The following is a 61,633-nucleotide window of genomic DNA, read 5'->3' on the forward strand; positions in this document are numbered from 1 at the left end:
CCATCCAAGTACCAAGAACAACATACTACCTGATATCCTGTTACAATCAACATCTTCAAGCTTTAGATAATTTATTGTAGTTGTGTAGTCTGTAATCATGTTGTACATTTGAATGTATCATTATAGCTATTTGTGGAAAAAGCTTATAAAACATTAAAAAAAAATTATAGAATACAAAACAGATATTTATTCATTAACAGCAGTGATGATCAGTGGTGCTGAATTTTTACCTCCTTTATTATCACAAGGACTGAAGTATGGATAGAGTTTCTCAGTGAAAGACTGACCAGTAAAAGAGTAGATATGAGATCTGGACTTCACATCATAAAAGGAGACCAGACCCTCCTCATAATCCACAAACACCCCCACAACCTCCAGCTTCTCTCTCAGTTCGAGGGAGACAGCAGGATCAGCACGAGCCTCATACTGATTGTTATTCCTCAGTACCACAGTCCAGAATCCATTCTGAGGACACCGTGTAATCCACCCCTTCCTGTTAATGTTCTCTTTCACGACTCCTAATTTCCAGTCAGTTTTCCTTCTGACCTGCACCTCATAATAAAATCTCCCTGAGGAAAAACTCTGCTTTCCCAGAACACAGGAAAATTTAAACCTTTGCGGTGAATCAGTTTGTGGTGTATCTACATGGGTCACTCGTTTTCCATCAGCAGACACAGTAAGTTGAGGATGAGCTGAATCAGGATCCAGAGTCACATCCACTGAGAGACAATTTTCACATAACAAAACTAATTATTCATTCAGAGAATGATGCTAATTGTTCATTCAGTAATGCTGATATGTGAAAAGCTGTTAAAGAGAAAGATTATATTGTGCGTGTGTGTGGGTGTGTGTTGGTAGGGGAGTGTTGGGACTATGATTTTACCACATTAAAGTTAAAATATTTCTTACCTCTAAACATCTTCTTCTTTAGAAGTTCTTATGAACACAACAATATAATAATTAATATATAAACATGTCTACTGAAGACCAAAAATACAAATCAATAAAATAGAACTATATTTAAATGACCAAAAACACGTTCCTTAATTCGTTTTCAGAAGGTTTTTTTGCATTAACTAAAATATACAGGATTCTGCCTTCTGCCCCAAACTGCATCTTCCTGTGAACCTTCACCATGTTAAACTGTGTCTCTGTCAAAGAGGCCATACAGTGTAACAGCCTCCCAGTTACCTTTATGATTTAATTCAATTATACAATCATTACATAACTTAAAAGCACAGAGTTTATTCTTACCTGCATGTTGCTTCTCCTGTTGAAGTTCTGAGGCTAAAACAGATAAAATAGTTGAATATTTTGTGTAAATTTTACACAAATAAAACTAAAAAATAGTAGTAAAAAGGTAAATAGACAACACGTCACATGTCAGTTATAAGTCATATAGAAAACAAGTCATATAATGTACAGTAACTGTGGACTTAGGAAAATGATAGAAATATTGCCTTTTTTGTAGCCAAAAAACACAGTTAGTATCAATCCAACAAGAAAAAGACATGTTACAACTGAATCCAATAATATAATCATTAATGATTTTAAAGCACAGAGTCCATTCTTACCTAGATGGTGATTCTCCTGTTGAAGTTCTGAGGCTAAAATAGATAAAATAGTTGAGTATTTTGTGTAGATTTTACACAAATAAAACTAAAAAATAGATTCAGCAGTGTAATGTAGTGATAAGGTGAATAGACAACACAATCAGATTGCAGTTATAAAATGTAACTGTCCTCTGATGTTATATATTTATTAAATAATTACGTTCACCTCACAAAGATGAATATGATGTCACATGTCAGTTATAAGTCATATAGAAAGCAAGTCTTATAATGTACAGTAACTGTGGACTTAGGAAAATGATAGAAATATTGCCTTTTTTGTAGCCAAAAAACACAGTTAGTATCACTCCAACAAGAAAAAGACATGCTACAACTGAATCCAATAATATAATCATTAATGATTTTAAAGCACAGAGGCCATTCTTACCTAGATGGTGATTCTCCTGTTGAAGTTCTGAGGCTAAAATAGATAAAATAGTTGAGTATTTTGTGTAAAGTTTACACAAATAAATCTAAAAAATTGATTCAGCAGTGTAATGTAGTGAAAAGGTGAATAGGCGGGGATGAAGTGGCCTACAGGAAGGAGGTGGCCAGTCTTGTGACATGGTGTGAAGACAACAATCTTACCCTCAACACAGACAAGACAATGGAAATGATAGTGGACCTGCGGAAAAAGAAGGGAACTCACCAGCCACTGTTTATCGAAGAGCTTGAAGTAGAGAGGGTGAGCAGTTTTAATTACCTGGGAGTCCACATCACCGAGGACCTCACCTGGACAATGAACACCACCCAGCTGGTTAAGAATGCGCAACAGCGGCTGTACTTCCTGAGGAGGCTGAGGAAGTTTGGCATGTCAACCAAGATCCTCCACAACTTCTATAGCTGTGTTGTTGAGAGCATCTTGACCAGCTGCATCACTGCTTGGTATGGCAGCACTACTGCGAACGACCGCAAGAGTCTGCAGAGAGTGGTGAGGACTGCTGAGGAAGATCATCAGGACTCCAATGCCCTCTCTGCAGACCATTTACCACTGCAGAGCCCAAAGAAGAGCTGCATCCATCATTAAAGACCCCACCCACCCCCAACACAGACTGTTCACACTTCTACATTCAGGATGGAGGTACAGAAGTGTAAAGTGTAGGACAACCAGACTAAAGAACTCCTTCTTCCCCTCAGCTATTAGACTCTTAAACAGCCACCCATCTCAGTGAATAGTCAGTCCAACTGTTCACCTCATTTTAACATTGTAATTTATATTGCTGCTACTACCACCACCATTAAATACTGCTAATATTATTCATGTAGCCCCATCTTAATTTTGCACATCTATTAATGTTATTGCTGCTTTAAATATCTGGGTTATTCCTGCCATTGTTATAGTATATTTACACTCACTTGCAAATATTATATTGCATTATATAGTGCAGCAGTTCCCAAAGTGAGGTTTGCGGAGTGGGGGGCGGGGGGTCGCGAGATGATTTCCAGAAACTTTATTTATTTTTCTATTTTTATTTATGTTTTATTTATTTTTTTATATGTTAAAAAAGGTTGTAATGATGCGAGTATAAATTTAGGATAATTAAAATAAACTGAAAATAAAACTTTGTTTGCTCCAATTAATTACGACAGTTAAGGTCACCATTGAATGTAACCATAGCAATTCATCTGGCGTCGGATATGGAAGGTGCACTAATAGAACTTTCAACCGATCGAACCCTGAGGATGGCATTTGACGGCAAGACGCTGGATGAGTTCTTGGTTTCTGTCGCGCTGGAATATCCACAGTTGTCAAAAGCCGCGTTGGATGTACTCATGCAATTTGGCTCAACGTATTTATGCGAAAAGATATTCTCCGTGCTGACTTACATTAAAAATAAACACAGGTCTCGGCTTAACATGGAAGATGATCTGCGTGTGGCAATCTCCAAAATTGAACCTAGAGTGGACCTGCTTTGCTCCGCACACAGCGCCCATCCATCACATTAGGCGTTTTTTCTGAATACATTTACAATTACAATACAATTATACATGAAGTTATAATTGTTCCAAGGCACCAGCCAACGCTGTACACGTGTTAGAGGCAGCTTGTTCGTATTCTGTCTGTAAGCATTTCACAGTTATAGGATGTATTCTTTTTTTGGGGGTCGCGGGTCATCAGCAGTCTAATATTGGGGGTCGCGGTCTGAAAAGTTTGGGAACCCCTGATATAGTGTACAGTTTGTATATGTATGTACAGTCCTGGCATTCATTTCATTGCGCAGGGGAACCTGCTTTCCTCACTGGGTATATGACAATAAACGCTTTGAATTTGAATTGAATTGAATTGACAACACAGTTATAAAATGTAACTGTCCTCTGATGTTATATATTTATTAAATAATTACGTTTACCTCACAAAGATGAACATGATGTCACAGGTCTGTTATAAGTCATATAGAAAGCAAGTCATATAATGTACAGTGACTGTGTTTGTATCTTTACACTTCTTACAGAACTCTCTATGGAGTGAACTCAGAGTCAGCAGAACCTGAAACTGAACCTGTGATGTGCAAAAAAGTAATGTGTAAATGTGGGTATTGAAAGTAATTATGTTAAATCATGTTATAAAAGTGTTGGGAATTCTGTTTTTAAAAATCAGGTAGTTTTGTTTACTTATTTTATTATTTTTTGAATTATATAGCATACTATTAGGTTTTGGTGACTCTGATTTCACTCCATAGGCCTCCTTAGTGTTTAGGACAAATCTGGACACATGACCTGAGCTGCCCAGAAATAGACAATAAATGCATTCTTTTCTGTTCTAAAAGAATATGTGGACTTAAGAAAATGATAGAAATATTACCTTTCTTGTAGCCAAAAAACACAGTTAGTATCAGTCCAAGAAGAAAAAGACATGCTACAACTGAAATGCTGACAGCCCACTTCCAAATACCAAAGACTCCACCTGAAATGACAACAATGTCTCTACGTTATGTTTAAGAAACTGTACAATAGTTATTTAATAACTAAAAACACACCCTTACAGAAAGAACTGCAGCCAAATCACAACAGATGTCATAAAAAGCGAAAAAAAAAAATGCAGTAATGATTACAGTAGAATGTTACAATCTAAATCTAAATGTTTTACTTGTAGTCACTTACTACTGATGATAATGTCTGTCTCCATCATGCGATGTTGTTGCTGAAGTCTGCAGTAAAACCTGTTAGAGTCGCTATAATCATAAACAGTGATGCGGCTTTTCACACTGAAGCCCTCAGTGTCTCTGTGTATCTGTGTATCTTCAGCAGTCAGAGTGACTCCTTCTTTGCCCAGCCATAGAACATCAGGCTCAGGGTTCCAGCCTCTGGATTCACACACTAGATTAATCCCTCCTGAGTTATCATAACTCTCCATCATTATCACTGGGTGGCTTCCCTGAGCTACAATCAATAAAGAAAAATAATTGTTTTCAGTAGAGTGTAAACATGTTAAACTGTTAATTAGAAGATACAACTAAAAATGTAATTAATATAAATTCCCCTCCTTGAACTGCCACCTTATTGTGGTGGAGGGGTTTGCGTGCCTGAATGATCCTAGGAGCTATGTTGTCTGGGACTTTCTGCCCCTGGTAGGGTATCCCAAGGCAAACAGGTCCTGGGTCACGGGCCAGACAAAGAGCGGGTTCATATCCCCTTATGAGGAAATTTAAATCAAGGTCCGTGACGTCGCCCGGTATGGTGCAACCGGGGCCCCACCCTGGAGCCAGGCCCGGGGTTGGGGCTCGCATGCAAGCGCCTGGTGGCCGGGTCTTACCCCATGGGGCCCGGCCGGGCTCAGCCCAAAACAGCGACGTGGGGCCGATCTCCAGTGGGCCCCCCACCTGCAGGAGGAACCGTAAGGGGTCGGTGCATTGTGGATTGGGTGGCAGTCGAAGGCGGGGGCCTCGGCGTCCCAATCCCCGGACACGGAATCTGGCTCTAGGGACATGGAATGTCACCTCGCTGGGGGGGAAGGAGCCTGAGCTGGTGTGGAAGGTTGAGAGATACCGACTAAAGATAGTTGGGCTCGCCTCCACATACAGTTTGGGCTCTGGAACCCAACTCGTTGAGAGAGGCTGGACTCTCTACTACTCTGGAGTTGCCCGCGGTGAGAGGCGGCGGGCTGGTGTGGGCTTGCTTATAGCCCCCAGCTCAGCCGCCATGTGTTGGAGTTCACCCCGGTGAACGAGAGGGTCGTTTCCCTGCGCCTTTGGGTCGGGGATAGGTCTCTCACTGTTATTTGCACTTACGGGCCAAATGGCAGTGTAGAGTACCCGACCTTCTTGGCGTCTCTGGGAGGGGTGCTGGAAAGTGCTCCGGGGACTCTGTTCTACTGGAGGACTTCAACGTTCACGTGGGCAGTGACAGTGAGACCTGGAGGGGCGTGATTCTGAGGAACGGCCCCCCAACCTGAACCCGAGTGGTATTCTGTTATTGGACTTCTGTGCTAGTCACAGTTTGTTCTTAACAAACACCATGTTCAAGCATAAGGGTGTCCATCAGTGCACGTGGCACCAGGACACCCTAGGTCGGAAGTCGATGATTGACTTTGTGGTTGTTTCATCTGACCTCCGGCTGTATGTCTTGGACACTCGGGTAAAGAGAGGGGCAGAGCTGTCAACTGATCACCACCTGGTTTTGAGTTGGAGCCGATGGTGGGGGAGGAAGTTGGACAGACTTGGCAGACCCAAACATACTGTGAGGGTCTGCTGGGAACTTTTGGCAGAGTCTCCGGTCAGAGAGATCTTCAACTCCCACCTCCGGCAGAGCTTCAACCAGATCCTGAGGGAGGTTGGAGACATTGAGTCTGAATGGACCGTGTTCTCCACCTCCATTGTCGACGCGGCCGCTCGGAGCTGTGGCCATAAGGTCTCCGGTGCCTGTCGTGGCGGCAATCCCCAAACCCGGTGGTTGACCCCGGAAGTAAGGGATGCCGCCAAGCTGAAGAAGGAGCCTGGTTGGCTTGGGGGACTCCGGAAGCAGCTGATAGTGAGCTTCAGCCTGGGTGGTTGCGGAGGCAAAAACCCGGGTCTGGGAGGAGTTCGGTGAGGCCATGGAGAAGGACTATTGGTTGGCCTCGAAGAAATTCTGGCAAACAGTCTGGCGCCTCAGGACTGTTTACAGTGGGAGTGGGAATCTGCTGACTTCAACTGGGGACATCCTCGGAAGGTGGAAGGAGCAATTCGAAGATCTCCTCAACCCCAACGACATGTCTTCCACTGAGGAAGTAGAGGCAGAGGGCTCAGTTGTGGACTCGTCGATCCCCCAAGCTGAGGTCACTGAGGTAGTTGAGAAGCTCCTCGGTGGCAAGGCACCAGGGGTGGATGAGATCTGCCCTGAGTACCTCAAGTCTCTGGATGTTGTGGGGCTGTCTTGGTTGACAGGCCTCTGCAACATCGAGTGGCGGCTGGGGACAGTGCCTCTGGACTGGCAGATGGGGGTGGTGGTCCCTCTGTTTAAGAAGGGGGACCGGAGGGTGTGTTCCAACTACATGGGGATCACACTCCTCAGCCTCCCCGGAAAGGTCTATGCCAGGGTACTGGAGAGGAAAATTCGGCCGATAGTCGAATATAGCCAAAAATAGATTTTTGCAGATGATGTTGTCCTGTTGGCTTCATCAAATCAGGACCTTCAGCGTGCACTGGGACGGTTTGCAGCCGAGTGTGAAGTGGCGGGGATGAGAACCAGCACCTCCAAGTTTGAGGCCATGGTTCTCAGACGGAAAACGGTGGCTTGTCCCCTTCAGGTTGGTGGAGAGCTCCTGCCTCAAGTGGAGGCATTTAAGTATCTTGGGGTCTTGTTCACGAGTGAGGGAAGGATGGAGTGGGAGATCGACAGGCGGAACGGTGTATCCTATGCAGTGATGCGGTCAATATACCGGTCTGTTGTGGTGAAGAAAGAGCTGAGCTGCAAGGTGAAGCTCTCTATTTAGCAGTTGATCTGCGTTCCAACCCTCACCTATGGTCATGAGCTTTAGGTCATGACCGAAAGGACAAGATCCCGGATACAGTCTGTCCGAAATGGGTTTCCTCCGTAGGGTGGCTGGACGCTCCCTTAGAGATAGGGTGAGGAGCTCGGTCACTCGGGAGGAACTCAGAGTAGAGCTCCTCCACATTGAGAGGAGTCAGCTGAGGTGGCTCGGGCATCTGTTCCGGATGCCTCCGTGACGCCTCCCTGGGGAGGTGTTCCGGGCATGTCCAACCGGGAGGAGGCCTTGGGGAAGACCTAGGACACGCTGGAGGGACTATGTCTGATAATATAATGATAATAAAATGGAAACAATGAATAAATTGAGAAAGATGCAGATGATTTCTATCCTTATCTTTCCTGCATGTTTCCTCTTTTCTCAACACAACTAATCAGCTAATTAACAGCCCTTTCTGTTGGGCAGGGGGTCTCTAGGATCAGGGTTTTAAACCTTTGATTTAGACAGTCAGTGAGTGAAAACGCTATCAAAACAAAAGCCTATCAAATACATAACAGATTGCTACAGATTTTAAAATTGGTTTATGAATGCACAAACCATTAATTATGTTAATTATAAAATTCACCATTTAAAGCTTCATTGCAGAAATGGATCTTACCCTCAACAATAACATGAAGAGTGATGTCATCATACCAGGATTTTTCCTCAATGAGGCACTTATATTCTCCTTCATCAGCGAGTCGGAGATCTGACAGTTTGAGTGAAGTGTTGCCTTTCTGTAGCTCCTCTTTAAACAGTGATGTTCTTCCTCTATAGGACTGAGCCTGACCTTCATTTTTGTCTTCATGATCCCTATAGAGATGCACTAATGAGTCTTCTACATATAGTTTGAACCACTCCACTGTCATGTCCACAGCACTGGTGTTGGGTTTGATAAAACAGGGTAGAACCAGATCTTCACCAGCTACAGCAACAAGAGGAGCTTCTGGACCAATAACCTGTAATTGTTCTGTTTTTTTAAGAAAAGAAACAGAAACTTAATATCAATATCAATCTATCTCTCTCAATCTATGTATATATATATATATATATATATATATATATATATATATATATATATATATATATATATATATATATATATATATATATATAATTTTTAATTTTTTTATATTTTTTTTCCTGTAACAAATAGTATAAAAAACATGTTTATTTATTATTTTAAGGTTCCACGTGCTACTTAATCAATTAAAAACATCTTTCCAAAATCATGTGGCTAAAATAATTTTTGTGTTAAGATGTAAAATCAAGGGGGGCACGGTGGCTTAGTGGTTAGCACGTTTGCCTCACACCTCCAGGGTCGGGGTTCGATTCCCGCCTCCACCTTGTGGGTGTGGAGTTTGCATGTTCTCCCTGTGCCTCGGGGGTTTCCTCCAGGTACTCCGGTTTCCTCCCCCGGTCAAAAGACATGCATGGTAGGTTGATTGGCATCTCTGGAAATTGTCCCTAGTGTGTGATTGCGTGAGTGAATGAGAGTGTGTGTGTGTGCCCTGCGATGGGTTGGCACTCCATCCAGGGTGTATCCTGCCTTGATGCCCAATAATGCCTGAGATAGGCACAGGCACTCCCCTTGACCCGAGGTAGTTCGGATAAGTGGTAGAAAATGAGTGATAGTGAGTGATGTAAAATCAAGAAAAATACATCATCTAAAGCCAATCTAATGCCAACATTTATAAACATTACAATTTATACATATACCGATAAAACATTAACTGTACTTTAGTGTAGGATGTGCAAAAAGTGGACAAATGCAATGTTCACAAAGTGCAGGTGCAATATAACAGTCTGGGTTGTGTGTTAAAGTAACGCATACAAAAACAGCAAAGTGGGGTAATTCATTCATGTCCAAAGAGGCAGTTTAGTGACTATAGTGGGTCTGTATTAATGCTGATGAAGCCAGTTGCAGATGGAAATATGCTGTTTTGTGGTGTGGAGTTTTAGACTTGATGGACTGTGATCTTCTCCAGGAGTGGAGGACCTCAAAAAGAGATTCTACAGCTTCAGAAACACTTTGCTTACATTGCGGATGAAGGACCTTTAGTCTGGAAAGTTATATGGTGTTTTCACTCATCTTTAATACGTAACGTGAGGTCTTTGGTTGTGTTGTGCATACGGACATAATGCAGTATTAAATCATGCACTTCCTTAAACATCTAATAGCCAAGATCAAGTTATTGCTCAGGCTGAGCGAATATTTTTTGTTTATTTTATTACAGCTAAAGTCTGAAAGGGAGAAAAACCTGTGTTTATGCTATTTATAAAATAAAATGTAGCTCAATCTGGCCAAAGAACAACTTTTTGTTTTATTAATAAATAAATAAAAAATCAATGAATAAATGTTCACACGCAGATCGCTCTAAGTCCTGTTTAAAAAAATTTTTTTAATTTTAAAATGATTAAAATTTTGATCATATCAATTAGAATAATTGTATGATTGTAATGTGTCTTGATTGCGGAAATCTTCATCAGAGAAAATGATGGTGCGGGAAGGAGGATGTTTGAGCTGATCCATGCATAGGACGCACACACAGACACATGTACACACGCACACACAGACAGACATACTGACACACACACACACACACACACACACACACACACACAGACGCAGTGGGTGTGTTACCTGATTGAGATTCCATAAAGTAAACAGTCAGGAGCATCAAATGAATAAACATCTCTGAATGACAGATGATTATTTTTCCTTCAGTCTGTTTAACAAGCTAAATAATATTATACTAATTACACATTTATCTCATCTGAACACTTAAAATAATAAAATAATTTTATAGTAAATAAAAATAATAAAGTAATTATTTGTTATTTTCTCAGTAAAACGCTTAAATAGATCTAAAAGAGCGTCTTTGTCTAACGAAGTTTATATCCAGGAGATTTTCAGCAGATTTTCAGCAGAATGAAAGTGCAAATTCACTCCGTGATATTAGATGCTTCAATGAATAACAGAAATACTCCGGTACACAAGGTGGCGCTTGTGTACATTTATGCTTCTGACACACAGAAGGAGAAGAAATATATTATGGACATTTTTGTAGTCGCTGTCGCGTTTGTTATAAAGCTCTTTGTTTTCATAAACCAATGACACCAGGGGCCTGTTTCAGAAAGGAGGTTAAGTGAAAACTCTCAGTATGTTAACACTGAAATGAGGGTTTGTTAAACCTGGGAAAGCAGGTTAAGTTAAGCCCGTTTCTGAAAGAGAGGTAACTTATACTCAGAGTCAGTTACCATAGTAACTTAGAGTTTCTTTCGGTCTCCTCCCCTTAAAGAGGAAGAGATATTTAAACACCTCATTCATTGCACACATTTCAGTTACACAGAAAATGAATAAACACAAAATCACAGCAATTTATATGGTGTTCTTTATTATATATATAAAAAAAGGTTAGATTTTAATATAGTTTCAATTAGGGTTGCAAAATTCTGGGAATTTTCAAGGCTGGAAACTTTCCATGGGAATTAACGGGAATATATAAAAGAATTAAAAAAGAAAATGCAGAGTTGCATATAACAAGGAACTTAAATGTAGTTAAATGTAGTAAAAAAAAAAAAATCTTGCAGCATAATTGTCTTTAAAACAACAAGATTTAATGCATTTTAAGTTGAATTTGTACCCTGGGGATGAAGTTGATGAGCCATACAATGAAGTTGTGGGAAAGAGTAGTGGAAGCTAGGTTAAGGAAGGTGGTGGAAATTTGTGAGCAGCAGTATGGCTTCATGCCCAGAACGAGCACAACAGATGCAATTTTTGCTCTGAGAATGTTGATGGAGAAGAATAGGGATGGTCAGAGGGAGTTGCACTGTGTGTTTGTAGACTTAGAGAAAGCGTATGACAGGGTGCCAAGAGAAGAGCTGTGGTACTGTATGAGGAAGTCAGGAGTAGCAGAGAAATATGTCAGAGTGGTGCAGGACATGTATGAGAGGAGCAGGACAGTGGTGAGGTGTGCTGTAGGTCAGACAGAGGAGTTCAAAGTGGAGGTGGGACTGCATCAGGGATCGGCTCTGAGCCCCTTCCTGTTTGCTATAGTGATGGACCAGTTGTCAGAGGAGGTCAGACAGGAGTCTCCTTGGATGATGATGTTTGCAGATGACATTGTGATCTGTAGTGAGAGCAGGGAACAAGTGGAGGAAAACCTGGAGAGATGGAGGAAGAGGAGAGAAGAGGAATGAAAGTCAGTCGTAGTAAGACTGAGTTCATGTGTGTGAAAGGGAGGGAAGTGGAACAGTAAGATTACAGGATGAAGAGGTGAAGAAGGTATAGGAGTTTAAGTACTTGGGGTCAATAGTCCAGAGTAATGGAGAGAGTGGGAAAGAGGTAAAGAAACGAGTGCAGGCAGGTTGGAGTGGGTGGAGAAAGGTGTCAGGAGTTCTGTGTGATAGGAAAATATCAGCGAGAATCAAGGGGAAGGTGTACAGGACAGTGGTGAGACCGGCCATGCTGTATGGTTTAGAGACAGTGTCACTGAAGAAGAGACAGGAAGCTGAGCTAGAGGTAGCCGAGCTGAAGATGTTGAGGTTCTCTTTGGGAGTGACAAGATTGGACAGGATTAGGAACGAGTACATCAGAGGGACAGCTCATTTTGGACGTTTGGGGGACAAAGTTAGGGAGGCAAGATTAAGATGGTTTGGACATGTTCAGAGGAGGGAGAGTGAGTATATTGGTAGGAGAATGTTAGACATGGAGCTGCCAGGCAGGAGGCAAAGAGGAAGGCCAAAGAGGAGGTATATGGATGTAATTAATGAGGATATGAAGCTAGTGTGTGCAAGTGTTGAGGATGCAGAAGATAGGGATAGGTGAAGAGAGATGATTCGCTGTGGCGACCCCTGAAGGGAAAAGCCGAAAGAAGAAGAAGATTTAGTATACTATTAGGTTTTGGTGACTCTGATTTCACTCCATAAGCCTCCTTAATGTTTACTTCCTGTAATCAATCACTAATCTTGTAAGGTGCAATGACAATGAATGCATTTGTTTCTGTTCTAATAGAATCTGTGGATTTAAGAAAAAGATAGAAATATTACCTTTCTTGTGGCCAAAAAACACAGTTAGTATCAATCCAACAAGAAAAAGACATGCTACAACTGAAATGCTGACAGCCCACTTCCAAACACCAAAGACTTCACCTGAAATGAAAATAATGTCTCTAGGTTATGTTTAAGAAACTGTACAATAGTTACAACAGTAGAATGTTACAATCTAAATCTAAATGTTTTATTTCTGGACACTTACTATTGATGATAATTTCTGTCTCCAGCATGTGATGTTGTTGCTGAAGTCTGCAGTAAAACCTGTTAGAGACGCTATAATCATAAACAGTGATGCGGCTTTTCACACTGAAGCCCTCAGTGTCTCTGTGTATCTGTGTATCTTCAGCAGTCAGAGTGACTCCTTCTCTGTCCAGCCACAGAACATCAGGTTCAGGTTTCCAGCCTCTGGACTCACACACTAGATTAATCCCTCCTGATTTATCAAAATTCTCCATCATTATTACTAGGTGGCTTCCCTGAGCTACAGACAATAAACAAAAATAATTGTGTGTAAACATGTTAAAATGTTAATTAGAAGATAAAATAAAAAAGTAATGAATATTATGTTAATTTGGTAATTTGGAGAATATTTTATTCTCCAAAGATGAATAAAATATTTTTAATGACAATACTGCTATGTGAAAAAAAACTTTCAGAAAATTTCAGTTTGTGAAAACTTAAATAAATAAATGCTGATCCTGCAAGTACAATCAGATAATAAAATGGAAAGAATAGAGAAATTGACAAAGATAACTGCAGAAGATGATTTCTGTCCTGATTTCTTCCTGCATGTTTCCTCTTTTCCCAATACAACTAATGAACTAATTAACAGCCCTCCCTGAAGGTCAGGGGGTCTCTAGGACCTTGGATTAGACATTCGGTGAGTGAACTCCTACAGACTTTAAAACTGGTTTATGAATGCACAAACCATTAATTATGTTAAGTATAACATTCAGTATTTAAAGTTTCACTGCAGAAGTGGATCTTACCCTCAACAATAGCATGAAGAGTGATGTCATCATACCAGGATTTTTCCTCAATGAGGCACTTATATTCTCCTTCATCAGCGAGTCGGAGAGCTGACAGTTTGAGTGAAGCGTTGCCTTTCTGTAGCTCCTCTTTAAACAGTGATGTTCTTCCTCTGTAGGACTGCACCTGATCTTCATTTCTGTCTTCATGATCCCTATAGAGATGCACTAATGAAGCCACTTCCTCTATTCTCATCCACTCCACTGCCATGTCCACAGCACTGGTGTTGGGTTTGATAAAACAGGGCAGAACCAGATCTTCACCAGCTACAGCAACAAGAGAAGCTTCTGGACCAACCACCTGTAATTGTTCTGTGTTTTCAGAAAAAAAAACAAATACTAATATCAATATTAATATCTATCTATATAACAGGACAGAGCTTACTTTGACAGGTGAGGTAGTTCTTGTGAGGTAGTTTTTCCTGTTTTAATTTCATTTAATTTGTTGCATTAAGTATTTGTAGCTACAATTTGAAGGAAAGTGTCAACAAATTTATATTTATGTTATATAATTTATTATCTTTTAAACATATAAGGTCCCATGTACTACTTATTCATTTAATTTATGTCCATCAAAACATGTTTCCTAAATCATTTGGCTAAAATAGATTTTTATGTTAATAAACTTATGAACATTAAAATTTGATATATATCAAAATTAATATATGCAGGATGAACATCCTCAGATCCACTCTATTTGACTTGTCACCTTCACTTCCAGTCTTTTTACTTAGTTTCCACCTTATTTTCCACCATTTACAGTTGAGCAGAGAAGAGATGAATTTATGTTACACTTGTAATATATTCACTTGCCTACAGAAGGCCATGAATTAGAATATTTACGACTTAATTTTCTTGTGATCTCTGCATGTACCGTATTGTTAAAATGTTATGGATTGTTAAAACGTTAAGCCTTTATTCGCATAAATAATGTCAATTGTTCTGTGTATTGTTCTGTGATGTAAGAACAGACGCTTTCCTCTTTCAGCACTATTAAAGCTTCGTATAAAAGCCGCTCCTACAATATACGTGCTGTTAGTTTAACTGTGCTTTCAGAAACATCGGCTGAATTAACAGCAGTAGGGTCACTATATTGTCTGCGACGATAAAGATGCAGACAACACAGCCTCCTTCTTAAGTGTCGTACACTTATGTGGTTGTCGTACACTTATGTGGAAGTTGTCAATCACATGAGTCCCTGATCAAAGTATAAGAGCATGAGATCATCCCTGATGCTGCCTTACTGCGCTTTTGGAGCCTCTAGAGCATGTCCTTATGCAGAGATTATAAGAAAATGAAATCGTTATCATGACAAAACAAGAAAGAAAAACTAATTTTTCTAATAAACTAATAATGCATGTGTAGCAGAGTGAATGAGAGAAATTGCTTGTCCCGTCACGTGATAAGTAAATAAATTATATAATTATATAATTTATACCTGAATTTATACCTATTATATATAATTTATATATTATATATAATATATAATATATATAAATTATATACCGCCCTTCGTGGGACCCCATTCATGGTTCCCCAGGTATGTGCGTGCGTAACCGCGTGGTAACCCGGCAAACTTTATATGTGTCCTTACTCAGGTGCTCTGTTAACCTTATAGGATAATATTGTCCCGCTGTTGTTGGCGTGGGCAGTCTGCTCTCTCAGTGTGTGTTGGCATCCAGTTTGTGAACCAGAAAAGTCCATCTAGTGAAGATGATTGCGTTTAGTGTGAGTTAATACTGCTAATCGCTGGTACGTATTATTTTGGTCCCTGTTTGTTGCGGTTTATTTATTGAGTTGTAATAACATACTGTTATATGCTCAGCAGGTTGATCTGGTTGTCCGACCACGTTCTGAGGGATGAGAGGGTTAAGTCCATGGGTATGACTGCGCTGCTGTTTTGCCTCTGAGAATACTGTTGTGGGTCGTTCTGACTCCAACCCGGCACAACAAGGCTTCACGCTGTGTACCGGTATTTTAGTCGGCATCTCTATTGTTTTATGCTCACTCTTCCCTCTGCTGAGGCGTTGAACGGCGAGTCACTTTGTCGATGTCTTAGTTTTGTTTCTTTGTTTTATTTAATGTAGTTATTTGTCTCAACAATCCTCTCTGTATTTTGTTTGTTTATTTGATGGATGTGATTTAACATTATTGTTAGTTTGCCCTTGGTCCTGGCTGAATGGAAGTACGCATCATTAAATCTACATGTATAAAATTTGTATTGGTGATAGTAAATCTATTAAATCTGTATGTACTAACTATTGTTAATTGACACCATCTCCTACTGTTACCCAGTATGTCTTTTGCTCTCTCTGAGTCTGGGCTATTTGGGTTTCATTAGTGATTAGTTTTATTTTGTTGATTTATATTGTATATTTAATTCCAATTGAGAGGAATTTTTGTTATTGTTTTGTAATCGTTTTTTTTTTTTATTTAATTTTTTTGTTGTGTTTAATTTACTTTTGATATACTTGTGCTGGGCGGGTTGTCTTTGGAGGGGAAGGAAGTGATTGTACCTATCCAGGGTGACTTTTACATTGGGTGTGGTGTTTGATGTGGACCTTTCACACGTGAGTGGTGTGGCTTGACACTGTGCTGTAGCTGGGTTGGGTATTTTCTTCTTCTCCCTGAGAGGCCTAGTCATTACAAGAATGTTTTTTTTTTTTTTTTTTTTTTAAGTTTTTTGTATGTGACGGAAGATTTTATATTCATTTTTGACAATCTTAATCTTGCACAACTGTCATAATAAAGCTTTTTGTTATTCTCTTGCCCTTGTCTCCTGCTCAGTCTTATTGGGTAACGAACCTGTGTCCTTGTGGGACTGTTCCCCTTATAAGGGGTGGCGTAGTCGAATTTGGTGCCCTTACGGGCCTTCTTTTGCAGTGTTGTGTAACTTTTATCAGTGTGCACACGCGCATTCTTCTTTTTCCCCAACCACTCTGCTACACATGGCCTCTTAGGACTTCCATATACTAGCCTGCACTACAGCTGTGGCCAAAAGTTTTGAGTGCCACAAATATTAATTTTAAGTCTGCTGTTAGTGTTTTTAGATCTTTTTATCAGATGTATAATTACAAGCATTTCATAAGCGTCAAAAGCCTCAAAATATTTTACTGTCTCATGGCAGCCCATTTTTGCATAAAGCAAGGTGCCCCATCATGTTGGAAACAGAAATGTTCGTCACCAAGCTGTTCTTGTATGGTTGGGAGACGCTTCTCTTGGAAGGATGTTTTTGTACCATTCTTAATTCATGGCTGTGTTCTTAGACAACATTGTGAGAATCAACCCCACACATGAAAGGTCTCAGGATGGTTACTCTTGGCATGATACAGGACTGATGGCAGTGCTCATATTTTCTTCTCTGGACAAGTTTGTTTCCAGATGCCCCAAACAGTATGTGCAGATAAAAACTGAGGCAGAAGATTTATATTATACTTGTATTATAATTAAGACTCTCAAAGCGTTTGTTCTTGGCTGTACAGTACAGCAACATTTTCACCCCACTTCCTTCTAGCGCAGTTCAACTGAAGTTTATGGTTCTACATTTAAACTACAGCTTTTTCAGCAAAAGAATGTATTCGGGTCTGGATACAAAACATTCAGAGTTTCCTTGCACCGGGTTTTGTTTAAACCGAGTCTAAGTCCATTGTTTTTAACAGGATTTACACCCAAAACAACGGACGCAGAACAGGCCCGCACCCTCGCGCACCCGCACCCTCGCGCACACGTACACACATGTACACAATCTCGCACACACGCTCACATATACACAATCTCGCACACGCACACACGCTCACATATACACACGCGCACACAAACTCCCATACATACACACACACACACACACACACACACGCACGCACGCACATATACACACACTCACATACACACTCACATACACACATGCGCACACACACACACATATATATATATATACACACACACACACACACACACACATGCACGCACGCAAACACACACACACTAATGCGCGTGCACACACACACACACACACACACATGCTAACACACATACATGCACACCAGGGACGGTTCTAAGACAGGCACATATGGGGGGGCAGTCAGAAATGTGAAGGGGGCATCATGTGTACACATCATGTTCGAGCACTGTTTTTTTTTTTTTTCCCCTGTGCTTATAGTAACAGTATTGTCCTTGCTGAATTGTGTTGCTAGCTGCGTCCAAAGCCAGGAGAAGTGGATTGCACTTTGTCAGGCCTCTACCTTCAGACCTGTCCAACTTGGGTGTCCCACCTTGAAGACTAAGCTCCTGCTGGTATAGCTCTTAAGGTCACTGAGGCACGCAAACCCCCTGACCACAATAAGGTGGCAATCCCTCAGTGGGGAAACTGAAAAATAAAAATGTAATAAAACAAAATAAAATATCCTTAACATAACATTTATCTTAGCTGGATGGTCTAATTCTCAAAAACATTTAACCTAAAGTAAGACTTAACACACTATAACTATAATATTTACAAAACTGAAAGGTTGTCTTATGAATAATAAAAAAAAAAAAAAAGTTAAAGCAAATGGGCTATAGAACAGATCATATTGTTTTTTTTTATATTTTTAATTGTATAGTAAATGAACAGCTCTCTTCTCTCCAATACACTCTACAACAGTCTCCTATTTCCCTTTGCAAAAACTTTCACAAATTCATCCACGTCCATGTTATTTGTTATGGACTTCTCATGGGCCAAGATCACCAAATTCTGCTTTCTTTTGTGTGACATGGTGCAACGATGGGGGTTAGAACCTGTGAAAATGTGGAGAAGGAACTCTCACAGGCTGCTGAAGACACACCAATTACCAGGGCTGTTACAATTTATGTAATTCAGGAAAGGCTTCCTTGTACTCTTGCAGGTGTTTACACACAGAGGACAGGTCTGCTTCATTTGGACATTTTTGGAGCAACATCTGTTTTGTCACAAGGATTTCATTTTTCAGACTTGGATTGTCTGCCACTGTGCCAACCAGCACAGTCAGAGGCTGCAACTGAGTTGAATCTAGAAATGCACTAGATTTGAGTGCAAGACTAGATATGGCTTTCATCAGGTCAACATTCCTCTGTGAAAATCTTGTCTCCATTTCTAAAATGGCCCTGTCAAGGATGCTGAGCAGAGATCTTATCAGAGACTGATAGGGATTAAGGGAAGGATTATCAAAGTCTGTATGGCCCACAGTTGAGAGCACAACACTTTGACTGAGGTGTTTGACCAAAACTCATTCACACAGAGAAACTTATGTAGCGATTTTGGCTCGCAAAGCAAGGTAAATATTTATAAGTAATTATAATGTGTTATAGTGACTCCTAAATATTTTAACCTAAGTTGAAATTGACGGTAATGGAATTAACGTTACACTTACAGTATTTGGTCTGTTCATCCGGTGAACAGGCCGTGTAACCTTTATTAATTTAACTTTATTTAATATTAATAAATTTATTAATTTATAAATTCTACTTTATACCGTAATTTTAATTAAATTAACTTAATAGAGCATGTAGTTCAGACCAGATGTTGCAGGTACCTTACGTTTGTGAGCGATACTCAGAGACAATCACTTGTGGAACAAAAATATGGCGTTTAATGAATGAGACAAACAACATAAAACTAACTACACAAACAAAAAGAAGTAGAGAAAACAAAAATGAAAATAAAATACACAAAATAAATTGAAATTGGGGAAAGGGAGGAAGAGACTGGAAAAGAAGAAATTAGAAAGGAAGGAAAGGTATAAAGCTTAGACTCAAAAATTAATCACACCCTGACTGGGAAATCGTCACAGAAACTTAAATTTACCTTACGATTCAATGCGAGATTCCTACATGAAATAAGCATCTAAATTGATTGGTAGAGGAAACGGTTACTGCATTGGCTTGCGGCACAAGAGTCTGGATGAAACGGAGAAAATCTCAGTCAGGATGGGGTCAGACGTTTTTCCTGAGGATGGTTCTGGGAAGTGGAGCTTGCCGGAAGTTCTCTGAAGGAAGATGGAGTTGTCTCTAAGCTGTTCCGACAATCTGACCACGGATTGGTGGTTTGTGTGACAATTTAAAGGTCCCGAACTCCACCCATCTTTGGGGAGATGGCCAATACTACGACCCGGATTTCGGATTGAAAAACTTTGTTTCAGGTGTTTGTGGGCGTGGTTTAGCTATCAACTTTTTAGATGACTTTAAAGTTTTTATCCAAGGTGTATTAAGATGGTATAGCGCCTTTCATGCTCAAATAAAATACACCATTGATTGAAAAATGAGTAGTAACTGATAATTTTGTGGTCATTTGGATACTAAACATGAAGGGGAATGACGGTATAAAGGCAGCGGTACATTATATACACGGATCAGTAATCAAAGTGTAACTGATGTTACTACGATATTGTGTTCTGATAAAGGAGAAAGAGACAAAAATGAAACACAAAAGAAAACAAAAAGCATTTGCATTAGGGAAGTGAAAACAGATAATTTTGTATACATTCTGACATCAAACCTTAAAAGGACATACAGCATTAGAACAGGTACACATTAACATGCCAGGGTCGGTAAGTATAACTGATGTTAATACAGTGTTGTGTTCTGATACCTAAATAAAATACACCCTTTTCAGGAAAGTAAGGAGCAAGTCATTTTAAGTCAGGCAAGCCTTAACAGAAGAAGCACATTACAACAGGGTTATAAGAATAAGAATCTTAGAGTATCTTATCTACTTGTTTTATTAGTAAAAGGAATGTCCCATTGTGTTGTGTGTGTGTGCGTGTGTATGAGTTTGCAGGGGAGTGCGTTTGTGTGTGTGTGTGTGTGTGTGTGCGCGCGTGTGTGTGTCTGGTTGAGGTCCCTATGAGTTCAATCAAGCCACGTTCACACTGCAAGTCTTAATGCTCAATTCGGATATTTTGCTCAGATCTGATTTTTTTTGTTTGGCTGTTCACATTACCTTTTAAAATGTGACCTGTATCAGATACCAGTGTGAACTGTTTGCTGTTTCAAACTGACCCGCATGCGCAAACGAACAATAACAATGACGTCACACGTAGCACGCCGTTGCGCTAAAAAGTTGGCGAGGTTATGGAGGAAGTATTGTATCATCTGGTGCAAGCAAACATATCATGTAATGCTATAATGTGATGTATTCAATGCAAACATTATGAGCTGGTTCACGTAACCACTTTATATAACACTCTTAACACACACGTTACCAGTCACGTTTGTGTCACGTTTTCGCCGGCGCATAATTGTGACGAATGTCGATGTAGATTGACGTAAAAGTCGCATCAAATCCGCCTTGGCTGTTCACACTGCGGCCACATTGGAAAAAATCAGATTTGGGTCTGATTCAGGACCATATATGGAAGTGGCCCAGATCTGATTTGAAAAAATCAGATCTGGGCCAGATTTGAGTGTTCACACTACTCCTGAAGAAGTCTGACCTGGTCACTTGACCCCAAAAAAATCGGATTTGGGCCACTTTTACCTGCAGTGAGAACGTGGCCTCAGAGAAACATCGTGGTCTTATCTGGTCTTTGTGTAGGATCCCAGACCTCCTGGAGCCAGGTGTGTGTGACACTGTGGAATGTGGCCCTCAATAAAATCGTAAAACTGGGTTGCTCATTGGTTGATTGAAGAGTAGATGCCGAAGTTTAGGGTGCCTAGGATATGAAATCTAAATGACTTGTACCAGACGCTACACTTAACAGCACTGCCCACACTCTTGACATAGTAATGGTTTTTTCAAGTTGTTTTTTACCAACCAACAGGGAGTCAACAGTTCCCCCTGTCACCTCTCTGCTTTTGTGCTGAGTCCATACAGTAGAAGCATGCACATGGTTGTGGCTGGACATGCCTCTGTAGCCCCTTGTCTTGATCAAGGGCTGTTTTCCAGTTGTTAAAACCAGTTAAAGTAAAAATAACATCCCTCTCATTAACAATGCTGCCATATTTCCGACAGGGGAAACAGAAGCAGGCATCTCGCTCAACAGAGTATTCTAGCCATGGTCGTGTGAGTGTCCAAAGTGTCTGGGAGCTGTTGATAAGATTCTGTAGATAAGATTCTGGAATAACTGTAGTTTTCTTCTGCACCTACTGGAACATCCAGACTGTTCAGCATTACAATTATCTTTATATTATTTTAAAAAATATTTATTAATCCTGTGCAATAAGAGTAGACAAATGATTGCTTCATGACCTGATGCATGTGGTGGAGAGTCTGCCCCAGGTGGAGGAGGTTAAGTATCTCTGGGTGATATTGACCATTGGCTTTGTTCAGCATCTGCAGTGATTTGGACACTGTACCAGACTGTGGTAGGGGTAAAAGGTCATAAGCCATAAGACAAAGATACCAATTGATCAGTTAATCTTTGTTCTCACCCTGACATGGGTCATGAAATTTGGGTAATCAACAAAATTTGGGAAAGAACAAGATTGAAAACACCAGGCACATGGTGTCAAGTGCAATAATAGAAAATAGCACACAAAACCCAGTTAAACAATAAAATAATCAAACACACACACACAATTATTTTACGTTTGCATCAATGTGCTGACTTTTACACCATGGATGATCTTCATGCTATTTTTATTTCTTCAGTACTCAGCATCAGTTCTGAGATACATAGAGATTTGGGAGTATAAAGATTTTTACACAACGGCGCCACCTGGTGGACAAACACAAACTGAATTATCGGCTGCATTCAGTTATACTGTGTTAAATGGACACAACATGGAAAGGACACAACATGGAAAGGACACAACATGGAAAGGACACAACATGGAAAGGACACAACATGGAACAAAATCAAGGGCTAGAATTACAGTGTTCAGGTGTGTAGCTAGGTAATTATGTTGGCTTTGTAGAAGCCAACATTCTGTTTTCCTATTTAAGCTTAGACAAAAATTTATCAAGAGTACCTCCTCCTAGGGCTTTTGAGCCACATGCACAAAATTCGGATATGTTGTAGAACCTGGTCTGAAGTTTGTTGCTTTTACTTTTCTAAGCGATCCGAGTACCGGTACTTCCGGTACCGGGTCTCAAATTGGCCTTTTTTCCCATAGACTCCCATTATAAAATTTGGAGGTTTAAAACTCGGCAAGCTTTCAAAATATCTACACCAAACTTGGCCAACTCCTTTAGGGTGATACTCTGAACAAAGTTTTAAATTGGTGTACCGACTGGCCTTTCGGTTGTCCCACAGCACCGCTCCCAAAATATGCAAAATCAAAAATTAGCAGAGCATGGGCATGTCATATATCAAAACACTCAGCCCAATGTGGGGAACTTCCTCAAGAGTATTCGGATGATAGCGGAATGGTTGCCAGATACGACACACAGAAAGGCAGACCGGCTACACTAATAGAGAAATAAAGTCTATGACCAGAGCAGTTCTAACTAGATTTGTAAAGTTCGTCGCGACAAACTTTGATGTTGGCTTTCACAAAGCAAGTATTCACAAAGGCCGGTGTTTTTTGGAGGCGAGTGGAAATAAGGATCAGTGTTACGTTTGGAGGCAAGTGGACAAGCTAGGGTGCCAAAACATTTGGAGGCAAGTGGAGACGAGCATGTGACATCATCCATGCCAACTTCCTCCTGAGGAAGTTCCCCACATTGGGCTAATTGTTTTGATATGTCACTTATCCATGTTGTGCTAATTTTTGATTTTCACGTGACATCACGTGATGTCACGTGACGTCATCAGAATACACGTGAGGAAGTTCCCCTTATTGTTCTGAGTGTTTTGATACAACGTGGCACTGCATTCCCCCAGTTAGAAATAAAACTTCTGCAGCAGGTAAAACACTTCCAAGTTACATTCTAACAAAAAACAAAACAAAAAAAAAACAAAACAGCATTTTATTGTACATATACATATATTCCTATATTTTAACTAACATGAAACCATTATTTAACAATAACCATTTTTTTCCACATTATATTATATTTATATACATATATTCCTCTAAAGACTCAGCTTCAGTGTGGAAAGGTCTGAAAGCCATCACCAACTACACAACACCATCCCCCAGCACTGTGGTGAATCAACAACTGGCAAACGACCTGAACGAATTCTACTGCAGGTTTGAAAAAGCCCAATTCACACCTCCTGTAACCCCTGAATCCAACACACCTAAAATTCAGTTCAGTAAAGATGATGTGTCTTCAAAAAGAACAAAAGAAGAAAGGCACCAGGCCCAGACAGTGTTTCACCAGCCTGTCTGAAAGCCTGTGCTGATCAACTGGCCCCATCTTTACACGGATATTCAACACATCACTGGAGCTGTGTGAAGTCCCCTCATGCTTCAAAAGCTCCATCATTCCCATCCCAAAGAAATCCAAAATTACCTGACTTAATGACTACAGACCTGTGGCTCTAACATCTGTGGTCATGAAATCATTTGAAAGATGTGAAAGGTTTTGGCTTATCTGAAGGACATCACTGGACCCTCACTGGACCCTCTGCAGTTTGCCTACAGAGCAAACAGGTCTGTGAATGATGCAGTCAATATGGGACTGCATTATGTTCTGCAGCATCTGGACAGACCAGGGACTTATGTGAGGATCCTGTTTGTGGACTTCAGCTCTGCTTTTAACACCATCATCCCATCACTCCTCCAGCCCAAATTAACCCAGCTCTCTCCGTGCCCTCCTCTGTCTGTCAGTGGATCACCTTTCTGACAGACAGGCAGAAGCTAGTGCGACTGGGAAAACTCAAATCCAGCACCCGCACCATCAGCACTGGCGCTCCTCAGGGTTGTGTCCTCTCCCCACTGCTCTTCTCTCTGTACACAAACGGCCTCTAATGACCCCTCTGTCAAGCTCCTGAAGTTTGCAGACGACACCACACTGATCGGCCTCATCCAGGACGGTGACGAGTCTGCCTACAGATTGGAGGTTGAACGGCTGGCTGTCTGGTGCAGTCTTAACAACCTGGAGCTGAACACACTCAAGACAGTGGAGATGATCGTGGACTTCAGGAGAAACCCCCCTGCTCTCCCCCCCACTCACCATCATGGACAGCATTGTTACAGCAGTGGAGTCATTCAGATTCCTGGGAACCACAATCTCCCAGGACCTGAAGTGGAACATTCACATTGACTCCATTGTGAAAAAGGCCCAGCAGAGGTTGTACTTCCTTCCTCAGCTGAGGAAGTTCAACCTGCCACAGGATCTGCTGAAACAGTTCTACACTGCAATCATTGAATCCATCCTCTGCACCTCAATTACTGTTTGGTTCAGCTCAGCCACCCAATCTGACCTCAGAAGACTACAGAGGGTAGTCTGGACTGCTGAGCGAATCATTGGCACAACTCTCCCCACTCTCCAAGATCTGTACTTCTCCAGAGTGAGCAAAAGGGCAAAGAAAATCACTCTGGACCCCTCACATACAGCACACTCACTCTTCGAACTGTTGCCATCTGGTCGACGCTACAGAGCCCTGAGCACCAGAACGACCAGACATAGGAACAGTTTCTTCCATCAGGCAATCCATCTGATGAACACTTAACATACACAGAACAAACCCTATTCTTACATTGTTTACACATACTTATTTATATTTCAATTTGCACATTTATATTTCAATTTGCACATTTTTCCACTGTACATACAACTGCCTTTTTTATTCACTGTACATACAACTGCCTTTATTATCCACTGTACATACAACTGTCTTTATTATATGTGTTTCTTATCATTGCCATTCTGTTTACACTGTGGAGCTCCTGTACTAGAACACATTCCTCGTATGTGAAAACATACTTGGCAATAAAGACCTTTCTGATTCTGATTCTGATTCTATAAACAGGAGCACTTAAACACCAACTTTGCTCTGCTCAGGTCTCATACAGACTGAAGCAAGAGTGTGCAGAGCTGACGTCACAAATGAAACGCCCACAAAACTCAAAGAAATAAAATAACTTTATTGGTTTCTTTTCCCCTTTTATTCTTTATCCTTCACTTAAACCTAGACTACGTCTGATCGTCCTTTAGGAAAGCTGACTTTATAATTTAAGACTAAGGAAAGTCTGAGACTATTTTAAACCATGTCTGAGAAATGCTTTTTCAGTAAATCCAGTTTAAATGTGCATTTAATTCTAAGATTAGTGTTAATCCCTGTCTGGGAAACCACCCCTATACGTTTAAACTGTTTACAGAGTTTACATTTAAATAAAATTAAAATAAATAAACAGATGATTACATCAAGATGAAAAAAGTTTAAAATGTTATAGAATTTAAAGCAGATATTTATTCAGTAACATCAGAGATGATCAGTGGTGCTGAATTTCTACCATCTGCTTTGTATCGAGGACTGAAATATGGATAGAGTTTCTCAGTGAAAGACTGACCAGTGAAAGAGTAGATATGAGATCTGGGCTTCACATCATAGAAGGAGACCAGACCCTCCTCATAATCCACAAACACCCCCACAACCTCCACCTCTCTCAGTGTGAGGGGAACAGGGGGATCAGCATAAGCCTCAAACTGATTTTCATTCTTCAATCCCACAGTCCAGAATCCATCCTGAGGACACCGTGTAATCCACCACTCCCTGTCAATGCTCTCTTTCACAACTCCTAATGCCCACTCAATTTTCCCTTTGACCTGCACCTCATAATAAATTCTCCCTGAGGAGAAACTCTGATTTCCCAGAACACAGGGAAATTTAAGCCTCTGTGGTGTATCAGGGAGATCCTGTGGTGTGTCTCCAAGTGTCACTTGTTTTCTATCATCAGACAGGATGAGTTGAGGATGAGCTGTATCAGGATCCAGAGTCACATCCACTGAGAGAAACACACATCATTTTCACACAACAAAAATAATTATTAATTCAGAGAAACAATGTGCCTGTAATGCTGCTTTTTGATCACATTACTGATAAATCACACACAGGAAAGACTCTAATTTCACAACATTAAAGTTAAAATAGTTCTTACCTCTAAACATCTTCTTCTTTAGAAGTTCTTATGAACACAACAATAAAATAATTAATATATAAACATGTCTACTGCAGACCAAAAATACAAACCAATAAAGTAGAACTATATTTAAAAGACCAAGGGCCATACAGTGTAACAGCCTCCCAGTTACCTTTATGATTTAATTCAATTATATAATCATTACATAATTTAAAAGCACAGAGTTTATTCTTACCTGCATATTGCTTCTCCTGTTGATGTTCTGAGGCTAAAACAGATAAAAAGGTTTTGAGTGTTTTGTGTAAATGTTACACAAATAAAACTAAAAAATAGATTCAGCAGTGTAATGTAGTGATAAGGTGAATAGACAACACAATATAATGTTAAATCATGTTATAAAGGTGTTGGGAATTCTGGTTTAAAGTTTTGTTTATTTTATTACAAAATTACTTATTTTATTATTTATTTGAATGATTTAGTATACTATTAGGTTTTGGTGACTCTGATTTCACTCCATAAGCCTCCTTAGTGTTTACTTCCTGTAGGACAGATCTGGACACATGACCTGAGCTGCTTAGAAATTGTCAGCATTCGGTGTGAAAATGTAGTGTCACTGATGTGTTTCAATCTCTAATCTTGTAAGGTGCAATGACAATGAATGTGTTGCCCCCTTGGACAATGACGACCACACGGTTTTGATTTTCTCTGTAGATTTATTTGTCCCGTTCGTTATTTTATTATTTTCTGCCACAGATTCGGGGTCAGAACACACTTTCATGTTACAACATCCGCATACATACACTGTTTTTTCTTCTCTTTTTTTCTACACTCTCGTTTTTTTTTGTGTCTACCGCGCCACAACCAGTATGGGTTCACTATATATATTTTTTTAACAAAATTGTCTAACAATAAACATACATGAACAAGTATAAACAAATTAAATAATTATCTGAGTTATTTGAGCTATTTGAGGTCACTACAAATCCATTCATTTCTGAAAAAGATAGAAATATTACCTTTCTTGTAGCCAAAAAACACAGTTAGTATCAGTCCAACAAGAAAAAGACATGCTATGGCTGAAATGCTGACAGCCCACTTCCAAACACCAAAGACTCCACCTGAAATGAAAATAATGTCTCTAGGTTATTTTTAAGAAACTTTACAATAGTTATTTAATAACTAAAAACACACTCTTACAGAAAGAACTGCAGCCAAATCACCAACAGATGTCATAAAAAGCAAAAAAAAAAAAAAACTGCAGTAATGATTACAGTAGAATGTTACAATCTAAATCTAAATGTTTTATTTGTAGTTACTTACTACTGATGATAATTTCTGTCTCCATCATGTGATGTTTTTGCTGAAATCTGCAGTAAAACCTGTTAGAGTCGCTATAATCATAAACAGTGATGCGGCTTTTCACACTGAAGAGCTCAGTGTCTCTGTGTATCTGTGTATCTTCAGCAGTCAGAGTGACTCCTTCTCTGTCCAGCCACAGAACATCAGGTTCAGGTTTCCAGCCTCTGGACTCACACACTAGATTAATCCCTCCTGAGTTACCATAACTCTCCATCATTATCACTGGGTGGCTTCCTAGAACTGCAGGCAATAAACAACAGTAATTGTTTACAGTAGAGTGTAAACATATTAAAATGTTAATTAGAAGATGAAATAAAAATTTAATTAATAATCATTTATACAAATTTATTATAAAACCATACCCCAGACTGTGATACCATGCGGCATTAGTACAGAATATTCTATTCTTCAAAGATGTATAAATTATTTTTAATGACAATACTGCTATATGAAAAGCCATTTAGAAATCTGCCTGAAATTGGAAAATGGACATGTTTTGTGTCAAAAGTTAAATAAATAAATGCTGATCCTAATACTACAGTCAGATAATAAAATGGAAAGAATGAATAAATTGAGAAAGATGCAGATGATTTCTATCTTGATCTTTCCTGCATCTTTCCACTTATCCCAATACATCTAATCAGCTACAGTCGTATTCAAAAGTTTAGGAACCCCTGACAATTTCCTTAATTTTCATTTAGAAATATTTGGGTGTTTGGATCAGCAATTTCATTTTGATCTATCAAATAACTGAAGGACACAGTAATATTTCAGTAGTGAAATGAGGTTTATTGGATTAACAGAAAATGTGCAACATGCATCAGAATGAAATTAGATAGGTGCATAAATTTTGGCACCCCAACAGAAAAATTACATCAATATTTAGTAGAGCCTCCTTTAGCAGAAATATCAGCCTCTAGATGCTTCCTATAGCCTGTAATGAGTGTCTGGATTCTGGACGAATGTATTTTGGAACATTCTTACTTACAAAACATCTCCAGTTCAGTTAGGATTGATGGTTGCCGAGCATGGACAGCCCACTTCAAATCACCCCACAGATGTTCAATGACATTCAGGTCTGGGGACTGGGATGGCCATTCCAGAACATTGTACTTTTTCCTCTGCATAAATGCCCGAGTAGATTTTGAGCAGTGTTTTGGGTCGTCTTATTGAAATATCCAGCCCCGGCGTAACTTCAACTTTGTGACTGATTCCTCAACATTATTCTCAAGAATCTGCTGATATCAACTTTAACCAGATTCCCAGTACCGGCACTGGCCACACAGCCCAACAGCATGATGGAACCTCCACCAAATTTTACTAGGTGAAGTGTTTTTCTTGGAATGCTGTGTTCTTTTGCTGCCATGCATAACGCCCCTTGTTATGACCAAATAACTTTCTTTTTTTTCTTTGTTGATTTATTTATTTAAAAGAGGACAATGTACATTAATTAACATTACAATAATGTAAATATACCCGAGTTAGCTCATAGACAGGGAAAAGAACACTTTCTATTTTTAAGTTTAATTGTCACTGCAAATTCATTAATTTTTTTGTTTGTAAGCATTCAATAAATTTCTGACTAATTATTTCTGACTAATTGTTGTCCAATAATAGAGTGTCCCAGTTCAAATTTCTTATTGCTGTATGAAATTCTTCCTGTTTACTCCTTGGAATGCCGATGAACTCCTTTTTTCCGGAATAAGCTACAAATCGCTTTCTGGTTAATTTTCTTGTTATCAGCACCATGTTGTGATCCGACAGTCCAGTTAACATATTGTACGATTTTGTGATCCGTTCCGGATGATTGGTGAATATTAAGTCAATTAAGGTGCTACAATTGTTTGTGATCTGTGTCGGTCCTTTAACCATCTGGACAACATTAAATCCATCCATAATTTGCTGCACACTTCCTCCAGCTCTTCCGGGGGAATACCGAGGCGTTCCCAGGCCAGCCGAGAGACATAGTCCCTCCAGCGTGCCCTAGGTCTTCTACGGGGCCTCCTCCCGGTTGGACATGCCCGGAACACCTCCCCAGGGAGGCGTCCAGGAGGCATCCGGAACAGATGCCTGAGCCACCTCAGCTGACTCCTCTCGATGTGGAGGAGCAGCGGCTCTACTCTGAGCTCCTCTCTAAGGGAGCGCCTAGACACCCTGCGGAGGAAACTCATTTCGGCCGCCTGTATCTGGGATCTTGTCCTTTCGGTCATGACTCAAAGCTCATGACCATAGGTGAGGGTAGGAATGTAGATCCTGTGGTCCCCAAACCGGACTCCCTCCAGCCCCCGACTGCGCCTAGAAATCCTGTGCATATAAATAACGAACAGGACCGGTGACAAAGGGCAGCCATGCCGGAGTCCAACATACACCGAGAACAAGTCTGACTTACTGCCGGTAATGCGAACCAAACTCCTGGTCTGGTCATATAGGGATCGGACAGCCCTTAGCAGAGGGCCCCAGACCCCATACTCCCAGAGCACCCCCCACAGGTCACCACGAGGGACACAGTCGAGTGCCTTCTCCAGATCCACAAAGCACATGTGGACTGGTTGGGCAAACTAACATGAACCCTCCAGCAACCTGGCAAGGGTATAGAAATGGTCCAGTGTTCCACGACCGGGACGAAACATGCATTGTTCCTCCTGGATCCGAGGTTCGACTATCGGCCGAATTCTCCTCTCCAGTACCCTGGCATAGACTTTTCCGGGGAGGCTGAGGAGTGTGATCCCCTGTAGTTGGAACACACCCTCCAGTCCCCCTTCTTAAACAGAGGGACCACCACCCCAGTCTACCAGTCCAGAGGCACTGTCCCCACCCACCACAAGATGTTGCAGAGGCGTGTCAACCTCTGGTGCCTTGCCACTGAGGAGCTTCTCAACTACCTCTGTGACCTCAGCTGTGGGGATCGACGAATCCACAACTGAGCCCTCGGCCTCTGCTTCCTCAGTGGAAGACATGTCGGTGGGGTTGAGGAGAACCTCGAAGTACTCCTTCCACCATCCGAGGATGTCCCCAGTCGAAGTCAGCAGATTCCCACTCCCACTGTAAACAGTGTGCGCAGGGCACTGCTTCCCCCTCCTGAGGCGCCGGACGGTTTGCCAGAATTTCTTCGAGGCTGACCGATAGTCCTTCTCCATGGCCTCACCAAACTCCTCCCAGACCCGAGTTTTTGCCTCCGCAACCACCCGGGCTGAAGTTCACTTGGCCCTCCGGTACCTGTCAGCTGCCTCCGGAGTCCCCCGAGCCAACCAGGCTTGATAGGAGTCCTTCTTCTGCCGGAGGTGGGAGTTGAAGATCTCTCTGACCGGAGACTCTGCCAAAGGTTCCCAGCAGACACTCACAGTACATTTGTGTCTGCCAAGTCTGTCCAACTTCCTCCCCCGCCATCGGATCCAACTCACCACCAGGTGGTGATCAGTTGACAGCTCCGCCCCTCTCTTTACCCGAGTGTCCAAGACATATGGCCGGAGGTCAGATGAAACGACCACAAAGTCGATCATCGACCTCCGACCTAGGGTTTCCTGGTGCCATGTGTACTGATGTACACCCTTATGTTTGAACATGGTGTTCATTATGGACAAACTTTTACTAGCACAGAAGTCCAATAACAGAACACCACTCGGGTTCAGGTCTGGAGGGCCGTTCCTCCCAATTACGCCCCTCCAGGTGCCACTGTCGCTGCCCACATGAGCATTGAAGTTCCCCAGTAGAACGATGGAGTCCCCGGTCGCAGCACTTTCAAGCACCCCCCCAGAGACGCCAAGAAGGTCGGGTACTCTACACTGCAATTTGGCCCATAAGCACAAATAACAGTGAGAGACCTATCCCTGACCCGAAGGCACAGGGAAACAACTCTCTCGTTCACCGGGGTGAGCTGCAACACATGGCTGCTGAGCTGGAGGGCTATGATCAAGCCCACACCAGCCCACTGCCTTTCACTGCGAGCAACTCCAGAGTAGTAGAGAGTCCAGCCTCTCTCGAGGAGTTGGGTTCCAGAGCTATAGACTATCTAGACTATCGCTAGTCGGTATCTCTCAACCTCCCGCACCAACTCAGGCTCCTTCCCCCTTAACGAGGCACCCACCTTCGACTGCCACCCAATCCACATTGCACCAGCCCCTTACTTGTTGAGGTTTTGATCAAACCGACCATCGAAAATACCCTCTCTAATGAATATGTTTTTTTTCATTGGTTGTTGCGTTAAATCTTACCTAGATAGTGCAATTTTCTGATTGGCTATTGTGTAGCCTCTTTTTTTTTGATTGGCTGATAAGTGTCAGGCTCGCCTATGGCCCGGTTACATAGAGACAGCGGTGCGGACTGATGCATTTTGGGCGCTGTGGCATATTAAATATATGAGAAATAGTCAAAAAGTTTTTCTGCTTGAGAAATACAATGTGTGGCGGGAGAGCGTGACAAAAGACCCAAATGCGTGTCGGTCACTCTCAATGCGTGACACTTGACAGCCCTGCATTCTAGATCAAATGGGGTTTTCCACTGTATTTCACTGCACTGTATGTTGTCTCTCACATAGATCATTACCCCTCCCCTTTGGCATCCGTTCTATCTCTCCTGAATAAGAAGCGCAGCAGTAGGGGAATTTTTATGCAGACAAGTTTCGGATAGGCAGAAATAATCCAGATTTGATTCAGTCATCATGTGGATAATTTGATCGCTTTTTGATTTTAAGCTTCAGATATTTAGATGTCCGCCAAAGAGACCTTTTGGTTTGATTTTTTGATCCCAGATTAAGCGTGCATTGTTTACAGTGTGAACAAATATCCACTTCCGGTTCATGCGTATTGCTTTATTTACTGTAAAGAGTTTGTGGATTTTAGCGGTGCTCACCATGGCAGCTTCGTGACGACTGCCGCAGCCCACATCCACGGGAGCCGCTCCCGTCTCCGCAGGACGTCCTCCTGGCGAACGACGGCGAAGTCCCGGAACATCCAGAACCAAGCGCCGCACAGAAGCACCACCAAGCTCAGGGCTGACAACGGCAGCTGCTGGTGCACTCTCCGTGGCCACGAACCGCTGTCCCCATGGTGAATCACGGTGAAGCTCCAGCCCACCATCCGCGCAGGAGCCAACACCACCGATCCATCCCAGCCCGAAGCAGGAATTCACGCTAGCCAATGCCGGATCCCCGCAACACCGCCCAGGGGCACCGCCGCCAGAGACGCACAGGAACCACAGGTAGTCATATCAGGGAGGTTTGCTCTGTCTGTTGTATGGCCAGTTGGACCAGGGCACTGGTGGATGTCGCCCAACAAAAGTAGGCAAAGGCATATTATCATGGTATTGTTTGGTATGCAAACTCAAACTTTGTTTCATCACTCCACAGCACCTTATTCCAAAATGAAGCTGGCTTGTCCAAATGTGCGTTTGCATACCTCAAGCAACTCCGTTTGTGGCTTGTGTGCAGAAAAGGCTTCTTTCGCATCACTCTCCCGTACAGCTTCATCTTGTGCAAAGTGCGCTGAATTGTTGAACGATGCACAGTGACACCATCTGCAGCAAGTTGATGTTGTAGGTCTTTGGAAGTGGTCTGTAGGCTATTTTTGACCGTTCTCACCATCATTCGCCTTAGCCTCTCGAATATTTTACACAACCTGCCACTTCTGGCCTTAACGAGAACTGTGCCTGTGGTCGTCCATTTCCTCACTATGTTCCTCACAGTGGACACTGACAGCTTATATCTCTGCGATAACTTTTTGTAGCCTTCCCCTAAACCATAATGTTGAACAATCTTTGTTTTCAGATCATATGAGAGTTGTTTTGAGGCCTCCATGTTGCCACTCTTCAGAGGAGAGTCAAAGAGAACAACAACTTGCCAGTGGCCACCTTAAATACCTTTTCTCATGATTGGATGGACCTGTCTATGAAGTTCAAGGCTTAATGAGCTCACCAAACCAATTGTGTGTTCCAATTAATCAGTGCTAAATAGTTACAGGTATTCATATCAACAAAATGGCAACAATGCCCAAATGTACACCTGTCTGATTTCATTTTGATGCATATTGCACATTTTCTGTTAATCCAATAAACCTCATTTCACTACTGAAATATTACTGTGCCTTCAGTTATTTGATAGCTGATCCAAACACCCAAATATTTATAAATGGAAATCATGGAAATTGTCAGGGGTTCCTAAACTTTTGCATACGACTGTAATTAACAGCCCTTCCTGTAGGGCAGGGGGTCTCTAGGATCAGGGTTTTAAACCTTTGATTCAGACAGTCAGTGAGTGAAATATTATAAACCCCTCTCAAATACATAACAGATTTTACTACAGATTTTAAAACTGGTTTATAAATGCACAAACCATTAATTGTGTTAATTATAACATTCACTATTTGAAGCTTCACTGCAAAAATGGATCTTACCCTCAACAATAACATGAAGAGTGATGTCATCATACCAGGGTTTGTCCTCAATGAGGCACTTATATTTTCCTTCATCAGCGAGTTGGAGAGCTGAGAGTTTGAGTGAAGCGTTGCCTTTCTGTAGCTCCTCTTTAAACAGTGATGTTCTTCCTCTGTAGGACTGCACCTGATCTTCATTTCTGTCTTCATGATTCTTATGGAGATGCACTAATGAAGCCACTTCCTCTATTCTCATCCACTCCACTGTCATGTCCACAGCACTTTTACTGGGTTTGATAAAACAGGGTAGAACCAGATCTTCACCAGCTACAGCAACAAGAGAAGCTTCTGGACCAACCACCTGTAATTGTTCTGTGTTTTCAGAAAAGAAACAGAAACTTAATATCAATATCAATCTAGCTATATATATATATCAAATAGTATAAAAAAACATAATTTTATTTATTATTTTAAGGTCCCGTGTACTACTATATCAATTAAAAACATCTTTCCAAAATCATGTGGCTAAAATAATTTTTATGTTGAGATGTAAAATCAAAATACATCATCTAAAGCCAATCTAACACCAACATTTATAAACATTACAATTAATACATATACTGATGAAACATTAACTGTACTTTAGTGTAGGATGTTCAAAAAGTGGACAAATGCAATGTTTACAAAGTGCAGGTGCAATATAGCAGTCTGGGTTGTGTGTGTTAAAGTAACGCATACAAAAAGAGCAAAGTGGGGTAATTCATTCATGCCCAAGGAGGCAGTTAAGTGACCATAGTGGGTCTGTATTAATGCTGATGAAGCCAGTTGCAGATGGAAATGAGCTGTTTTGTGGTGTGGAGTTTTTGACTTGATTTTTTTAGAACTTGACATTGCTGATAAAGGACATTTAGTCTAGAAAGTTACCTGGTGTTTTCACTATTTTTAACACGTAACGTGAGGTCTTTGGTTGTGTTGTGCATACAGACATACTGCAGTATTAAATCATGCACTTCCTTAAACATCTAATTGCTGATATCAAGTTATTGCTCAGGCTGAGCGAATATTTGTTGTTTATTTTATTACACACATACACACACACAGACAATAACACCCAGACACACACACACACACACACAGACGCAGTGGATGTGTTACCTGATTGAGATTCCATAAAGTAAACAGTCAGGAGCATCAAACGAATAAACATCTTTGAATGACAGATGATTATTTTTCCTTCAGTCTGTTTAACAAGATAAATAATATTATACTAATTACACATTTATCTCATCTGAACACTTAAAATAATAAAATAATTTGATAGTAAATAAAAATAATAAAGTAATTATTTGTTATTTTCTCAGTAAACGCTTAAATAGATCTAAAAGAACGTCTTTGTCTGACAGGTCTGCTCGTACAAACCGGGACGTTTATCGAAGTTTATATCCAGGAGATTTTCAGCAGATTTTCAGCAGAATGAAAGTGCAAATTCACTCCCTGATATTAGATGCTTCAATGAATAACAGAAATACTCCGGTACACAAGGTGGCGCTTGTGTACATTTATGCTTCTGACACACAGAAGGAGAAGAAATATATTATGGACATTTTTGTAGTCGCTGTCGCGTTTGTTATAAAGCTCTTTGTTTTTATAAACCAATGACACCAGGGGCCTGTTTCAGAAAGGAGGTTAAGTGAAAACTCTCAGTATGTTAACACTGAAATGAGGGTTTGTTAAACCTGGGAAAGCAGGTTAAGTTAAGCCCGTTTCTGAAAGAGAGGTAACTTATACTCAAAGTCAGTTACCATAGTAACTTAGAGTTTCTTTCGGTCTCCTCCCCTTTTTTAAAGCGGAAGCGATGTTTAAACACCTCATTCATTGCCCACATTTCAGTTACAGAGAGCATCAAAGGGAATAAAATGTCCTTTTACAGATGATCCTGTTGATGAAGAGTCTGTATTAATTTGTAGGGAGTTACATTTACTTCGGGAGAGGATTTTGAGGCCCAGGGTGGATTTTTGGTCATACCGTTTTTCTTTACAGTCAATAAGATCCATAATCTCATCCATCCTTACATCAGAAACATCAGCCATCGCGGCCGTGTTCTTACATCCGAGCAGATGCTTTGCGTTGCCTTACGTTTCTTTGCAAACGTAGTTTTGTGTATAACATATTAGTAAGGCTAATTAATCATGATATCCACCACCACAAAACAAAAACAAAAAGAAAATGAATAAATACAAAATCACAGCAATTTATATGGTGTTCTTTATTTCCAAAAATAAATATAGTTTCAATTAGGGTTGCAAAATTCTGGGAATTTTCAAGGCTGGAAACTTTCCATGGGAATTAACGGGAATATATAAAAAATAAACTAGGAATTAAAAAAGAAAATGCAGAGTTGCATATAACAAGGAACTTAAATGTAGTTAAATGTAGTAAAAAAAAATCTTGCAGCATAATTTTGTTTAAAACAACAATATTTAATGCATTTTAAGTTGAATTTGTACCCTGCATTCCTCGGTCACTTGCACACAGCACACTGCTTAGTGGAGGGCCAATGAGGAATCAGACTAACAGCATATAAACTCTAAAAAAGCCACTAACATCCTTGTGTCTTCATAGAATTTCTAGATTATTTTCTTTAATCTCATTTTATTTGCTGAAATCACACAAGTACATTATTATAAACTATTATTATATGTGTTTATATAAACACAGTCCTAATAAACTCTATATGTTTAAACTGCTTAAAGAGTTTACATTTATATAAAATTAAAATAAATAAACAGATGATTATATGAAGATGAAAAAAGTCTAAAATGTTATAGAATTTAAAGCAGATATTTATTCAGTAACATCAGAGATGATCAGTGGTGCTAAATTTCTACCATCTACTTTGCATCGAGGACTGAAGTATGGATAGAGTTTCTCAGTGAAAGACTGAGCAGTGAAAGAGTAGATATGAGATCTGGACTACACATCATAAAAGGAGACCAGACCCTCCTTATAATCCACAAACACCCCCACAACCTCCACCTTCTCTCTCAGTGTGAGCAAGAGCCAACAGCAAGAGCCTCATACTGATTCTCATTCCTCAGTCCCACAGTCCAGAATCCATTTTTAGGATTCCGTGCAATCCACCCTTTCCTGTTAATGTTCTCTTTCACGACTCCTAATGTCCACTCAGTTTTCCCTCTCACCCGCACCTCATAATAAAATCTCCCTGTAGAGAAACTCTGCTGTCCCAGAACACAGGGAAATCTAAACCTTTGTGGTGAATCAGGGAGATCCTGTGGTGTGTCTACACGTGTTACTTGTTTTCGATCAACAGACACATTAAGTTGATGATGAGCTGTATCAGGATCCAGAGTCACATCCACTGAGAGAAACACAAACCATTTTCACAAAAACAAAACTAATTATTAATTCACAGAAACAGTGTGTCTCTAAATCCCCTGATATGTAAAAAACTGTTAGAAACAAATATTTTTTAGTTGCTTTTTAAGTCTTTCAAAAGGTGTGTGTATTTGTGTAGGTTGGTGGGGGGTGGGGGTGGTAAATAATGCTTATTCAACACATTTCTGATAGAGTTACACACACACACACACACACACACACACACACACACACACAGTAAAGATTTTACCACATTGAAGTTAAAATAATTCTTACCTCTAAACATCTTCTTTAGAAGTTCTTATGAACACAACAATAAAATAATTAATATATAAATGTCTACTGCAGACCAAAAATACAAACCAATAAAATAGAACTATATTTAAATGACCAAATACGCGTTCCTTAATTCGTTTTCAGTAGATTATTGTTTTTTTTTGCATAAACTAAAATATACAGGATTCTGCCTTCTGCCCCAAAACATTGCCAAATTTAACCATGCGAATTGTCAGTACGAATTTCATACCAGATCGGTTGAGGCCCGAGTTAACAATGACTGCCATCGGCGCCGTTGACCTACAAGGTTCCGGTGGAAATTGGGCTACTGTTGGTGGAAGAAGTAGAGGAGGGTGGAGAGTGCACAGACAGAGAGAGAAGAGGAAAGATAAGAGTGTAGGACTGAGAATAGGAACTCTGAATGTTGGTACTATGACAGGGAAAGGTAGAGAACTGGCTGATATGATGGAGAGAAAGAAGGTGGATATACTGTGTGTACAGGATACCAGGTGGAAGGGAAGCAAGGCTCGTAGTATAGGAGCAGGATTCAAGCTGTTTTATTATGGTGTGGATAGTAAGAGAAATGGGGTAGGTGTGGTCCTGAAGGAGGAGTTTGTGAGGAATGTTTTGGAGGTGAAGAGAGTGTCAGACAGGGTGATGAGTCTGAAGTTAGAGATTGAAGGGGTGATGTTGAATGTTGTTATTGGTTATGCCCCGCAGGTAGGTTGTGAGTTAGAGGAGAAAGAGAGATTCTGGAGTGAATTAGATGAGGTGATGGAGAGTATTCCCACGGGTGAGAGAGTGGTGATAGGAGGGGATTTTAATGGACATGTTGGTGAGGGGAACACAGGTGGCGAGGAGGTGATGGGCAAGTTTGGAGTTAAGGAAAGGAACCTTGAAGGACAGATGGTAGTGGACTTTGCTAAGAGGATGGACATGGCTGTGGTTAATACTTATTTTCAGAAGAGGGAGGAACATAGAGTGACTTACAAGAGTGGAGGTAGGAGAACACAGCTAGACTACATCCTATGTAGAAGAGGCAATCTGAAAGAGATTAGTGACTGTAAAGTGGTAGTGGGAGAGAGTGTAGCCAGACAGCATAGGATGGTGGTGTGTAGGATGACTCTGATGGTCTGTAAGATTAAGAGGTCAAATATAGGGAAGAAGACTAAGTGGTAGAAGCTGAAAAAGGAGGAATGTTGTGAGGAATTTAGACAGAAGTTAGGCCAGGCTCTGGGTGGTCAGGTAGTGCTGCCAGATGACTGGGAAACTACAGCAGAAGTGATCAGGGAGACAGGGAGAAAGGTGCTGGGTGTGTCATCTGGAAGGAGGAAAGAAGATAAGGAGACTTGGTGGTGGAATGAGGAAGTTCAGGATAGTATCCAGAGGAAGAGATTAGTCAAGAAGAAGTGGGACATGGACAAGACTGAAGAGAATAGACAGGAATACATGAAGTTACAGCGCAGAGTGAAGAGGGAGGTGTCTAAGGCCAAGCAGAAGGCATATGATGAGTTGTACACGAGGTTAGACACTAGAGAAGGAGAGAAGGACTTGTACAGGTTAGCTAGACAGAGGGATCGAGATGGGAAGGATGTTCAGCAAGTTAGAATTATTAAGGATAGAGATGGAAGGGTGCTCACAAGTGAGGAGAGTGTACAGAGGAGATGGAAGGAATACTTTGAGGAGCTGATGAATGAGGAAAATGAGAGGGAAAAAAGAGTAGAAGGGGTGAACTCTGTGGAACAGAAAGTAAATAAAATTAGAAAGGATGAAGTCAGGAAGGCTTTGAAGAGGATGAAAAGCTGGTCCTGACGACATCCCGGTAGAGGTCTGGAAGTGTCTAGGAGAGGCAGCAGTGGATTTTTTAACTAGTTTGTTCAACAGGGTTTTAGAGAGTGAGAGGATGCCTGAAGAATGGAGAAGAAGTGTCTTAGTGCCGATCTTTAAGAATAAGGATGACGTGCAGAGTTGCAGCAACTATAGGGGGATAAAGTTGATGAGCCATACAATGTAGTGGAAGCTAGGTTAAGGAAGGTAGTGGAAATTTGTGAGCAGCAGTATGGCTTCATGCCCAGAAAGAGCACAACAGATGCAATTTTTGCATGCAATTTTGAATGTTGGAGAAGTATAGGGATGGTCAGAGGGAGTTGCACTGTGTGTTTGTAGACTTGGAGAAAGCGTATGAAAGGGTGCCAAGAGAAGAGCTGTGGTACTGTATGAGGAAGTCAGGAGTAGCAGAGAAGTATGTCAGAGTGGTGCAGGACATGTATGAGAGGAGCAGGACAGTGGTGAGGTGTGCTGTAGGTCAGACAGAGGAGTTCAAAGTGGACGTGGGACTGCATCAGGGATCGGCTCTGAGCCCCTTCCTGTTTGCTATAGTGATGGACCAGTTGTCAGAGGAGGTCAGACAGGAGTCTCCTTGGACGATGATGTTTGCAGATGACATTGTGATCTATAGTGAGAGCAGGGAACAAGTGGAGGAAAACCTGGAGAGATGGAGGAAGAGGAGAGAAGAGGAATGAAAGTCAGTCGTAGTAAGACTGAGTTCATGTGTGTGAAAGGGAGGGAAGTGGAACAGTAAGATTACAGGATGAAGAGGTGAAGAAGGTACAGGAGTTTAAGTACTTGGGGTCAATAGTCCAGAGTAATGGAGAGAGTGGGAAAGAGGTAAAGAAACGAGTGCAGGCAGGCTGGAATGGGTGGAGAAAGGTGTCAGGAGTTCTGTGTGATAGGAAAATATCAGCGAGAATCAAGGGGAAGGTGTACAGGACAGTGGTGTGACCGGCCATGCTGTATGGTCTTCTATGGTATAGAAGAGACAGGAGGCTGAGCTAGAGGTAGCCGAGCTGAAGATGTTGAGGTTCTCTTTGGGAGTGACAAGATTGGACAGGATTAGGAACGAGTACATCAGAGGGACAGCTCATTTTGGACATTTGGGGGACAAAGTTAGGGAGGCCAGATTAAGATGGTTTGGACATGTTCAGAGGAAGGAGAGTGAGTATATTGGTAGGAGAATGTTGGACATGGAGCTGCCAGGCAGGAGGCAAAGAGGAAGGCCAAAGAGGAGGTATATGGATGTAATTAATGAGGATATGAAGCTAGTGTGTGCAAGTGTTGAGGATGCAGAAGATAGGGATAGGTGGAGAGAGATGATTCGCTGTGGCGACCCCTGAAGGGAAAAGCCGAAAGAAGAAGAAGATTTAGTATACTATTAGGTTTTGGTGACTCTGATTTCACTCCATAAGCCTCCTTAATGTTTACTTCCTGTAAGACAAATCAATCACTAATCTTGTAAGGTGCAATGACAATGAATGCATTTGTTTCTGTTCTAATAGAATCTGTGGATTTAGGAAAATGATAGAAATATTACCTTTCTTGTGGCCAAAAAACACAGTTAGTATCAATCCAACAAGAAAAAGACATGCTACAACTGAAATGCTGGCAGCCCACTTCCAAACACCAAAGACTCCACCTGAAATGAAAATAATGTCTCTAGGTTATGTTTAAGAAACTGTACAATAGTTACAACAGTAGAATGTTACAATCTAAATCTAAATGTTTTATTTGTGGACACTTACTACTGATGATAATCTCTGTCTCCATCATGTGATGATGTTGCTGAAGTCTGCAGTAAAACCTGTTAGAGTCGCTATAATCATAAACAGTGATGTGGCTTTTCACACTGAAGTCCTCAGTGTCTCTGTGTATCTGTGTATCTTCAGCAGTCAGAGTGACTCCTTCTCTGTCCAGCCACAGAACAGCAGGTTCAGGGTTCCAGCCTCTGGACTCACACACTAGATTAATCCCTCCTGATTTATCAAAATTCTCCATCATTATTACAAGGTGGCTTCCCTGAGCTACAGACAATAAACAAAAATAATTGTGTGCAAACATGTTAAAATGTTAATTAGAAGATAAAATAAAAAAGTAATGAATATTAGGTTAATTTGGAGAATATTTTATTCTCCAAAGATGAATAAAATCTTTTTAATGACAATACTGCTATGTGAAAAAAAACTTTCAGAAAATTTCAGTTTTCTGTCCAAAGTGAAATAAATAAATGCTGATCCTGCAAGTACAGTCAGATAATAAAATGGAAAGAATAGAGAAATTGACAAAGATAACTGCAGAAGATGATTTCTGTCCTGATTTCTTCCTGCATGTTTCCTCTTTTCCCAGTACAACTAATCAACTAATTAACAGCCCTTCCTGAAGGTCAGGGGGTCTCTAGGACCTTGGATTAGACAGTCAGTGAGTGAACTCCTACAGATTTTAAAACTGGTTTATGAATGCACAAACCATTAATTATGTTAAGTATAACATTCAGTATTTAAAGTTTCACTGCAGAAGTGGATCTTACCCTCAACAATAGCATGAAGAGTGATGTCATCATACCAGGATTTTTCCTCAATGATGCACTTATATTCTCCTTCATCAGCGAGTCGGAGAGCTGACAGTTTGAGTGAAGCGTTGCCTTTCTGTAGCTCCTCTTTAAACAGTGATGTTCTTCCTCTGTAGGACTGCACCTGATCTCCATTTCTGTCTTCATGATCCCTATAGAGATGCACTAATGACGCCACTTCCTCTATTCTCATCCACTCCACTGTCATGTCCACAGCACTGGTGTTGGGTTTGATAAAACAGGGCAGAACCAGATCTTCACCAGCTACAGCAACAAGAGAAGCTTCTGGACCAATAACCTGTAATTGTTCTGTTTTTTCAGAAAAAAAAAACCAAATACTAATATTAATATTAATATCTATCTATCTAACAGGACAGAGCTTACTTTGACAGGTGAGGTAGTTCTTGTGAGGTAGTTTTTCCTGTTTTAATTTCATTTAATTTGTTGCATTAAGTATTTGTAGCTACAATTTGAAGGAAAGTGTCAACAAATTTATATTTATAAGTTATATTATTTATTATCTTTTAAACATATAAGGTCCCATGTACTACTTATTCATTTAATTTATGTCCATCAAAACATGTTTCCTAAATCATTTGGCTAAAATAGATTTTTATGTTAATAAACTTACGAACATTAAAATTCTATATATATCGAAATCAATATATGCAGGATGAACATCCTCAGATCCACTCTATTTGACTTGTCACCTTCACTTCCAGTCTTTTTACTTAGTTTCCACCTCCAACTTATTTTCCACCATTTACAGTTGAGCAGAGAAGAGATGAATTTATGTTACACTTGTAATATATTTACTTGCCTACGGAAGGCCATGAATTAGAATATTTACGACTTAATTTTCTTGTGATCTCTGCATGTACCGTATTGTTAATATGTTATGGATTGTTAAAACGTTAAGCCTTTATTCGCATAAATAATGTCAATTGTTTTGTATTCCTTTTGTCATGCATTTATTAAAAAATGATCGTTCTGTGTATTGTTCTGTGATGTAAGAACTTGCAGACGCTCGCGTTCCTCTTTCAGCACTATTAAAGCGTCGTATATAAGCCGCTCCTACAATATACGTGCTGTTAGTTTAACTGTGCTTTCAGAAACATCGGCTGAATTAACAGCAGTAGGGTCACTATATTGTCTGCGACGATAAAGATGCAGACAACACAGCCTCCTTCTTAAGTGTCGTACACTTATGTGGTTGTCGTTCGCTTGTGTGGAAGTTGTCAATCACATGAGTCCCTGATCAAAGTATAAGAGCATGAGATCATCCCTGATGCTGCCTTACTGCGCTTTTGGAGCCTCTAGAGCATGTCCTTATGAAGAGATCATAAGAAAATGAAATCGTTATCATGACAAAACAAGAAAGAAAAACTAATCTTTCTAATAAACTAATAATGCATGGCCTCTTAGGACTTTCATATACTATCCTGCACTACAGCTGTGGCCAAAAGTTTTGAGAATGCCACAAATATTAATTTTAAGTCTGCTGTTTCAGTGTTTTTAGATCTTTTTATCAGATGTATAATTACAAGCATTTCATAAGCGTCAAAAGCCTCAAAATATTTTACTGTCTCATGGCAGCCCATTTTTGCATAAAGCAAGGTGCCCCATCATGTTGGAAACAGAAATGTTCGTCACCAAGCTGTTCTTGTATGGTTGGGAGACGCTTCTCTTGGAAGGATGTTTTTGTACCATTCTTAATTCATGGCTGTGTTCTTAGACAACATTGTGAGAATCAACCCCACACATGAAAGGTCTCAGGATGCCTACTCTTGGCATGACACAGGACTGATGGCAGTGCTCATATTTTCTTCTCTGGACAAGCTTGTTTCCAGATGCCCCAAACAGTATATGCAGATAAAAACTGAGGCAGAAGACTTATATTATACTTATATTATAATTAAGACTTTCTCAAAGCGTTTGTTCTTGGCTGTACAGTACAGCAACATTTTTCACCCCACTTCCTTCTAGCGCAGTTCAACTAAAGTTTATGGTTCTACATGTAAACTACAGCTTTTTCAGCTATAGAACGTATTCGGGTCTGGACACAAAACATTCGGAGTTTCCTTGCACCAGGTTTTGTTTAAACCGAGTCTCAGTCCATTGTTTTTAACAGGATTTACACCCAAAACAGCGGACGCAGAACAGGCACACACACACACACACACACGCACACACACATACACACACACACACACACACACACACATGTACACACACACACAAACACACACGCACACACATACACAGACGCACACACACTCACACACACATACACAATCTCGCACACATGTCTTATGAATAATAAAAAAACTTAAAGTTAAAGCAAATGGGCTATAGAACAGATCATATTATGTTTTTTATGTTTTTTATTTTTTTAATTTTATAGTAAATGAACAGCTCTCTTCTCTCCAATACACTCTACAACAACAGTCTCCTATTTCCCTTTGCAAAAACTTTCACAAATTCATCCATGTCCATGTTATTTGTTATTCTCATGGGCCAAGATCACCAAATTCTGCTTTCTTTTGTGTGACATGGTGCAACAATAGGGGGTTAGAACCTGTGAAAATGTGGAGAAGGAACTCTCACAGGCTGCTGAAGACACACCAATTACCAGGGCTGTTACATACAATTTATGTAATTCAGGAAAGGCTTCCTTGTACTCTTGCAGGTGTTTACACACAGAGGACAGGTCTGCTTCATTTGAACATTTTTGGAGCAACATCTGTTTTGTCACAAGGATTTCATTTTTCAGACTTGGATTGTCTGCCACTGTGCCAACCAGCACAGTCAGAGGCTGCAACTGAGTTGAATCTAGAAATGCACTAGATTTGGGTGCAAGACTAGATATGGCTTTCATCTGTGAAAGATTTCATTCCTCTGTGAAAATCTTGTCTCCATTTCTAAAATGGCCCTGTCAAGGATGTTGAGCAGAGATCTTTTCAGAGACTGATAGGGATTAAGGGAAGGATTATCAAAGTCTGTATGGCCCACAGTTGAGAGCACAACACTTTGACCGAGGTGTTTGACCCCAACTCATTCACACAGAGAAACTTATGTAGCGATTTTGGATTGCAAAGCAAGCTAAATATTTATAAGTAATTATAATGTGTTATAGTGACTCCTAAATATTTTAACCTAAGTTGAAATTGACGGTAATGGAATTAACGTTACACTTACAGTATTTGGTCTGTTCGTCCGGCGGTATCTTCCCTTTTACTTTATACTGTAATTTTAATTAAATTAACTTAATAGAGCATGTAGTTCAGACCAGATGTTGCAGGTACCTTACATTTGTGAGCGATACACATTGTTTGTGAGACAATCACTTGTGGAACAAAAATATGGCGTTTAATGAATGAGACAAACACAACATAAAACTAACTACACAAACAAAAAGTAGAGAAAACAAAAATGAAAATAAAATACACAAAAGAAATTGAAATTGGGGAAAGGGAGGAAGAGACTGGAAAAGAAGAAATTAGAAAGGAAGGAAAGGAATGGCAAGCTTAGACTCAAAAATTAATCACACCCTGACTGGGAAATCGTCACAGAAACTTAAATTTACCTTACGATTCAATGCGAGATTCCTACATGAAATAAGCATCTAAATTGATTGGTAGAGGAAACAGTTACTTGCATTGGCTTGCGGCACAAGAGTCTGGATGCAACAGAGAAAATCTCAGTCAGGATGGGGTCAGACGTTTTTCCTGAGGATGGTTCTGGGAAGTGGAGCTTGCCGGAAGTTCTCTGAAGGAAGATGGAGTTGTCTCTAAGCTGTTCCGACAATCTGACCACGGATTGGTGGTGTTTGTGACAATTTAAAGGTCCCGAACTCCACCCATCTTTGGGGAGATGGCCAATACTACGACCCGGATTTCGGATTGAAAAACTTTGTTTCAGGTGTTTGTGGGCGTGGTTTAGCTATCAAATTTTTAGATGACTTTAAAGTTTTTATCCAAGGTGTATTAAGATGGTATAGCGCCTTTCGTGCTCAAATAAAATACACCATTGATTGAAAAATGAGTAACTGATAATTTTGTGGTCATTTGGATACTAAACATGAAGGGGAATGACGGTATAAAGGCAGCGGTACATTATATACACGGATCAGTAATCAAAGTGTAACTGATGTTACTACGATATTGTGTTCTGATAAAGGAGAAAGAGACAAAAATGAAACACAAAAGAAAACAAAATGCATTTGCATTAGGGAAGTGAAAACAGATAATTTTGTATACATTCTGACATCAAACCTTAAAAGGACATACAGCATTAGAACAGGTACACATTAACATGCCAGGGTCGGTAAGTATAACTGATGTTAATATAGTGTTGTGTTCTGATACCTAAATAAAATACACCCTTTTCAGGAAAGTAAGGAGCAAGTCATTTTAAGTCAGGTAAGCCTTAACAGAAGAAGCACATTACAACAGGGTTATAAGAATAAGAATCTTAGAGTATCTTATCTACTTGTTTTATTAGTAAAAGGAATGTCCCATTGTGTTGTGTGTGTGCGTGTATGCGTTTGCAGGGGAGTGCGTGTGTGTGTGTGTGTGTGTGTGTGCGCGCGCGCGTGTGTGTGTGTCTGGTTGAGGTCCCTATGAGTTCAATCAGAGAAACATCGTGGTCTTATCTGGTCTTTGTGTAGGATCCCAGACCTCCTGGAGCCAGGTGTGTGTGACACTGTGGAATGTGGCCCTCAATAAAATCGTAAAACTGGGTTGCTCATTGGTTGATTGAAGAGTAGATGCCGAAGTTTAGGGTGCCTAGGATATGAAATCTAAATGACTTGTACCAGACGCTACACTTAACAGCACTGCCCACACTCTTGACATAGTAATGGTTTTTTTCAAGTTGTGTTTTACCAACCAACAGGGAGTCAACAGTTCCCCCTGTCACCTCTCTGCTTTTGTGCTGAGTCCATACAGTAGAAGCATGCACATGGTTGTGGCTGGACATGCCTCTGTAGCCCCTTGTCTCGATCAAGGGCTGCTTTCCAGTTGTTAAAACCAGTTAAAGTAAAAATAACATCCATCTCATTAACAATGCTGCCATATTTCCGACAGGGGAAACAGAAGCAGGCATCTCGCTCAACAGAGTATTCTAGCCATGGTCGTGTGAGTGTCCAAAGTGTCTGGGAGCTGTTGATAAGATTCTGTAGATAAGATTCTGGAATAACTGTAGTTTTCTTCTGCACCTACTGGAACATCCAGACTGTTCAGCATTACAATTATCTTTATATTATTTTAAAAAAATATTTATTAATCCTGTGCAATAAGAGTAGACAAATGACTGCTCCATGACCTGATGCATGTGGTGGAGAGTCTGCCCCAGGTGGAGGAGGTTAAGTATCTCTGGGTGAGATTGACCTTTGGCTGGGTTCATCATCTGCAGTGATTTGGACACTGTACCAGACTGTGGTAGGGGTAAAAGGTCATAAGCCATAAGACAGAGATACCAATTGATCAGTTAATCTATGTTCTCACCCTGACATGGGTCATGAAATTTGGGTAATTAACAAAATTTGGGAAAGAACAAGATTGAAAACACAAGGCACATGGTGTCAAGTGCAATAATAGAAAATAGCACACAAAACCCAGTTAAACAATAAAATAATCAAACACACACACACACACACACACACACACAATTATTTTATGTTTGCATCAATGTGCTGACTTTTACACCATGGATGATCTTCATGCTATTTTTATTTCTTCAGTACTCAGCATCAGTTCTGAGATACATAGAGATTTGGGAGTATAAAGATTTTTACACAACGGCGCCACCTGGTGGACAAACACAAACGGAATTATCGGCTGTATTTAGTTATACTGTGTTAAATGGACACAACATGGAAAGGACACAACATGGAAAGGACACAACATGGAACAAAATCAAGGGCTAGAATTACAGTGTTCAGGTGTGTAGCTAGGTAATTATGTTGGCTTTGTAGAAGCCTACATTCTGTTTTCCTATTTAAGCTTAGACAAAAATTTATCAAGAGTACCTCCTCCTAGGGCTTTTGAGCCACATGCACAAAATTCGGATATTAGCAGAGCATGGGCATGTCATATATCAAAACACTCAGCCCAATGCAGGGAACTTCCTCAAGAGTATTCGGATGACATCACATGCTCGTCTCCACTTGCCTCCAAATGTTTTGGCACCCTAGCTTGTCCACTTGCCTCCAAACGTAACGCTGATCCTTATTTCCACTCGCCTCCAAAAAACACCAGCCTTTGTGAATACTTGCTTTGTCAAAGCCAACATCAAAGTTTGTCGCGACAAACTTTACAAATCTAGTTAGAACTGCTCTGGTCATAGACTTTATTTCTCTATTAGTGTAGCCGGTCTGTGTGTCGTATCTGGCAACCATTCCGCTCGCTCTGCTCAGGCCTCATATAAACTGAAGCAAGCTTATAATACAGGAAACATTGTATTTCACAATGACAATATATAGGTATAAAAGATAATGATATAACACAATAACAACTAGATTTGTAAAGTTCGTTGCGACAAACTTTGATGTTGGTTTTGACGATGTGAGTATTCGCAACGGATGGTGCTTTTTGGAGGCAAGTGGACATAAGGGTTAGTGTTGCTTTTGGAGGCAAGTGGACAGAAAGCTAGGTTGCCAAAACATTTGGAGGCAAGTGGAGACGAGCATGTGACATCATCCATGCCAACTTCCTCCTGAGGAAGTTCCCCACATTGGGCTGATTGTTTTGATATGTCACTTATCCATGTTGTGCTAATTTTTGATTTTCACGTGACATCACGTGATGTCACGTGACGTCATCAGAATACACGTGAGGAAGTTCCCCTTATTGTTCTGAGTGTTTTGATACAACGTGGCACTGCATTCCCCCAGTTAGAAATAAAACTTCTGCAGCAGGTAAAACACTTCCAAGTTACATTCTAACAAAAAAAACAAAACAAAAAAAACCCCAGCATTTTATTGTACATATACATATATTCCTATATTTTAACTAACATGAAACCATTATTTAACAATAACCCTTTTTTTTCCACATTATATAATATATATATATTCCTCTAAAGACTCAGCTTCAGTGTGGAAAGGTCTGAAAGCCATCACCAACTACACGACACCATCCCCCAGCACTGTGGTGAATCAACAACTGGCAAACGACCTGAACGAATTCTACTGCAGGTTTGAAAAAGCCCAATTCACACCTCCTGTAACCCCTGAATCCAACACACCTAAAATTCAGTTCAGTAAAGATGATGTGTCTTCAAAAAGAACAAAAGAAGAAAGGCACCAGGCCCAGACAGTGTTTCACCAGCCTGTCTGAAAGCCTGTGCTGATCAACTGGCCCCCATCTTTACACGGATATTCAACACATCACTGGAGCTGTGTGAAGTCCCCTCATGCTTCAAAAGCTCCATCATTCCCATCCCAAAGAAATCCAAAATTACCTGACTTAATGACTACAGACCTGTGGCTCTAACATCTGTGGTCATGAAATCATTTGAAAGATGTGAAAGGTTTTGGCTTATCTGAAGGACATCACTGGACCCTCACTGGACCCTCTGCAGTTTGCCTACAGAGCAAACAGGTCTGTGAATGATGCAGTCAATATGGGACTGCATTATGTTCTGCAGCATCTGGACAGACCAGGGACTTATGTGAGGATCCTGTTTGTGGACTTCAGCTCTGCTTTTAACATCATCATCCCATCACTCCTCCAGCCCAAATTAACCCAGCTCTCCGTGCCCTCCTCTGTCTGTCAGTGGATCACCTTTCTGACAGACAGGCAGCAGCTAGTGCGACTGGGAAAACTCAAATCCAGCACCCGCACCATCAGCACTGGCGCTCCTCAGGGTTGTGTCCTCTCCCCACTGCTCTCTCTCTGTACACAAACGGCCTCTAATGACCCCTCTGTCAAGCTCCTGAAGTTTGCAGATGACACCACACTGATCGGCCTCATCCAGGACGGTGACGAGTCTGCCTACAGACTGGAGGTTGAACGGCTGGCTGTCTGGTGCAGCCTTAACAACCTGGAGCTGAACACACTCAAGACAGTGGAGATGACCGTGGACTTTAGGATAAACCCCCCCTGCTCTCCCCCACTCACCATCAGGGACAGCAATGTTACAGCAGTGGAGTCATTCAGATTCCTGGGAACCACAATCTCCCAGGACCTGAAGTGGAACATTCACATTGACTCCATTGTGAAAAAGGCCCAGCAGAGGTTGTACTTCCTTCGTCAGCTGAGGAAGTTCAACCTGCTACAGGATCTGCTGAAACAGTTCTACACTGCAATCATTGAATCCATCCTCTGCACCTCAATTACTGTTTGGTTCAGCTCAGCCACCCAATCTGACCTCAGAAGACTATAGAGGGTAGTCTGGACTGCTGAGCGAATCATTGGCACAACTCTCCCCACTCTCCAAGATCTGTACTTCTCCAGAGTGAGCAAAAGGGCAAAGAAAATCACTCTGGACCCCTCACATACAGCACACTCACTCTTCGAACTGTTGCCATCTGGTCGACGCTACAGAGCCCTGAGCACCAGAACGACCAGACATAGGAACAGTTTCTTCCATCAGGCAATCAATCTGATGAACACTTAACATACACAGAACAAACCCTATTCTTACATTGTTTACACACACTTATTTATATTTCAATTTGCATTTATATTTCAATTTGCACATTTTTCCACTGTACATACAACTGCCTTTTTATTCACTGTACATACAACTGCCTTTATTATCCACTGTACATACAACTGTCTTTATTATATGTGTTTCTTATCATTGCCATTCTGTTTACACTGTGGAGCGCCTGTACTAGAACACATTCCTCGTATGTGAAAACATACTTGGCAATAAAGACCTTTCTGATTCTGATTCTGATTCTATAAACAGGAGCACTTAAACACCAACTTTGCTCTGCTCAGGTCTCATACAGACTGAAGCAAGAGTGTGCAGAGCTGACGTCACAAATGAAACGCCCACAAAACTCAAAGAAATAAAATAACTTTATTGGTTCCATTTCCCCTTTTATTCTTTATCCTTCACTTAAACCTAGACTACATCTGATCGTCCTTTAGGAAAGCTGCCTTTATAATTTAAGACTAAGGAAAGTCTGAGACTATTTTAAACCATGGCTGAGAAATGCTTTTTCAGTAAATCCAGTTTAAATGTTCATTTAATTCTAAGATTAGTGTTAATCCCTGTCTGGGAAACCACCCCTATACGTTTAAACTGTTTACAGAGTTTACATTTAAATAAAATTAAAATAAATAAACAGATGATTACATCAAGATGAAAAAAGTTTAAAATGTTATAGAATTTAAAGCAGATATTTATTCAGTAACATCAGAGATGATCAGTGGTGCTAAATTTCTACCATCTGCTTTGTATCGAGGACTGAAATATGGATAGAGTTTCTCAGTGAAAGACTGACCAGTGAAAGAGTAGATATGAGATCTGGGCTTCACATCATAAAAGGAAACCAGACCCTCCTCATAATCCACAAACACCCCCACAACCTCCACCTCTCTCAGTGTGAGGGGGACAGAGGGATCAGCATAAGCCTCAAACTGATTTTCATTCTTCAATCCCACAGTCCAGAATCCATTCTGAGGACACCGTGTAATCCACCACTCCCTGTCAATGCTCTCTTTCACAACTCCTAATGCCCACTCAATTTTCCCTTTGACCTGCACCTCATAATAAATTCTCCCTGAGGAGAAACTCTGATTTCCCAGAACACAGACAAATTTAAGCCTATGTGGTGAATCAGGGAGATCTTGTGGTTTGTCTCCAAGTGTCACTTGTTTTCTATCATCAGACAGGATGAGTTGAGGATGAGCTGTATCAGGATCCAGAGTCACATCCACTGAGAGAAACACACACCATTTTCACACAACAAAAATAATTATTAATTCAGAGAAACAATGTGCCTGTAATTCTGCTTTTTGATCACATTACTGATAAATCACACACAGGAAAGACTCTAATTTCACAACATTGAAGTTAAAATAGTTCTTACCTCTAAACATCTTCTTCTTTAGAAGTTCTTATGAACACAACAATAAAATAATTAATATATAAACATATCTACTGCAGACCAAAAATACAAACCAATAAAATAGAACTATATTTAAATGACCAGAAACACGTTCCTTCAGTAGATATTTTCTACCTAATTTATTTTCAGAATTTGTCTGCTTTAACTAAAATATACAGTACATGAGAATGTTTCTGCCTTCTGCCCCAAACTGCATCTTCCTGTAAACTTTCACCATGTTAAACTGAATCTCTGTTAAAGAGGCCATACAGTGTAACAGCCTCCCAGTTACCTTTATGATTTAATTCAATTATATAATCATTACATAATTTAAAAGCACAGAGTTTATTCTTACCTGCATATTGCTTCTCCTGTTGAAGTTCTGAGGCTAAAACAGATAAAAAGGTTTTGAGTGTTTTGTGTAAATGTTACACAAATAAAACTAAAAAATAGATTCAGCAGTGTAATGTAGTGATAAGGTGAATAGACAACACAATATAATGTTAAATCATGTTATAAAAGTGTTGGGAATTCTGGTTTAAAGTTTTGTTTATTTTATTACAAAATTACTTATTTTATTATTTATTTGAATGATTTAGTATACTATTAGGTTTTGGTGACTCTGATTTCACTCCATAAGCCTCCTTAATGTTTACTTCCTGTAGGACAAATCTGGACACATGACCTGAGCTGCTTAGAAATTGTCAGCATTCGGTGTGAAAATGTAGTGTCACTGATGTGTTTCAATCTCTAATCTTGTAAGGTGCAATGACAATGAATGTGTTGCCCCCTTGGACAATGACGACCACACGGTTTTGATTTTTTTCTGTAGATTTATTTGTCCCGTTCGTTCTTTTATTATTTTCTGCCACAGATTCGGGGTCAGAACACACTTTCATGTTACAACATCCGCATACATACACTGTTTTTTCTTCTCTTTTTTTCTACACTCTCGTGTTTTTTTGTGTCTACCGCGCCACCAACAGTATGGGTTCACTATATATATATATATATATATATATATATATATATATATATATATATATATATATATATATATATTTTTTTTTAACAAAATTGTCTAACAATAAACATACATGAACAAGTATAAACAAATTAAATAATTATCTGAGTTATTTGAGCTATTTGAGGTCACTACAAATGCATTCATTTCTGAAAATGATAGAAATATTACCTTTCTTGTAGCCAAAAAACACAGTTAGTATCAGTCCAACAAGAAAAAGACATGCTATGGCTGAAATGCTGACAGCCCACTTCCAAACACCAAAGACTCCACCTGAAATGAAATTAATGTCTCTAGGTTATTTTTAAGAAACTTTACAATAGTTATTTAATAACTAAAAACACACTCTTACAGAAAGAACTGCAGCCAAATCACCAACAGAGGTCATAAAAAGCAAAAAAAAAAAAAAAACTGCAGTAATGATTACAGTAGAATGTTACAATCTAAATCTAAATGTTGTATTTGTAGTTACTTACTACCGATGATAATTTCTGTCTCCATCATGTGATGTTTTTGCTGAAGTCTGCAGTAAAACCTGTTAGAGTCGCTATAATCATAAACAGTGATGTGGCTTTTCACACTGAAGAGCTCAGTGTCTCTGTGTATCTGTGTATCTTCAGCAGTCAGAGTGACTCCTTCTCTGTCCAGCCACAGAACATCAGGTTCAGGTTTCCAGCCTCTGGACTCACACACTAGATTAATCCCTCCTGAGTTATCATAACTCTCCATCATTATCACTGGGTGGCTTCCTAGAACTGCAGGCAATAAACAACAGTAATTGTTTTCAGTAGAGTGTAAACATGTTAAAATGTTAATTAGAAGATACAATAAAAATGTAATTAATAATCATTTATACAAATGTATTATATAACCATACCCCAGACTGTGATACCATGCGGCATTAGTACAGAATATTCTATTCTCCAAAGATGTATAAATTATTTTTAATGACAATACTGCTATATGGAAAAGCCATTTAGAAATCTGCCTGAAATTGGAAAATGGACATGTTTTGTGTCAAAAGTTAAATAAATAAATGCTGAACCTAATACTACAGTCAGATAATAAAATGGAAAGAATGAATAAATTGAGAAAGATGCAGATGATTTCTATCTTGATCTTTCCTGCATCTTTCCACCTATCCCAATACATCTAATCAGCTACAGTCGTATTCAAAAGTTTAGGAACCCCTGACAATTTCCTTAATTTTCATTTAGAAATATTTGGGTGTTTGGATCAGCAATTTCATTTTGATCTATCAAATAACTGAAGGACACAGTAATATTTCAGTAGTGAAATGAGGTTTATTGGATTAACAGAAAATGTGCAACATGCATCAGAATGAAATTAGATAGGTACATAAATTTTCAACAGAAAAATTACATCAATATTTAGTAGAGCCTCCTTTAGCAGAAATATCAGCCTCTAGATGCTTCCTATAGCCTGTAATGAGTGTCTGGATTCTGGACGAATGTATTTTGGACCATTCTTACTTACAAAACATCTCCAGTTCAGTTAGGATTGATGGTTGCCGAGCATGGACAGCCCACTTCAAATCACCCCACAGATGTTCAATGACATTCAGGTCTGGGGACTGGGATGGCCATTCCAGAACATTGTACTTTTTCCTCTGCATAAATGCCCGAGTAGATTTTGAGCAGTGTTTTGGGTCGTCTTGTTGAAATATCCAGCCCCGGCGTAACTTCAACTTTGTGACTGATTCCTCAACATTATTCTCAAGAATCTGCTGATATCAACTTTAACCAGATTCCCAGTACCGGCACTGGCCACACAGCCCAACAGCATGATGGAACCTCCACCAAATTTTACTAGGTGAAGTGTTTTTCTTGGAATGCTGTGTTCTTTTGCTGCTAATTGTCACTGCAAATTCATTAATTTTTTGTTTGTAAGCATTCAATAAATTTCTGACTAATTATTTCTGACTAATTGTTGTCCAATAATAGAGTGTCCCAGTTCAAATTTCTTATTGCTGTATGAAATTCTTCCTGTTTACTCCTTGGAATGCCGATGAACTCCTTTTTTCCGGAATAAGCTACAAATCGCTTTCTGGTTAATTTTCTTGTTATCAGCACCATGTTGTGATCCGACAGTCCAGTTAACATATTGTACAATTTTGTGATCCGTTCCGGATGATTGGTGAATATTAAGTCAATTAAGGTGCTACAATTGTTTGTGATCTGTGTCGGTCCTTTAACCATCTGGACAATATTAAATCCATCCATAATTTGCTGCACACTTCCTCCAGCTCTTCCGGGGGAATACCGAGGCGTTCCCAGGCCAGCCGAGAGACATAGTCCCTCCAGCGTGCCCTAGGTCTTCTACGGGGCCTCCTCCCGGTTGGACATGCCCGGAACACCTCCCCAGGGAGGCGTCCAGGAGGCATCCGGAACAGATGCCTGAGCCACCTCAGCTGACTCCTCTCGATGTGGAGGAGCAGCGGCTCTACTCTGAGCTCCTCTCAAAGGGAGCGCCTAGACACCCTGCGGAGGAAACTCATTTCGGCCGCCTGTATCCGGGATCTTGTCCTTTCGGTCATGACTCAAAGCTCATGACCATAGGTGAGGGTAGGAATGTAGATCCTGTGGTCCCCAAACCGGACTCCCTCCAGCCCCCGACTGCGCCTAGAAATCCTGTCCATATAAATAACGAACAGGACCGGTGACAAAGGGCAGCCATGCCGGAGTCCAACATACACCGAGAACAAGTCTGACTTACTGCCGGTAATGCGAACCAAACTCCTGGTCCGGTCATATAGGGATCGGACAGCCCTTAGCAGAGGGCCCCAGACCCCATACTCCCAGAGCACCCCCCACAGGTCACCACGAGGGACACAGTCGAGTGCCTTCTCCAGATCCACAAAGCACATGTGGACTGGTTGGGCAAACTAACATGAACCCTCCAGCAACCTGGCAAGGGTATAGAAATGGTCCAGTGTTCCACGACCGGGACGAAACATGCATTGTTCCTCCTGGATCCGAGGTACGACTATCGGCCGAATTCTCCTCTCCAGTACCCTGGCATAGACTTGTCCGGGGAGGCTGAGGAGTGTGATCCCCCTGTAGTTGGAACACACCCTCCACCCCAGTCTACCAGTCCAGAGGCACTGTCCCCACCCACCACAAGATGTTGCAGAGGCGTGTCAACCCCTGGTGCCTTGCCACTGAGGAGCTTCTCAACTACCTCTGTGACCTCAGCTGTGGGGATCGACGAATCCACAACTGAGCCCTCGGCCTCTGCTTCCTCAGTGGAAGACATGTCGGTGGGGTTGAGGAGAACCTCGAAGTACTCCTTCCACCATCCGAGGATGTCCCCAGTCGAAGTCAGCAGATTCCCACTCCCACTGTAAACAGTGTGCGCAGGGCACTGCTTCCCCCTCCTGAGGCGCCGGACGGTTTGCCAGAATTTCTTCGAGGCTGACCGATAGTCCTTCTCCATGGCCTCACCGAACTCCTCCCAGACCCGAGTTTTTTTCCTCCGCAACCACCCGGGCTGAAGTTCACTTGGCCCTCCGGTACCTGTCAGCTGCCTCCGGAGTCCCCCGAGCCAACCAGGCTTGATAGGACTCCTTCTTCTGCCGGAGGTGGGAGTTGAAGATCTCTCTGACCGGAGACTCTGCCAAAGGTTCCCAGCAGACCCTCACAGTACGTTTGTGTCTGCCAAGTCTGTCCAACTTCCTCCCCCGCCATCGGATCCAACTCACCACCAGGTGGTGATCAGTTGACAGCTCCGCCCCTCTCTTTACCCGAGTGTCCAAGACATATGGCCGGAGGTCAGATGAAACGACCACAAAGTCGATCATCGACCTCCGACCTAGGGTTTCCTGGTGCCATGTCTACTGATGTACACCCTTATGTTTGAACATGGTGTTCGTTATGGACAAACTTTTACTAGCACAGAAGTCCAATAACAGAACACCACTCGGGTTCAGGTCGGGAGGGCCGTTCCTCCCAATTACACCCCTCCAGGTGCCACTGTCGCTGCCCACATGAGCATTGAAGTTCCCCAGTAGAACGATGGAGTCCCCGGTCGCAGCACTTTCAAGCACCCCCCCAGAGACGCCAAGAAGGTTGGGTACTCTACACTGCAATTTGGCCCATAAGCACAAATAACAGTGAGAGACCTATCCCTGACCCGAAGGCACAGGGAAACAACTCTCTCGTTCACCGGGGTGAGCTCCAACACATGGCTGCTGAGCTGGAGGGCTATGAGCAAGCCCACACCAGCCCACCGCCTTTCACTGCGAGCAACTCCAGAGTAGTAGAGAGTCCAGCCTCTCTCGAGGAGTTGGGTTCCAGAGCTATAGACTATCTAGACTATCGCTAGTCGGTATCTCTCAACCTCCCGCACCAACTCAGGCTCCTTCCCCCTTAACGAGGCACCTGCCTTCGACTGCCACCCAATCCACATTGCACCAGCCCCTTACTTGTTGAGGTTTTGATCAAACCGACCATCGAAAATACCCTCTCTAATGAATATGTTTTTTTTCATTGGTTGTTGCGTTAAATCTTACCTAGATAGTGCTATTTTCTGATTGGCTATTGTGTAGCCTCTTTTTTTTTGATTGGCTGATAAGTGTCAGGCTCGCCTATGGCCCGGTTACATAGAGACAGCGGTGCGGACTGATGCATTTTGGGCGCTGTGGCATATTAAATATATGAGAAATAGTCAAAAAGTTTTTCTGCTTGAGAAATACAATGTGTGGCGGGAGAGCGTGACAAAAGACCCAAATGCGTGTCGGTCACTCTCAATGCATGACACTTGACAGCCCTGCATTCTAGATCAAATGGGGTTTTCCACTGTATTTCACTGCACTGTATGTTGTCTCTCACATAGATCATTACCCCTCCCCTTTGGCATCCGTTCTATCTCTCCTGAATAAGAAGCGCAGCAGTAGGGGAATTTTTATGCAGACAAGTTTCGGATAGGCAGAAATAATCCAGATTTGATTCAGTCATCATGTGGATAATTTGATCGCTTTTTGATTTTAAGCTTCGGATATTTAGATGTCCGCCAAAGAGACCTTTTGGTTTGATTTTTTGATCCCAGATTAAGCGTGCATTGTTTACAGTGTGAACAAATATCCACTTCCGGTTCATGCGTATTGCTTTATTTACTGTAAAGAGTTTGTGGATTTTAGCGGTGCTCACCATGGCAGCTTCGTGACGACCGCCGCAGCCCACATCCACGGGAGCCGCTCCCGTCTCCGCAGGACGTCCACCTGGCGAACGACGGCGAAGTCCCGGAACATCCAGAACCAAGCGCCGCACAGAAGCACCACCAAGCTCAGGGCTGACAACGGCAGCTGCTGGTGCACTCTCCGTGGCCACGAACCGCTGTCCCCATGGCGAATCACGGCGAAGCTCCAGCCCACCATCCGCGCAGGAGCCAACACCACCGATCCATCCCAGCCCGAAGCAGGAATTCACGCTAGCCAATGCCGGATCCCCGCAACACCGCCCAGGGGTACTGCCGCCAGAGACGCACAGGAACCACAGGTAGTCATATCAGGGAGGTTTGCTCTGTCTGTTGTATGGCCAGTTGGACCAGGGCACTGGTGGATGTCGCCCAACAAAAGTAGGCAAAGGCATATTATCATGGTATTGTTTGGTATGCAAACTCAAACTTTGTTTCATCACTCCACAGCACCTTATTCCAAAATGAAGCTGGCTTGTCCAAATGTGCGTTTGCATACCTCAAGCAACTCCGTTTGTGGCTTGTGTGCAGAAAAGGCTTCTTTCGCATCACTCTCCCGTACAGCTTCACCTTGTGCAAAGTGCGCTGAATTGTTGAACGATGCACAGTGACACCATCTGCAGCAAGTTGATGTTGTAGGTCTTTGGAAGTGGTCTGTGGGCTATTTTTGACCGTTCTCACCATCATTCGCCTTAGCCTCTCGAATATTTTACATAACCTGCCACTTCTGGCCTTAACGAGAACTGTGCCTGTGGTTGTCCATTTCCTCACTATGTTCCTCACAGTGGACACTGACAGCTTATATCTCTGCGATAACTTTTTGTAGCCTTCCCCTAAACCATAATGTTGAACAATCTTTGTTTTCAGATCATATGAGAGTTGTTTTGAGGCCTCCATGTTGCCACTCTTCAGAGGAGAGTCAAAGAGAACAACAACTTGCCATTGGCCACCTTAAATACCTTTTCTCATGATTGGATGCACCTGTCTATGAAGTTCAAGGCTTAATGAGCTCACCAAACCAATTGTGTATTCCAATCAATCAGTGCAAAATAGTTACAGGTATTCATATCAACAAAATGGCAACGATGCCCAAATTTACGCACCTGTCTAATTTCATTTTGATGCATATTGCACATTTTCTGTTAATCCAATAAACCTCATTTCACTACTGAAATATTACTGTGCCTTCAGTTATTTGATAGCTGATCCAAACACCCAAATATTTATAAATGGAAATCATGGAAATTGTCAGGGGTTCCTAAACTTTTGCATACGACTGTAATTAACAGCCCTTCCTGTAGGGCAGGGGGTCTCTAGGATCAGGGTTTTAAACCTTTGATTCAGACAGTCAGTGAGTGAAATATTATAAACCCCTCTCAAATACATAACAGATTTTACTACAGATTTTAAAACTGGTTTATAAATGCACAAACCATTAATTGTGTTAATTATAACATTCACTATTTGAAGCTTCACTGCAAAAATGGATCTTACCCTCAACAATAACATGAAGAGTGATGTCATCATACCAGGGTTTGTCCTCAATGAGGCACTTATATTTTCCTTCATCAGCGAGTTGGAGAGCTGAGAGTTTGAGTGAAGCGTTGCCTTTCTGTAGCTCCTCTTTAAACAGTGATGTTCTTCCTCTGTAGGACTGCACCTGATCTTCATTTCTGTCTTCATGATTCTTATGGAGATGCACTAATGAAGCCACTTCCTCTATTCTCATCCACTCCACTGTCATGTCCACAGCACTTTTACTGGGTTTGATAAAACAGGGTAGAACCAGATCTTCACCAGCTACAGCAACAAGAGAAGCTTCTGGACCAACCACCTGTAATTGTTCTGTGTTTTCAGAAAAGAAACAGAAACTTAATATTATTATCAATCTAGCTATATATATATCAAATAGTATAAAAAACATAATTTTATTTATTATTTTAAGGTCCCGTGTACTACTATATCAATTAAAAACATCTTTCCAAAATCATGTGGCTAAAATAATTTTTATGTTGAGATGTAAAATCAAAATACATCATCTAAAGCCAATCTAACACCAACATTTATAAACATTACAATTAATACATATACTGATGAAACATTAACTGTACTTTAGTGTAGGATGTTCAAAAAGTGGACAAATGCAATGTTTACAAAGTGCAGGTGCAATATAACAGTCTGGGTTGTGTGTGTTAAAGTAACGCATACAAAAACAGCAAAGTGGGGTAATTCATTCATGCCCAAGGAGGCAGTTAAGTGACCATAGTGGGTCTGTATTAATGCTGATGAAGCCAGTTGCAGATGGAAATGAGCTGTTTTGTGGAGTTTTTGACTTGATTTTTTTAGAACTTGACATTGCTGATAAAGGACATTTAGTCTAGAAAGTTACCTGGTGTTTTCACTATTTTTAACACGTAACGTGAGGTCTTTGGTTGTGTTGTGCATACAGACATACTGCAGTATTAAATCATGCACTTCCTTAAACATCTAATTGCTGATATCAAGTTATTGCTCAGGCTGAGCGAATATTTGTTGTTTATTTTATTACACACATACACACACAGACAATAACACCCAGACACACACACACACACAGTGGATGTGTTACCTGATTGAGATTCCATAAAGTAAACAGTCAGGAGCATCAAATGAATAAACATCTCTGAATGACAGATGATTATTTTTCCTTCAGTCTGTTTAACAAGATAAATAATATTATACTAATTACACATTTATCTCATCTGAACACTTAAAATAATAAAATAATTTGATAGTAAATAAAAATAATAAAGTAATTATTTGTTATTTTCTCAGTAAACGCTTAAATAGAGCTAAAAGAGCTTCTTTATCTGACAGGTCAGCTCGTACAAACCGGGACGTTTATCGAAGTTTATATCCAGGAGATTTTCAGCAGATTTTCAGCAGAATGAAAGTGCAAATTCACTCCCTGATATTAGATGCTTC

At 40.9% G+C, this 61,633-nt stretch overlaps 3 protein-coding genes and 1 pseudogene across 3 annotated transcripts; all 4 read right to left on the reverse strand.

Annotated features, from left to right (window-relative positions):
- Positions 1 to 63: 63 nt before the first annotated feature.
- Positions 64 to 14,077, reverse strand: LOC132849235 (butyrophilin subfamily 1 member A1-like). The gene is made up of 8 exons (XM_060875492.1): positions 14,026 to 14,077; positions 13,602 to 13,952; positions 4,713 to 4,991; positions 4,414 to 4,515; positions 1,999 to 2,025; positions 1,255 to 1,281; positions 910 to 936; positions 64 to 719 (listed from the first exon to the last, which is right to left on the reverse strand). Exons 1-8 carry the CDS (start codon positions 14,075 to 14,077, stop codon positions 187 to 189), a joined length of 1,398 nt encoding a protein of 465 aa, XP_060731475.1. The 3' UTR covers positions 64 to 186.
- Positions 14,078 to 25,861: 11,784 nt separating this feature from the next.
- On the reverse strand, positions 25,862 to 35,498 carry LOC132847995 (butyrophilin subfamily 1 member A1-like). The gene is made up of 7 exons (XM_060873497.1): positions 35,447 to 35,498; positions 34,313 to 34,663; positions 27,888 to 28,166; positions 27,584 to 27,685; positions 26,803 to 26,835; positions 26,586 to 26,612; positions 25,862 to 26,432 (listed from the first exon to the last, which is right to left on the reverse strand). The coding sequence occupies exons 1-7, from the start codon at positions 35,496 to 35,498 to the stop codon at positions 25,897 to 25,899; spliced, it is 1,380 nt and encodes a 459-aa protein (XP_060729480.1). The 3' UTR covers positions 25,862 to 25,896.
- A 1,606-nt stretch (positions 35,499 to 37,104) lies between these two features.
- Positions 37,105 to 42,696, reverse strand: LOC132849236 (butyrophilin subfamily 2 member A2-like; annotated as a pseudogene).
- A 9,028-nt stretch (positions 42,697 to 51,724) lies between these two features.
- Positions 51,725 to 60,518, reverse strand: LOC132849237 (butyrophilin subfamily 1 member A1-like; the record flags this gene model as incomplete). Its single annotated transcript, XM_060875493.1, has 6 exons — positions 51,725 to 52,260; positions 52,414 to 52,440; positions 52,787 to 52,819; positions 53,627 to 53,728; positions 53,932 to 54,210; positions 60,164 to 60,518. Coding segments are annotated over 6 exons (1,332 nt in total), but the record flags the coding sequence as incomplete, so codon positions are not given.
- Between the last annotated feature and the right edge of the window lie 1,115 nt (positions 60,519 to 61,633).

The sequence above is a fragment of the Tachysurus vachellii genome, chromosome 7 (assembly GCF_030014155.1).
Source record: "Tachysurus vachellii isolate PV-2020 chromosome 7, HZAU_Pvac_v1, whole genome shotgun sequence".
NCBI classification, from domain to species: Eukaryota; Metazoa; Chordata; class Actinopteri; order Siluriformes; family Bagridae; genus Tachysurus; species Tachysurus vachellii.

Bases quoted from the DNA above. Each gene is read 5' to 3' on its own strand.
- LOC132849235 (XM_060875492.1), bottom strand. From the start codon at position 14,077: ATGAAATTAAAACAGGAAAAACTACCTCACAAGAACTACCTCACCTGT. The intron at 13,953-14,025 runs GTAAGCTCTGTC...CTGAAAACACAG, and splicing joins GAACTACCTCACCTGTCAAA to AACAATTACAGGTGGTTGGT. The intron at 4,516-4,712 runs GTAAGTGACTAC...TTGTCATTTCAG, and splicing joins GACAGACATTATCATCAGTA to GTGGAGTCTTTGGTATTTGG.
- LOC132847995 (XM_060873497.1), bottom strand. From the start codon at position 35,498: ATGTTTATTCGTTTGATGCTCCTGACTGTTTACTTTATGGAATCTCAA. The intron at 27,686-27,887 runs GTAAGTAACTAC...TTTTCATTTCAG, and splicing joins GACAGAAATTATCATCAGTA to GTGGAGTCTTTGGTGTTTGG. The intron at 26,433-26,585 runs GTAAGAACTATT...TGTTTCTCTCAG, and splicing joins AAAGAAGAAGATGTTTAGAG to TGGATGTGACTCTGGATCCT.